This window comes from Diabrotica undecimpunctata, chromosome 9 (genome assembly GCF_040954645.1).
Source record: "Diabrotica undecimpunctata isolate CICGRU chromosome 9, icDiaUnde3, whole genome shotgun sequence".
In the NCBI taxonomy this organism is placed as follows: Eukaryota; Metazoa; Arthropoda; class Insecta; order Coleoptera; family Chrysomelidae; genus Diabrotica; species Diabrotica undecimpunctata.
The window spans coordinates 52,650,587-52,722,675 of record NC_092811.1 but is presented as its reverse complement, the minus strand read 5'-3'; the positions used below and the strand labels follow the sequence as shown (position 1 = coordinate 52,722,675).

Sequence of the window (72,089 nt, the reverse complement as noted above, 5' to 3'; positions counted from 1 at the left end):
AAATCAAGTAAATAGAGCACACAGAGCAGTAGGCTGCCTAAATGAAACAATATGGAAAACTAAAAATATCGGGAAAGAAACAAAAAGCAAAATTTGGGAAACAGTCATCAGACCAATAATGACCTACGCTGCAGAAACAAGACCTAACACAAAGAGGACAAAAAGGATATTATAAACAGCAGAAATGAAAACGCTTGGAAAAATTAATGGTCATACGCTACAGATACAGCCGAATGATAACAAATAGACCAGTTAAGACGGCAAGAGACGAGTCTCCTATAGAAAGACGATCAGTTGGAAGACCACAGTGGGATGTCAACTTACTGGAGGCACATTGAAAAACAGATAAAGTCTTGTCCATATAAAAAGAAGAAATGGAAGAGAAAAAGAAAAAAACACTAAACGTTTTAATTTCAATGTATTATTTTCAACTTTATCTTGAGATAAAAGATTATAGTTTTCTCGAAAATGACAAAATCAATACACGCGGAGCCGGGATAACTGATATTCCAAAAAAAAGATTCAGTGTTTACCAGTCTTAGGTTTCTACTGAAACATTTAGGCGTCGAAAATGTCGCTGTGGACCGAGCGCCGACGACTGGCTTACTACTGAAGGTTTTTTCTTCTTTTAGAGCGGGGTTCAAATAATAGAACAAGTAATGGAGTTTAAATATCCATGCATCATATTATCTAGATACGGAAAGCTCAAAACTGATGTAGAAAATCAAGTAAATGGAGCAAACAGAGCAGTAGGCTGCCTAAATGAAACAATATGGAAAACTAAAAATATCGGGAAAGAAACAAAAAGCAAAATTTGGGAAACAGTCATCAGACCAATAATGACCTACGCTGCAGAAACAAGACCTAACACAAAGAGGACAAAAAGGATATTATAAACAGCAAAAATGAAAACACTTGGAAAAATTAATGGTCATACACTACAGATACAGCCGAATGATAACAAATAGACCAGTTAAGACGGCAAGAAACGAGTCTCCTATAGAAAGACGATCAGTTGGAAGACCACGAAAACAATGGGATGTCAACTTACTGGAGGCACATTGAAAAACAGACAGAGTCTTGGCCATATAAAAAGAAGAAATGGAAGAGAAAAAGAACAAAACACTAAACGTTTTAATTTCCATGTATTATTTTTAACTTTATCTTGAGATAGAAGATTTTAGTTTTCTCAAAAATGAAAAAGACAATACACAGAGAGCCGAGATAACTGATATTCCAAAAAAAATATTCAGTGTTTACCAGTCTTAGGTTTCTACTGAAACATTTAGGCGTCGAATGTCGCTGTGGACCGAGCGCCGACGACTGGCTTACTACTGAAGGTTTTTTCTTCTTTTAGAGCGGGGGTCAAATAATAGAACAAGTAATGGAGTTTAAATATCTATGCATCACATTATCTAGATACGGAAAGCTCAAAACTGAAGTGGAAAATCAAGTAAATAGAGCAAACAGAGCAGTAGGCTGCCTAAATGAAACAATATGGAAAACTAAAAATATCGGGAAAGAAACAAAAAGCAAAATTTGGGAAACAGTCATCAGACCAATAATGACCTACGCTGCAGAAACAAGACCTAACACAAAGAGGACAAAAAGGATATTATAAACAGCAGAAATGGAAACACGTGGAAAAATTAATGGTCATACACTACAAATACAGCCGAATGATAACAAATAGACCAGATAAGACGGCAAGAGACGAGTTTTCTATAGAAAGACGATCAGTTGGAAGACCACGAAAACAATGGGATGTCAACTTACTGGAGGCACATTGAAAAACAGATAAAGTCTTGTCCATATAAAAAGAAGAAATGGAAGAGAAATAGAACAAAACACTAAACGTTTTAATTTCCATGTATTATTTTCAACTTTATCTTGAGATAGAAGATTTTAGTTTTCTCAGAAATGAAAAAGACAATACATACAGAGCCGGGATAACTAATATTCCAAAAAAAAAAGATTCAGTGTTTACCAGTCTTAGGTTTCTACTGAAACATTTAGGCGTTGAATGTCGCTGTGGACCGAGCGCCGACGACTGGCTTACTAATGAAGGTTTTTTCTTCTTTTAGAGCGGGGGTCAAATATTAGAACCAGTAATAGAGTTTAAATATCTATGCATCACATTATCTAGATACGGAAAGCTCAAAACTGAAGTGGAAAATCAAGTAAATAGAGCAAACAGAGCAGTAGTCTGCCCAAATGAAACAATATGGAAAACTAAAAATATCGGGAAAGAAACAAAAAGCAAAATTTGGGAAACAGTCATCAGACCAATAATGACCTACGCTGCAGAAACAAGACCTAACACAAAGAGGACAAAAAGGATATTATAAACAGCAAAAATGAAAACACTTGGAAAAATTAATGGTCATACACTACAGATACAGCCGAATGATAACAAATAGACCAGTTAAGACGGCAAGAAACGAGTCTCCTATAGAAAGACGATCAGTTGGAAGACCACGAAAACAATGGGATGTCAACTTACTGGAGGCACATTGAAAAACAGACAGAGTCTTGGCCATATAAAAAGAAGAAATGGAAGAGAAAAAGAACAAAACACTAAACGTTTTAATTTCCATGTATTATTTTTAACTTTATCTTGAGATAGAAGATTTTAGTTTTCTCAAAAATGAAAAAGACAATACACAGAGAGCCGAGATAACTGATATTCCAAAAAAAATATTCAGTGTTTACCAGTCTTAGGTTTCTACTGAAACATTTAGGCGTCGAATGTCGCTGTGGACCGAGCGCCGACGACTGGCTTACTACTGAAGGTTTTTTCTTCTTTTAGAGCGGGGGTCAAATAATAGAACAAGTAATGGAGTTTAAATATCTATGCATCACATTATCTAGATACGGAAAGCTCAAAACTGAAGTGGAAAATCAAGTAAATAGAGCAAACAGAGCAGTAGGCTGCCTAAATGAAACAATATGGAAAACTAAAAATATCGGGAAAGAAACAAAAAGCAAAATTTGGGAAACAGTCATCAGACCAATAATAACCTACGCTGCAGAAACAAGACCTAACACAAAGAGGACAAAAAGGATATTATAAACAGCAGAAATGGAAACACGTGGAAAAATTAATGGTCATACACTACAAATACAGCCGAATGATAACAAATAGACCAGATAAGACGGCAAGAGACGAGTCTCCTATAGAAAGACGATCCGTTGGAAGACCACGAAAACAATGGGATGTCAACTTACTGGAGGCACATTGAAAAACAGACAGAGTCTTGTCCATATAAAAAGAAGAAATGGAAGAGAAAAAGAACAAAACACTAAACGTTTTATTTTCCATGTATTATTTTCAACTTTATCTTGAGATAGAAGATTTTAGTTTTCTCGAAAATGACAAAAACAATACACACAGAGCCGGGATAACTGATACCAAAAAAAAAAGATTCAGTGTTTACCAGTCTTAGGTTTCTACTGAAACATTTAGGCGTCGAATGTCGCTGTGGACCGAGCGCCGACGACTGGCTTACTACTGAAGATTTTTTCTTCTTTTAGAGCGGGGGTCAAATAATAGAACAAGTAATGGAGTTTAAATATCTATGCATCACATTATCTAGATACGGAAAGCTCAAAACTGAAGTGGAAAATCAAGTAAATAGAGCAAACAGGGCAGTAGGCTGCCTAAATGAAACAATATGGAAAACTAAAAATATCGGGAAAGAAACAAAAAGCAAAATTTGGGAAACAGTCATCAGACCAATAATGACCTACGCTGCAGAAATAAGACCTAACACAAAGAGGACAAAAAGGATGTTATAAACAGCAGAAATGGAAACACTTGGAAAAATTAATGGTCATACACTACAGATACAGCCGAATGATAACAAATAGACCAGATAAGACGGCAAGAGACGAGTCTCCTATAGAAAGACGATCAGTTGGAAGACCACGAAAACAATGGGATGTCAACTTACTGGAGGCACATTGAAAAACAGACAGAGTCTTGTCCATATAAAAAGAAGAAATGGAAGAGAAAAAGAACAAAACACTAAACGTTTTAATTTCCATGTATTATTTTCAACTTTATCTTGAGATAGAAGATTTTAGTTTTCTCAAAAATAAAAAAGACAATACACAGAGAGCCGAGATAACTAATATTCCAAAAAAAAGATTCAGTGTTTACCAGTCTTAGGTTTCTACTGAAACATTTAGGCGTCGAATGTCGCTGTGGACCGAGCGCCGACGACTGGCTTACTACTGAAGGTTTTTTCTAGAATACCATTTACCAGCTGTCTGTGAGCATCTATAGGGTCAGATTTTTATTCTAGAAAGAAGGAAAAATTGAAACTTGTTTTGTTTAATATTTCTAATGACGAAATAATTAAAAAATGCTTAAAACAAGGTTATACAAAATCAAAGAAGTATGTTTTAGAATCAAGCAATAACATTGTTATGCAATAGTTCTAACACCCTTTCAATTAAACGACCAAATGCATAATCATAATAATTTCTAATATTCAAACATAACAAAACACACAAGTAGAAAATAACCAGGAGAGGCTAGAATACCGAACGAACTCCTAAAGTACGGAGAACCAGATCTAACCACACAACTATTAAAACTAATCCAAAAAAATAATAGAACAAAACAGAATTCCTCAAGAATGGAGATCAAGCATACTAATACCTTTCTTTAAAAAGGGAGATTGTACCCGGAAAATTACAGACCAATTATTAATTTATTGAACACAACACTAAAATTAACAACCAAAGTAATAACAAATAAATTGAGTAAAATTATAACACTAGCAGAAGAATAATAAGTTTTTAAGTCGGGAAGATCATGCAACGACGCTATATTTAGAATGGGGCAAGTGCAAGAGCAATCATTAGAATACAACAGACCGGCATATCTATGTTTCGTGGACTTTACAAAGGCATTTGACTTAGTCAAATTAAAAGACGTTATCCACTTACTGTATGCAAGAGATATACTTCTTTTTCTTCTTTGAGTGCCTCTTCTGTCGGAGATTGGATATCATTAGTGCGATTCTACTTATATTTTCTGCTATTTTGAATAATTCGTTAGTGGTGGTAGAGATATACCTCTAGGAATAATCAAAACTATCTAAAAAATCTACCAAAATAACACAATAAAACTAAAAGTAGAAGAAGAACTAACCGACCCAATTGAAGCTGTCAATGGAGCAAGATGGGGAGATTTCCTGAGTCATCTATTGATCAATCTGCTAACGGATGAAATAATAAAAAAAGAAAGAACTAAAAAAGGATTACAAATGAGAGAAAAACAACTTAAAATAATCTGCTATGCAGACGATGCAATACTACTCTCTCAAAGCGAAGTTAATTTACAACGTATGCTGAACTAATGTAATATAACCGCCAGAAAATTTAACCCTTTAATTTCCAAAAGAAAGGCAAAATGCATGATTACAACAGAAAATGTACTAAGTTGTAAATTGGAGCGGGGGTTCAAATAATAGAACAAGTAATGGAGTTTATATATCTAGGCATCACATTATCTCGATACGGAAAGCTCGAAACTCAAGTGGAAAATCAAGGAAATATAGCAAACAGAGCAGTAGGCTGCCTAAATGAAACAATATGGAAAACTAAAAATATCAGGAAAGAAACGAAAAGCAAAATTTAGACTACAGTTATATAGACAGTTATAGTTAGTAATAGACTATGAAACAGAGCTAAAAGTACAGATACAGTCGAATGATAACAAATAGACCAGTAAAGACGGTAAAAGAAGAGTCTTCAATAATAGAACGACGATCAGTTGGAAGACCACGAAAACAATGAGATGTCAACTAACTAAAATCACATTAAAAAACAGACAGAGTCTTGTCTATATAAAAAGAAGAAATGGAAGAGAAAAAGGACAAAACACTAAACGTTTTAATTTCCATGTATTATTTTCAACTTTACCTTGAGATAGAAGATTTTAGTTTTCTCGAAAATGAAAAAGACAATACACACAGAGCCGAGATAACTGATATTCCAAAAAAATGATTCAGTGTTTACCAGTCTTAGGTTTCTACTGAAACATTTAGGCATCGAATGTCGCTGTGGACCGAGCGCCGGCGACTGGCTTACCACTGAAGGTTTTTTCCAGAATACCATTTACCAGCTGTATGTGAGCATCTATAGGGTCACATTTTTATTCTAGGAAGAAGGAAAAATTGAAACTTGTTTTGTTTAATATTACCAATGACGAAATAATTAGAAAATGCCTAAAATACGGTTATACAAAATCAAAGAAGATTTGACGGCCCTGACAGTAGCATGATTATACCACGTTTTAAACCGCTCTGTTATTTTTCAATTTTTAAATGTAAAATACGGAACAAAAATTTGATATCCATAAATACTATCAACAAACAATAGTGCAGTGTTAATGCCAATCGGCTCAACCCGACGTGAGTAACAAAAACCTTTATATAAGATAATACAATAGTAAATATAACCTATACAATTCGAATCAAGTTCAACCTACGGGTTTTATCAACTGGTTTTTTGGAACCGTTCGGGGCTGATCCACGCCGGTTCTTTGGCCGGTGACAGGACCGGACCTGCGGCAACGCGGGAAACAAAATAAAAATGACTTCAATTAACAACATGACTACTTCTACTTCAAATACACCAAAAAATACTTATTCCAATGTAGTCAATACGTTCAAACACCCAACAGAGGACCAAGCAGTAGTACTCTCCAGTATCGAAGGCATCAAAATCCACAATGACATCGTAGCAATTGGAGCACTGGTTGGTCCACGTAACGTCTTGTTTGCATCTAGAATCCCAAATAACAGAATATGTGTCTACCTCTCTACCAAAAACATAGTCGATATGCTTCTTCATTCCTACAAATATATTAATATAAATGAGTCAGAAATAGAGATAAGAAGATTAATCACACCAGCACAACGACTTGTAATTTCTAACGCATGTCCTTCAATTCGAAACAATATCATTGAAGCAGAATTAGAAAAATTAGGCATCACTGCAGTTTTCAAGATGACTTTCCTAAGAGTGTGTATGGCAGAAACCGAATATAGTCACGTCCTAAGCTTCAGACGGCAAGTATTGATTTCGCCCTTGGATAATACCTCCATTCCTGACTCCTTCAATATATTCCACAATAAAACTTATCGTTTATTTCTCTCTATTGATGGACTAAACTGCTCTAAGTGCAAGACTATTGGAAATAACGATACTGAGTGTCCCATCATAACAACTGCCAACTCCTCAACCGTACCCTTAGAAACCTCTCCAAATACGACACCTGAAATAGATGAAAGAGATCCTGAAATACAACAAAACATGGAATCGAACGCCAGCATAACTGACACTATAGAAAACGCAAGTCAACCCTCCTTACCAAAAGAAACAATATCATCAAATCTAAATAATATTAATAATCCTGCTGAAACTGTAACTCTGCAACCTTCAGTTAATATTAATAAACAACTTACTCAAGTATCTACTCAAGTTAAAAGACAAATCTCATCCTCACCTGACATCGACCAAAATAACCCAGAAACGGACTCACAAATCTTTACTCCTTCTATCGCACATAAACTAAAAAAACCTAAAAAACAAACTAAAACCTCTAACGACAACATTATTTGTTCTCTAGAATTGATAAAAGACAAAATTGAAAACCGATCACCCCCATTCATATTAAATTTTAATGAAATATACGACTTTCTAGTTAATACTCTTCATGCTAAACATCCTGAAACTATCTCAAAGAACTACTCAAATGAACCTTCCGAATTAACCAATATCCTTAACTCTATTCATTGTTACTCTCACAACTCTAAATTAAAAAACAAGATTACCAGATTAAAGAAAAAACTTAACCCCACTCACACATCTTCAACGGAAGAGACCGAAAAATCCGATGGATAAATCACTAATCCTTCAATGGAACCCAAATAGGTATATCGCTCACCTCGAATCACTCAAACTATTAATTCAAAAATATTCTCCACTAATACTGTGTATACAAGAAACTCACTTCAAAGAGAATCCTATAATAAACCTAAAAAATTATACTCCTGAACCTGAACAAATTAAAAGATGTCATAGAAATTGTCGGCACCACCTTACCACTCCCACTCAAACGTTGTGAACAAGTGATAATAAAAAAATTTTTTTGAATAAAATCCTTTGTATAAAAAGGTATATAAAAAACCCAGTTGGGCTATGTTAAATTGGCAAAACGTTTTCGGAATGAGTATTCCATCATCAGTACCAAATTAATACATGGATGTAGCCACTAAATATGGGGTTACAAACCCTTTAAAAATTGCTAATTGAAATTTAGTTTACATAATGTCTGTTTTACAATTTAGATGGTAAAGTTACCGTTGGATTGGATTTATACAAAGGATTTTATTCAAAAAAATTTTTAATATATGGTATACAGCCAAACACAGGAACTTAGTTTCCTTGTGAAAGTGATAATAACTTGACTACGATTAGGACATACTATACCAACCCATATTCACTTAATAAATAAAGAAGCTATCCCTTTCTGCCACAACTGCAAGACACAAATCACTGTGAAACATATTCTGTTAGAATGCAAAACATACACCCAAGAAAGAAGAAAAAATAACCTCTCTACCAACATGAAGGATCTACTAAGCTGCCAGTTCAACGAAGTGCTGAAATATTTGAAAGACATTAAATTTTACAATATTTAATAGAATATATTTAAGTTATATATACATTGTAAGAAATTGAATACTTGTAATTTGTGTTTGTACCCCCTGCTAATAACTCTTAGCAGTTGATGCAGGGTCATTTTTGTTTAAATAAAAAAAAATCAAAGGAGCATGTTTAAAAACAAGCAACAATATTTTTCTGCAATAGTTCAAACACCACTTCAATTAAACGACCAAATACTTCATCATAATAATTTCTAATTTTCAAACATAACAAAACACAAAAGTAGAAAATACCCAGGAGAGGACAAAATACCGAACAAACTTCTAAAGTACGGAGGACCAGATCTGACCAAACAACTATTAAAACTAATCCAAAAAAATAATAGAACAAAACAGAATTCCTCAAGAATGGAGATCAAGCATCCTAATACCTCTCTTCAAAAAGGGAGATTGGACCCGGAAAATTACAGACCAATTAATTTATTGAACACAACACTAAAATTAACAACTAAAGTGATAACAAATAAATTGAATGAAAATATAACACTAGCAGAATAATAACAAGTTTTTAAGTCGGGAAGATCATGCAACGACGCTATATTTCTAATGGAGCAAGTGCAAGAGCAATCATTAGAATACAACAAACCGGCATATCTATGTTTCGTGGACCTTACAAAGGCATTTGTTTGGGTCAAATTAAAATTTCTTTGAGTGCCTCTTCTGTCGAAGATTGGATATCATGAGGGCGATTCTAATTTTATTTACTGCCATTTTGAATAATTTGTTAGTGGTGGTAGAGATATACCCCTAGGAATAATCAAAACGATCTAAAATATCTACCAAAACAACACAATAAAAGTAAAAGTAGAAGAAGAATTAACCCACCATATTGAAGCTGTCAATGGGGCAAGATGGGGAGACTTTCTGAGTCCTCTATTGATCAACCTGCTAATGGATGAAATAATAAGAAAAGGAAGAACTAAAAAAGGATAACAAATGTGAGAAAAACAACTTAAAATAATCTGCTATGCAGACGATGCAATACTATTCTTCCAAAGCGAAGTTAATTTACAAAGTATGCTGAACCAATGTAATATAACCACCAGAAAATTTAACACTTTAATTTCCAAAAAAAAGACAAAATGCATGGTTACAACAGCAAATGTACTAAGATGTAAATTGGAGCGGGGTGTCAAATAATAGAACAAATAATGGAGTTTATTTATCTAGGCATCACATTATCTCGATACGGAAAGCTCGAAACTCAAGTGGAAAATCAAGGAAATATAGCAAACAGAGCAGTAGGCTGCCTAAATGAAACAATATGGAAACTTAAAAATATCGGGAAAGAAACGAAAAGCAAAATTTAGACTACAGTTATCAGACCAATAATGACCTACGCGGAAGAAACAAGACCTGACATAAAGAGGAAAAACGGGATATTATAAACAGCAGATATAAAAACACTTAGAAAAATTGATGGTAATAGACTATGAAACAGAGCTAGAAGTACAGATACAGTCGAATGATAACAAATAGACCAGTAAAGACGGCAAAAAACGAGTCTCCAATAGAACGACGATCAGTTGAAAGACCACGAAAACAATCAGATGTCAACTAACTAAAATCACATTAAAAAACAGACAGAGTCTTGTCTATATAAAAAGAAGAAATGGAAGAGAAAAAGAACAAAACACTAAACGTTTTAATTTCCATGTATTATTTTCAACTTTATCTTGAGATAGAAGATTTTAGTTTTCTCGAAAATGAAAAAGACAATACACACAGAGCCGAGATAACTAATATTCCAAAAAAAAGATTCAGTGTTTACCAGTATTAGGTTTCTACTGAAACATTTAGGCATCGAATGTCGCTGTGGATCGAGCGCCGGCGACTGGCTTACCACTGAAGGTTTTTTCTAGAATACCATTTACCAGCTGTATGTGAGCATCTATAGGGTCAGATTTTTATTATAGGAAGAAGGGAAAATTGAAACTTGTTTTGTTTAATATTACTAATGACGAAATAATTAGAAAATGCCTAAAATAAGGTTATACAAAATCAAAGAAGTATGTTTTAGAAACAAGCAACAATATTGTTATGCAATAGTTCTAACACCCTTTCAATTAAACGACCAAATACTTAATCATAATAATTTCTAATATTCAACCATAACAAAACACAAAAGTAGAAAATAACCAGGAGAGGCCAGAATACCGAACGAACTCCTAAAGTACGAAGGACCAGATCTGACCAAACAACTATTAAAATTAATCCAAAAAAATAATAGAACAAAACAGAATTCCTCAAGAATAGAGATCAAGCATCCTAATACCTCTGTTTAAAAAGGGAGATCGGACCCAGAAAAGTACAGACCAATTAATTTATTAAACACAACACTAAAATTATCAACCAAAGTGATAACAAATAAATTGAATGAAATTATAACACTAGCAGAAGAATAATAAGTTTTTAAGTCGGGAAGATTATGCAACGACGCTATATTTCTAATGGAGCAAGTGCAAGAGCAATCATTAGAATACAACAAAACGGCATATCTATGTTTCGTGGACCTTACAAAGGCATTTGACTGGGTCAAATGAAAAGACGTTATCCACTTACTCTATGCAAGAGATATACCTCTTTTTCTTCTTTGAGTGCCTCATTTGTCGGAGATTGGATATCATGAGGGCGATTCTTATTTTATTTACTGCTATTTTAACTAATTTGTTAGTGGTGGTAGAGATATACCCCTAGGAATAATCAAAACGATCTAAAATATCTACCAAAACAACACAATAAAAGTAAAAGTAGAAGAAGAACTAACCGACCCTATTGAAGCTGTCAATGGGGCAAGATGGGGAGACTTCCTGAGTCCTCTATTAATCAACCAGCTAATGGTTGAAATAATAAGAAAAGGAAGAACTAAAAAAGGATAACAAATGTGAAAAAAACAACTTAAAATAATCTGATATACAGACGATGCAATACTATTCTTCCAAAGCCAAGTTAATTTACAACGTATGCTGAACCAATGTAATATAACCGCCAGAAAATTTAACACTTTAATTTCCAAAAAAAAAGACAAAATGCATGGTTACAACAGCAAATGTACTAAGATGTAAATTGGAGCGGGGTGTCAAATAATAGAACAAATAATGAAGTTTATATATCTAGACATCACATTATCTCGATACGGAAAGCTCGAAACTCAAGTGGAAAATCAAGGAAATATAGCAAACAGAGCAGTAGGCTGCCTAAATGAAACAACATGGAAAACTAAAAATATCGGGAAAGAAACAAAAAGCAAAATTTAGGAAACAGTCATCAGACCAATAATGACCTACGCTGCAGAAACAAGACCTGACACAAAGAGGACAAAAAGGATATTATAAACAGCAGAAATGAAAACACTTGGAATAATTAATGGTAATACACTATGAGACAGAGCTAAAAGTACAGATACAGCCGAATGATAACAAATAGACCAGTATGGACGGCAAGAGACGAGTCTCCAATAGAAAGACGATCAGTTGGAAGACCACGAAAACAATGGGATGTCAACTTACTGGAGGCACATTGAAAAACAGTCAGAGTCTTGTCTATATAAAAAGAAGAAATGGAAGAGAAAAAGAACAAAACACTAAACGTTTTAATTTCCATGTATTATTTTCAACTTTATCTTGAGATATAAAATTTTAGTTTTCTCGAAAATGAAAAAGACAATACACACAGAGCCGAGATAACTGATATTCGAAAAAAAAGATTCAGTGTTTACCAGTCTTAGGTTTCTACTGAAACATTTAGGCATCTAATGTCGCTGTGGACCGAGCGCCGGCGACTGGCTTACCACTGAAGGTTTTTTCTAGAATACCATTTACCAGCTATATTAATTTCTAATATTCAAACATAACAAAACACAAAAATAGAAAATAACCAGGAGAAGACAAAATACTGAACAAACTTCTAAAGTACGGAGGACCAGATCTGGCCAAGCAACTATTAAAACTAATCCAAATAAATAAAATAGAACAAAACAGAATTCCTCAAGAATGGAGATCAAGCATCCTAATACATCTCTTCAAAAAGGAAGATTGGACCTGGAAAATTACAGAGGAATTAATTTATTAAACACAACACTAAAATTAACAACCATAGTGATAACAAATAAATTGAATGAAATTATAATACTAGCAGAAGAATAACAAAGTTTTAAGTCGGGAATATCATGCAACGACGCTGTATTTATAATGAGGCAAGTGCAAGAGAAATCATTAGAATGAAACAAATTCGCATATCTATGTTTCGTGGACCTTACAAAGGCATTTGACCGGGTCAAATTAAAAGACGTTATCCACTTACTGTATGCAAGAGATATACCTTTAGGAATAATTAAAACGATCGAAAATATCTACCAAAACAACACAATAAAAGTAAAATTAGAAGAAGAACTAACAGACCCTATTGAAGCTGGGAATAGGTTAAGACAGGGAGATTCCCTGGGTCCTCTGTTGTTTAACCTGATTATGGATGAAATGATAAAAAAAGTAAGAACTAAAAAAGGATAACAAATGTGAGAAAAACAACATTCTTAAAATACAAACATTTCTCAAAACTAATATTTGTATTTTGAGAACGATTTCCGAAGTAGAAATGGAAACGTCAATAAATTTACTTTAACCAAAATATCAAAAGAAAATAGATTCAGAACAATATCTAAAGTTTTATTGTAATGTATAACAATTCATAATCTATCTGTTCGAATGCCCTCTTTTATTCGTTCAGTTTCCAATGCGCTTTACAATTTTTTGTACCGTCGTCTTATGGATAGAAAAATGGTTTGGGAGAATATTATGAACAAGTTAGGTACTTTATAATTCGCTCTTTTTTATTAAAAACTTTTTTTATTGTAACACATAAAATAACTATCAGCTTTAGTTATAAATACAATTTATTTTACAAAGCTTTTTAAAAAAAAATCAAGATATTGTTAGTTTTAAAAATTATTGTCAAAATCACAGAACCCTAAATTTACTGAATTACTTTAAAACTCTTTGGTACTAAAAAGTTTCATTTATTTAAGACCTTCACGACCAGACAAAATACCAAGTATTAGATATTGTTGAACTCGTATTTAATTGAAGTAGGGATTCCAATAATAATACAATCTACAGAGTATTTTATGTAGAAAACCAAAGTGACTAGTGATATTAGAAAAACCTTAAACGTGGCAACATTGCAAGCATCACATTTAAAATCTCTATATTACAGAATAGGCGTATCTTAGTTCTTGTACAATTTGGACCATCCATTTAAGAGATAATTAGGCGTTTTCAGACTTTTAATCCACTCTGTATATACAGGGTGGTAAATCGTCAAATGGGCCATACGAAAACCCAGTGGAAAATTCTAAATTGTTGAATTCCTGCTTCCCTAATTATTTTACACCAAAAGTCAAGAAAAACTAACTAAAAAAGTCAGGCCACACGCTGTGCAAAATATGTATGACATGTTGCGTTTGGTCATATTGATGTATCTGATATTTGACAATATTTGAATTGCCAAAATTTTTATTTTGTGATGTATTGTTTAAAAAACAATAAAGTTGATTAAAAATGGATTCAGTTGAGAAGAAAGTAGCAATAATAAAAATGTTTTATTTAGGCAATAGTGCGCGAATTGTCAGTTCTTTATTTAGCGTAAGATATTGCAATTAACCAATTCCAAGTCATTCAACAATTCAAAGGATTTTACAAAATTTTGAAAATACTGGGATCGTGCTTTCTAAAATTGTACCTTTACAAACAATATTGCTGAGGTACCAAGAAATTTAGAAAATCAAAATTAAATAAATGTATTACGAGGAGTTGTAGAAAATCCTAAAATAAGTTCTCGGACCATTGCAGACCAGTTTAATATTCATAATTCCACGGTTTTAAAAATTTTGAAAAGGAATAAATTCCGTTCATATAAATTTCAAAGTCTTCAAGAACTAAGAGAAGGAGTTGTTAAGAGACGAGCGGAATTTTGTTATAAAATTTTAGAGAGGGGTAATGGAGACAGAAAATAAAAAAAAACATTTTGTTTAGTGATGAATGTACATTTATAATAATGAATCAAATGTTCAAAATTATAAGATTTGGTCGACAGAAAAGATTGAGGATATTATTGAAAGCCATACCCAATATCGTCGAAAATGTCTGGTTAGGAATATTGAAACACAATATTATTGAACCATTTTTCTATGACGAAAATTTAAATTCAAAAAAGTTTTTAGACTCGCTACAAGAAAAGATTTTACCCATACTTGCAGAAATAGCTCCAAATGAAATAAAAATTTGGTTTCAAATGGATGGATATCCAAATGGATTACGCACAATAACTGGGTTGTTAAGGAATTCCTTAAAATCAGCATTACTAATTGTTTGATTGGAACTGACTGTAACATAAAGTGGCACCCGAGATTGGGAGATCTAGCACAAAACGATTATTTAATCTGGGGCCATCTAAAATCAAAAATTTATTCTGATAAAAAATTTACAGATATAGAAGCATTAAAATTAAAAATGCGAATTATTGAAGAGTGTTCTAGAATTAAACGGATATTTGTTCAACAAATTAGGATAGCGATCTTGCTACCATTTAGAGAGTACTAAGTCTTGTAATTACTTTCAACTTGAAGGACCACCCACTGACGTGGAAAATAAGAACACAATCAGTTTAAGCAATACGTAGTTTAGTAATTAAATGTTACTACGACTCAATTAATATCTAGCCAAATTTTTAGCGCAAATCTTTTATTGAAAACAGCCGATCACTGTCCACACTAGTCCACGACACACTACACTAGCACTGATACAGACTAAAATGTTACTTATAATTATCACTTCAACTAAGGACGTTTTCTTCTCTATGAATATACTTGATCGTTCGGTGAAAGAGCGTTCAGCTTTTAACAATTAGCTATGTAACGATAATTTAAATGCGAGAGATAAAAGCCTAAAACAAGAAGCGATCAGCTCAGCTGGGATATAATTTGATACTGACTACGTGAGAGTCTAACCTCTTAACCAGAAATGCATCGAATTTGATCGAGTACGAAACTAAACACTAACTAATATGCGAGAGCGACCAGCTAAGCTGGGATACAATGCTATACTGACAATACTTCAAATTCTGATTGCAATGCCTGACTGCAAAGGATTCGCGGGGGACGTGGGACAACTTCGAAATTTCTATACAGGGGTAGGTAAAGCCAACCTTTTGAATTCTTATCTAACAGAGAAATTTTTGGAATTGTTCGGAGAAATATAATAATATAATAATAGTTTTAATAGTCATAGCCCCTACTGGGGATCCAAATTTCGATCATTAAAAGGAAAAGTACTAGAACAATTACTTAACAGTAACAATATAAACATCTTGAATACAGGGGAACCCACAAGATTTAATAAACAAACAGGAGAATCCTCAGTTATCGACCTGAGCATGTGCGATTTGATCCTACAAACATCCTTAAATTGGGAAGTCCATCCCTACTTATAAGGGAGTAATCACTTTCCTATTCTTATAACCCGTCCTTTCAAAACCACCTTAACCACTCCTCTCTCAAAATGGAAATTAGACCAGGCAAATTGGACACTCTTCTCAGTACCTCAAATATATCTTCAACTAATCTAAAATTCTCTGAGGTACTATTAGAAGCAGACCACAAAAGCAGTTGGAAAAACCAAAACTTTAAAACTCACACGCCAGTACCGTGGTGGAATACCAAATGTGACGAAGCCATCAAAATATACAAGCAAGCTTTTAACAAATTCAGACGATGTCCTACTACACAAAATCAAATAGAATATAAAAAACTAAGAGCTGAATCTCGATATCAGATTAAGCAAACCAAAAAACAAAACTGGAAATCTTTCGTGGCATCCATCAACAACTCTACTCCTCTGTCTGCATTATGGAGAAAAATTCGTCAACTATATGGAAAACAGCAAAACACCCAAATTAGTTTCTTAAAACATAATGATCAATTCATTACCTCAACAGAAGAAATTACAGAAATTTTTGCAGACCTTTACGAACAAAATTCCAGCACTAATAACTACTCTCCAAATTTTCTTCAATTTAAATTTAGAAATGAAAAGAAGGAGATAATGATTACAGAGAACACGGAAGACTACATGAACTCTCTAATTTTACTGGAAGAAATGGACGATGCATTGTTTGGCATAAAAAACTCTTTTCCGGATCGAGATGATATACCAATAATTTTTCTTCAAAAGCTAAGCACAAACACTAGAATATACCTCCTTAATGTTTTGAACCAAATGTGGATTCAGTACTACTTTCCAAACTCTTGGTCAGAATCATATAGTATCCCAATCCCTAAACCTCAAAAACCGAAAACAGATCCCCAGTCCTATAGACCAATATCCCTAACCTCGTCAACCTGTAAGCTATTTGAAAAGATTATAAACCGTCATATTACATGGTTTCTGGAAGATAAAAAATTATTTATCCCGGAGCAAAATGGCTTTCGTCAAAATATGAATGAATCCGAAGTTCACGAAGCACTCATTAACAATCAACACTGTCTAGCTATTTTCTGCGATATAACAAAAGCCAAAGATTGCACATGGAGATATGGTATAGTAGAAAAGCTTCACTCCTGTTGTATTAATGGAAAATTCCTAAAATTTATTTAAAATTTTCTTCAACTTAGAACATTTAAGGTACGAGCAAATGGAACACTATCATCAACTCGAATCTAGGAAAATTGAGTCCCCCAAGGATCGGTGTTAAGTGTAACTTTATTTCTTGTTGCAATTAACGACATCTTGGAACAATGTCAATATCCAGTAAAAGCAAGACTATACGCAGACGATCTGGTTATCCTACTAAGAGGAACAAATCTAGAATCCACCCAAAGAATCCTACAAAGCGCATTAAATAATCTCCAGAAATGGTCGGACAAAACAGGACTCAGTTTCTCTAACGAAAAAACAAAAACAAGCATTTGTGTTACCTAGAAAAAAAAAGTCATCTTTTCTCGACTTCGACTTGGTCACACCCGCCATACACATCTTTACCGAATTACAAGAGACAATCCTCCATACTGCAACCAGTCAAACCAACAGTACAGTAAAACATATTTTAACTGAATGTTAAATTTTCCAGGAAACGAGAAGTAAACTCAACCTTCCCAGCGACATAGGCGAGCTTCTTAGAGACAATAATCATTTAAACAACATTATAAAGTTTTTAACGGCCATAGGCATTAAAGATATTTAAATTAAAATCTAGTCTGTATCACAAATTACATATATCAATCTTTTTCCAAGTTAGTATGTAATTAATATTTACCTTTCTTTGTTCTAATATGTATTTTTCATTGTTGTCGTCTATAACCTCAGTGATTCGGACGACATTAAATAAATCTAAAAAAAAAATAATAGAGTAACATGCATTATACTTTTATCAGAATTGTTCTCATTCATGCACATTGATTTATTATTATTGGAATGCATGCTAATTTTAGTTACTGGTAAATATGGTTTTTACTCACTTTAAGTCGTCTTGGGATTACCTGACTTCAATTTAAAACAATTTGAGATGTCATGTCCTAGAAGATGGCAGTGCTTGCATTCCAGTTTTTCTCGAAAACATTTCGCTGCAACATGTCCTTTGGTACCGCGATTGAAACACCTGGTATTTGACGTTTGACAAATAAGATTTTTTAGACCTATTTCTGGATCTACTCATGACTTATTTAAACCGTATATTTAAACCGTATAATGTCTAAAGTTAGAACTTAAACCTTATATTTAAACTATAACTTAGTTAATTCAAAACTTATTTTTAAATTAACAAATAAATAAATATCTATTTAAACTGTATATTAATGTTTAAAGTTATTGCTTAAACCTTATATTTAAACTAAGCAAAAAAACACTTATAGTCTCCAAATTTACAGGTCGAACCTTGTATTTAAACGAGAAACTGATTAATTTAAACCGTATATTTAAATTAGAAAAAACTTACTGCGTCGTGATTGTCCAAAATAAGCACCAGCTGAAGAAGTCCAGACCGTGTATCCAAACAGCACAATGTGTATAATGTATAACTCTCTAGTGTTATAGCCTTAAACCTTTTATTTAAACTATAATTTAGTTAATTTAAAACTTATTAAATTAACAAATAAATAAATAACTTATATATCTTTTATAGTTTAAACCTTATATATAAACGAAACAAAGAATACTTTCTTATAACTTAAATCATTCTACACTCTCCGGTATTTTTTTAAAACGGAAAACTTATTAATTACTCACCCAGACAAAAAATTATCTGCATAGATTATACGTTCAAACTGCACCGCAAGAAATAACAATAACATAAACGGCCAAAGCACATGCATTTTATTACCCCACACCTGAACTATAAACTAGATTAAAAGCGAGAACTCTTTCCAACAAAGATTTATTTTAGACTAACTAATTATTCATTCTCTATCGGAAACGATAAATTCGTCACCAACAAAGAATGATTTCACATTTTTTACTTAAATAGGCAAAACTGATAAATAGTCTTTTTACGTTGTATATACAGGTCCGTCGTGAGTATTTCTTGGTTACATTTTGGAACCGGGAATGGTTCCAACGGACGAAATAAGTAAAGGTAGCACAGGATAATATATATTCGAAAAGATATAGAAATAAACAAAAAGATAGACGTGTAAAATTACCAAAAATAAGATAATATAGAAAAAGGGCGCCACTTAACTGTTCAGTTCATCACACTGGTCTTATTCACAACCATATAAGTAATAACTTTCCTGCGAGGTGAATAATAGTACTAGTCAGGTCTAAGTGTGCGGTTCTGCCTTGGCAACATGGCGGAATACAGCATACACGTTGAAAATGCTGCATTAAATAAAATATGTCTAGAGTGTTCAAAAAAAGTTGTAAGTGCTTTAACTTGTATAAAATGCAATAGTTTTTATCATCCTGGTTGTGCAAAATCTTTAAATCATGTGAAATTCATAAATAAAAGTGACATTGTTTGCTGTGAACTAGAGGATAGGTCTAACCTTAAATTGGACGATGATTTCCTAAATGCTATTCAGTAGGTTTCGATTGACAATAAGGTAAATATAAAAATATTTAATTATATTATTAAACAAAAAGACCTTATTATTAATGGTCTGTATCAACAAATAAAGGTATTAACAAACCAAATCAACTTTTTATATTCCAATAATAAAGGAAATCCCATGTTTATCAACGAATATAAAAAACCTGAGGATAAACAAGTATTTGCCCAAAGCAACAAATTACTAAATATTCATACAGAAAACCATAACAGCGTTGCCAAAAGTTCTCAAAAATCTCAAATTACTATAAAACAAACTTCCAGTGCTATTTTAGAAGCTGAAACTGCTGCAAAATGTAACAAGTATATTAGTTTAAACCAAGATATAATACCCGAGTCGGAAGAAAGTCATTGGCAAACTGTTTCTCGGAAAAAGTCCAGAAGAAAAGTCACGATTGGAAATAACGAAGATATAAAAATAAATGGTGTACAATTTAAAGGTGTTCCTGAATATATGGACTTGCATGTTTTTAGGCTAGACCCATTAATGTCCAATGAAAATTTATTGAAATTAATACAGAACCATTTTCCCGAGGCTATGAGTAACCCTCTGAAGTCAAAGTTTCCAGACCAGTATTCATCCTTTAAAGTGAGTATTTATAATGAGAACAACATTTCAGAAAGCTATGGACCCTAGCATATGGCCCCAAGGTGCATATGTACGGCGTTTTTTAGTGAAGAAGATGCCTTTACTTCAAATAGTATAAATCAATCTCAAAAGTTGACGGTTTGTCACTTAAATTTTAGAAGTTTGAGGTACAAACTTCAATATTTGGAGGAATTGACGGTGTCTCTAAATTACCCAGAAGTATTTTGTGTTAGTGAAGTGTGGTGTGATAAACATGAAATTTTAAATTTGTTCTTGGACTCTTATGTATTAAGCGATTTCTTCCATCGTTCAGACTCAGGTGGAGGAGGGGTTTCAATATTTGTAAATGTAAGTTGTGCTTTTACTATTAAAAATTGTTCGCTTGCTAAGATTGATAAAATATTTGAGTATGCCTTAATTGATTTGGAATATCAAAATAACATTATAACTGTTGGCTTTTTTACAGATCATCAAAGATAGACAAACTTTCATAAATAGAATGGACGAAATGTTATCAGAAATATTAAACAAAAATAATATTATTTTCATCTGTGGTGACTTCAATATAAATTTTGATCCAAAGGTGATAAATATAGATGCATTAAGATTAAAAAATGTATTTATCTCTTATGGTTTAAATCAATGTGTTTTTGAATATTGTTACGATAATAAATATCATGGCCTATAAAACTGTAAATATATTATGACTAATATCTTTTCTGTTCTAGTCATTTCGGCGAGACTTGTTTACCTGCCGACAGAAACCTCTAATCCCTTCGCCGAAAAACCAGTCTGAGTTCCCGTTATTCGAGGCAATTCTTGTCAACACCGCCAACAACCGGTCTTCCCCAATGTTCGAGTCAATTCATGTCTGCTTCTAGGGGATTTCGAAACTAACGGAGTTTTATATTTAAAGAAGGAGTTCTGTTGTAAGGGGTCAATTCATTTTGAAGATCGACCCGCGTTAATTAAAATGTAACGCCCGTATTACAATAAATTGTATAATTGTTCGTGTAAATAAATTAGTAATAAAGACTTTAATAAATGTATAAGTGTTATAAATAGAACCTTTAATTAATAAATGAAAACAATAAATTAGAAGACTTATAAAACATAACAATATACTAGAATACATAAGGACTCTAAAACTGTGATTGATATTTTCTGCAATGTAAATATTAAGTTCTTATCTTGTTCTGTTGTATATACCGATGTGAGTGATAATTTTTTACAGAAAGTTGAATACAACTTCAATGCTACTTTTTCGGAGGTTAATATTGTCTATAAACGTGATTTTAATAGCACTCTTAATATTAATTATTTTAATCAATTGCTCTCTAGGAAATCTTGGTGCTTTCTAGACTCACATCTATCTTCGGATAACAAGTTTTGCATATTTTATGAAAAAATTATGAAACTATTCGATAAAGCATTTCCTTTGCAAACGGTAGATACTAGACGATTTTCTAAACAGTCTAAAAATAAGGGCTGGTTGACTTCTAATTTAATAAATGAGGGAGATTTTATGAGATACATTTTCTAAACAGTCTAAAAATAAGGGCTGGTTGACTTCTAATTTAATAAATGAGGGAGATTTTATGAGATACATTTTCAGATCTATAAAATATTCAGAAAGTCATGAGCTCAGAATACGGCATAACATCCTAAAAAAATCATGAATACAAAGTTAAGTTAGCCAAGCAAACTTATTTTAATAATAAAATAATAAATGTGCAAAATAGTACGTCTGAGGCATCATAAATCGAAACACTTTCGGAGGTAAAAATCGAAACTCTTCTAAATACCCAAGTAAATTTAAAAATAATTTGGGAATTTCTGTGGATGACCCTCATGAGATAGCAGAATCGTTCAGTCAACATTTTTCGAATTCATTAAAAAAAAATTTAATTGGTCAAACTTCACCTGACTATAATCCTAAGAATCTTTCTTCGCCTATACACTCCCTTTTCCTTTATCCTTTTAGTGAAGAAATAAAATGTACAATTAAAGATATCTCAAAAAAATCCTCGGCTGGACTGGATGAGATCCCATATTCTATGTTAACACATGTATCTCATAACATATATAAACAATTAACATTTCTAGTAAACCTTTCATTTCAGGAAGGGATTTTTCCTCAAATTCTAAATACTGCTTTAGTTGTGCCTATACAAAAAGGTGACAAATCAAAATTTGATAACTATCGAGGCCTATCACTTTTATCTGTGTTTTCAAAAATATATGAGAAGGCATTTCATGCACGTCTCCTCTCCTATATTAACAAGGACAACATTATAGAAAAGTCTCAATTTGGTTTCCGTGAAGGTATAAGTGTACAAGATGCACTACTAGCGCTAAAATATGCAATCATATTTTATCGAATTTTGATAAAGGTAATAAAGTTATTTGTATGTTTTTTGAGTTAGCACGAGCTTTTGAAACTGTAAATCATCCAATACTGGGAATATATTATATTCCCTAATGGGAATATAATATTTTCTTTAGAAGAAAGTGTCCTCTCAGGCGTTCCACAGGGAAGTATATAAACGATAGCTCAACACGTTTGGTTCGGAATCCATTAGATCATTTTTCTGATGCAATAAGTTTTCGGAGTAGAAAACGTTGAACAGCAATCAGGCTGTTATGTCACTCAATTTTCTGATGATACCACAGTTGCACTAAATTCCAATAATTTTTTTCATGTAGTACAAAAAGCAAACTGTCTTATAAAAAGTATGACTCATTACTGTTTAAATAATGCCCTAATCTTAAATGGATCAAAGACCAATATGGTAACCTTTTCACCTTCTACTATGCAGATAAGTGCATTAGCAAAACTTGACAACGGGTCAGTGGTAAATAGCCACTCCACTAAGTTGTTAGGTGTTTACCTGGATTCTAATTTGTCTTGGAGCTCTCACGTTGATTATGTAGTGGGAAGATTGTCTGTGCAATGTTATGTTCTATGGCAACTTAGGAATTTTGTCTCCCTAGATATCTTAAAACTTTACTATTTTGCTCATGTTCAGTCAATTTTGCAATATTGCTTGGTTTGTTGGGGAAATTGTTCGCGAATTATTAAGGTGCTTATTCTTAAAAAAAAAAAAGAATTATTCGTACCATGACGTTTAGAAGGCGCTTGGATTCCTGTAGACCAGTTTTTAAACAATTAAATATTTTAACTGTAATTTCGCTGTATATTTTCAGTTGTGTTGTTTATGTAAAGTCACATAGATGCAATTTTATTTGCGAAAATGATGTTTCCTTAATGAGTGGCTACAATTTTCGTTACAGAAATAATTTGGTGACCCCTTTTCATCACTTGACCGTTGTGGGCAAAGGTCCTTATCCAACATGCGTTCGTTTGTATAATAAATTACCTAATGATGTCAAAGAGTCAAACATTTATGTATTTAAGAGAACAGTTAAGGACTTACTTCTGGTAAACACTTTCTATTCGTTAGAGGAATACTTGCAGGCATCTTTTTAACAATTTGTATGTTTTTGTGTATATTTTATATGTTTTTATGCACTTATAGTTTTTACTGATCATAGATTGTATTTGACGCATTTCAATACTTGTTAAAGTCAGATGAAATAAAGAATATTGATTGATTGGTTAATTAATTTTTGGGTTCAAGGAGGAAATTAATGAACCTTAGAAGAGAAAAGAGGTAAGGAAAGATATTTAGGAAGAGGTAAGGAAAGATATCGACAGTTAATTATTAAATAAATTCGGTCAACATACTATATAAACAAATAATAAATATATTACGGTAAGTAGGTAGACGGAGTCCACCTACTTTCCTACAAAACTTAATCAGCCTGATCTTTCTTCTGGTCAAAGGTATAATAATTATTTAATATAATAAACAAACATTCAGAGGTATTGTTATATCAGGAAACTTATTAGGAGTCGAGAAATAAAATTCATTGATAAAACAAAACAATATATTCAACACCACTATGATATAGGCAGCTGAATGTACACACATGTAAAAAAAAATGCACCATCAATTATTAAATGGTGGTATAGATATAACAATAAATAGTATTATAATTAGGAAATACCTTTACAAATGCAGTATAATAAAATTGGGCAAAAACTAAATTAGCAGCGAAGACAGCCTGATAATATTTAAGAAAATTCAACTAAGGCTGATAGAAATCTTTCTTTGCTGTTTATGGGCTTATCTCGAGATAATGGGTTAAAAATGTATAACAATTATAGCAAATAACAAAATGATTAAATTTAAATTCTAAAGAATACAAAAAGGTTTCAAGAATTCTGTATTATGAAAATAAACCACCCGCACTTGGTTTGAAGACAATTATCTATATCGCACTGTTGTTCAATGATTAACTTGTCTTGATGACTGCTGCACTCTTGACTGAAGCTAAATACTTTACTTGTATTAAACACTGAAGTTAATTAAATTATAGATAGTTTATACCAATCTTTAATCTAATGTGGTATTAGATTAACAAACTAGAACATTTAAGTGTATACACACTTAAAGAAAAAATTCACAGAGATGGTAAGATAACACAGAGACAGTAATATCAGCAAGCGTCTTTACGCAAAGTTCGCCCTGCCAGAAGTGCCGTTCTTCCTCTCAAAATTTCACAAGCTTCTCCAAAAATAGGTGGCATATCCCCCACTTAAAAATGAGAGGTCAGCCGGTAAGTATTTCTAAGAATGTAAAAAGTTCTAACGATATCGAAAATAACGGTACTCTTCTAGCCAGAAACGTGATGAAAGGTAAATACTTTTGGATAAAGTTCTCTCAGAAAATTACTATAACGTGCTTTCGACGATGTTTATCAAATTTATCACAAAAAAGAACCCGCTTGGCACCGGAAGGGATTAGCTAAGCCCTACAATAAAGTATACTACTTCGCGTCTTTAATAAGTCGGACCTTCCGTCTTTTGAGATAATTGGTAAATTCCAATAAAATTTCCTAATGGTATAATGGTAAACACGACCAACCGCGTATATATTTGCAATTACGGCCATCGGCGTCTCAGCAACAGCGATAAAAGAATTAAAAATTATTTAATATTCTAATTATAAAAAAAATGTTACAGTTTGACCACCATGTTGTTTAATGCATGGCCCATGTATTCTGTTCATTAACGTACCCTTTGAAATTTTGTATTTTTAGATGCTGCATTAGTACTTATTTTTCCACTTTTCTAGCGGTTCCGCACTTTTTTGTTAAGAATTTTTGCACCATCCTTCCACTTATACACCCTCGGTATTTTACAAATTTATTGTCGATAAGTTCGTAATTACCTTCAAGAATATTTTACGCGTCACCTAGACTAGCTATCTAGGTACAATGCAAGATCCTGCAAGTTTGGACCTGATGGACACCTTCACCCCGGCGGTCAATTTTGCCCCAAATTCAAACGAAAAGTGCATAAGTTGCCACCTTTAAGGTTATAATAAAACTTAGAAACTCATTTAAAAATCTATCTATATATCTAACTAGCCTTCTTCGGTGCATCTTTGGACATAGGCCTTCCGAATCCTTTTACATTCTTCCCTGTCTGTCGCTGCAGTCATCCATCTAGAGCCCATGTGCTTCTTGATATCATCTGCCCATCTCATTTGGGGCCTTTCTCTGCTTCGCTTTTATTGTATCCTGCAAATCTCCATTTCAATTTTGAAACTTTTTATCTAACATCCCTCACTTTTGTTTTCTCTCTTATCCACTCGTTTCTCTTTTTATCCATTAGTCTTATGTGCAACATATGTCTTTCCATTGCTCTTTGGGTTTTTATGATTTTGTCCATGTTTGCTTTTGTAAATGTCCACGTTTGGGAACCATAAGTGAGAACAGGGAGTACGCATTGATTGTATACTTTGGTAAGAGGCTGTGGATATCTTTTGTTTTTAAGAATGTAGCTTAGTTTGCCAAATGCCGCCCATGCCAGTCTAACTCGTCTTTTTATCTCTGCTGTTTGGTTTTCTTTGTTAAGTTTTATAGTTTGGGCCAGATATATATAATCCTGAACTTGTTCTATTTCATCTTGTCCGATCCTCATTGTGATGTCTTCATCTCTATCCCAGTTTGGCATTGAAATCTCCAATTACTAGTGTAAGACGATTTTTATGTTCTTCCATAGCCTTTGATATATCTTCATAAAATAGTTTGACATCTTCTTCATCATAAGCTGTCGTGAGGGCCTATACCTGGATAATTTTAATTGATGTTCTTCTTATTTTAAATATGACATGGGCGACACGATATATCTTTGATAATTTGGACATATTTACTTATAGATTTATTTATTATAAATCCTACTCAAAATTTACTATTCTTTTCATTTCCTTTATAATATAGCAGATTACCGGATTTTAGCTGTATAGGGTTTTCTTCTTTTCGTCGAGTTTCTGATAGGCCTATGATATCCCATTTTATGTTTGTTAATTCTTCTTCCAGTTCATGTACTTTTTCATCCGTGGACATTGATCTAATATTGTATGTCCCTATTGACAGGTGGACGGATTTTTTTGATTTATGTTGTGCTCGTCTTAGTGGGTTTTTGTTTTTATCTATCAAAAGCGAATTATTGCCTCCCCCACATACCGTAAGGTAGACCTTTGAGGTATGGAATTCAGAGATTTTTCTTACCCACCTGGGGACCATTTCCTTTTGTTTTATTATTCGCCATAATAAAAGTGGCGGGGGGGGGGGGGGGGGTAATGGCAGTTAAAACACCACGCTTGCACGTTATCAGCCGCCCATTTTGGGTCAGACGCTGTTTGTAGCCGTCCACTCTGGATCAGACGCTACATCCGAAGATGTTCTCCTCCGCCGTGGATACCGTTGTGGTCTTCATCCGTGACCCTGGACAAGGCACCTAAGCAAGTACTAGTTTCCCTGGTCAGGAAACTCCTGGAATCTGTGGAGGGCAGGGTTTAATTCACTTTCCCTGGTAGGATTGTCCAAGGGATTTCCTACACGCTACCCGGAGTTTCTACCTGCTACCCGCGTAGTGTTCAAAATTAGTAATTAGTATTTTTATCTACATTTAATTATTCGTTTAAATATTACCAACAGTTGCCAATAATATTTTTTGTATGATTTTTATATCAAAGTTTAAGAATATTTATTTTCTTATAAATTAAGTTATTAATTTCTAGGCCGCGTTTTTAGTATATACAAGAAAAAACTCTTAATTTTTACATAAAATATGTTCAACATACATTTACAATAAGTATAATTAGCATAAACTTTACTAATATTAATAACAAAAAAATACAACATTTTCGAACTTTTCAGTCAAATTCACCCCAGCGCTCAACTACACCCCATTTTACGGTAATACTAACAATATAACTGTTTGTAATGACTAAAGAATAACTATTTAAAATGCATAAACTTATACTGTAAACGTGTTTAATATTTACTAAAATTAGGAATATTCTTATTATTTTGCTAGGAAACATTATTTACTTTATACAGGGTGATCCTTAAGTAATTGTACAAACAAAAACCGTAAATTCTACACGTTAAAATATTACGATTTCACCTAACTTGCTTTAATAAAATGTTGATATTAAGAAAGATACAGGGTGTTAAAGTGGAAATTTAAAATTCTATTTTTCGCTATAACTTTTACGTTTGTAAATATTTTTGGACAAAAATTTATAATTGAATGCTTTAGAGCAGGATAAACTATAATTTTATACAAACTTTATTGTATATATATACTGATAGAGGGCGCCCCATATGCCACATGAGTGGCATAGATTTGCTCTTAACTTTTTTGTTCTTTAAGTTAGCTCTATTTGTGTTAAAAAATATTAAAGATACATTATTTTTACAAGGAAAAGGTATACTTGTTAGTAACCTCAAAATTTAACCGTTTTCGAGATATTCGCATTTTATAAGTCAGCTGCATAATAATTCTTAGTTGTAATATTTGTGCGGTAAAGCACTGAATACCTGTAGATAAGCATAATTCATAGTTTATTCTTATTACAACAACTCAAAGATGATAATGTAACATTACAAAATTTTTGTTATGGCTGCTAAATTTCTTATTGAAGAAAATATTCTTCATCTTCTTCTTTAGGTGCCGTGTCCGTATTCAGACGTTGGCCGTCATCATGTTTACAATTTCCCTTTTTTATCGCTTCTTAAGTTTCTATACCTACTGGCATTGTACTACTTTTTCCCTATTGTAAAATGCTGAAAACCCAAAATATGTGGTTTATGTAAGATGGTACACCACCACATTCTAGAGAGAAGGCAGTGAGAACATACTTAAATACAACTGTTCTGAACGTTGGATTGATCGTGGCAGTCATATTCCTTGGCAATGTGGTGAGATATTAATATAATTATTTAATTTATAAAAAATCCCAAAAGAATACTTATTATTCATTACGTAAATTGTTTACCCATTTTTATTAGGACAATTAGAAACTAAAGCCCAGGTATTGAATAACACATATGTGTCTTGTTTTATAATACTTTTGCTACCCTTAAAGACTCAGCATTTTTACAAAAACATCATCGTTGGCCTAATAACCGATATTGTTATAAATAACACACAGGTAATTTAGTTCAGCATAATATTAGTTCGTTAGTTAATCATAATAGACCATTTGTTCGAGATGTAATTATAGTTACTTGTAAGCTGTAACGTAATCATATAAATAAGTAATGTCATCGATAGGTTATTCCGTGTTTATATAAGTAACCAATGAATTAGATACATCACAGTTTAATACATTATTTAACCTCTGCGACAAATAAGATGTAGTTCCATAATATACCAAAGGTTTGGATTTGTATCCAAAAGAATATATTCATCCATTATAACATTATAGCCACCACGTAGCCCAGAATTTAATCCGCTTGATTTTGGTGTATGGGGCGTATTAAAAAAACGTGTCTATAAGAATCCCATAAACATTCGCAACCAACTATGGGAAGAAATAAATACTGCAGCAGTTTCTTTAGAACCAATGATGCTATTTAATATGAGACGATCTTTTATGTAATATATTGACAAATGAATTAAATAAAATGGTGGACATATCGAACAATTATTTTGACAAAAAGTTATGTTATTTAGTTTAACTATTTCTTAATTTGTTTTGTAAACAAAATGTTTTGATTATGATTTTAATTTAACACAAAACGTAAAATGTTTGATGTAAAATCCTATTATTCTGTTTTTGTCAAATCCTATTATTAATTATCCTGCTGATATATTTATTTTATTTAATATTTCGTTAACTATTAACTTTAGTTCAAGGTATTTTATACCAAAATTTAGATTTATTAATGTTTTTGTCTATTTTTCCTTCGTTGCCTGGAGTAATTGCCTTAAATCAGAATTATGCAGCTGATTTGTAAAATGCGATTATCACGAAAACTGTTAAGTTTTGAAGATATTAAGAAGTATACCTTTTTTTGTTAAAATAATGTATCTATAATATTTTTTGTCACAAATACAGATAACTCAAAGAGCAAAAAAGTTAAGTGTAAATTTATGCCACATATGTGGCATATGTGGCGCCCTCTATCAGTTACATCAAAGTGTGCATCAAATTATAATTTCCCATATTTAAAAGTACCCAGTTGTAAATTTTTATGCATAAATCTTTACAAACATGAACGTTTGTAAAGATTTATGCAATATGCTTAATATCAATATTTTATTAAAGCAATTTGGCTTAAATCGTAATATTTTAAAGTGTAGAATTTACGGTTTTCGTTTGTACAATTACTTAAGGACCACCCTGTATAAAGGATATTTTATCTATACGCTATAGAAATATTTCCTACCCTTACAATTCACCAAGCACACAATATACACAGCATTATCTTTCAAGGTGCAATGCAGTTCATTGAAGATGTATATACCGCATTAGGTATACCTACTTCTATTCTATTCATAGTTCAGGAACGTAATCTTTGACAAATCTCCGCACTGCTTCACTTCAAATTTAATTCAATTATCTCAAACAATTTCAGGAACTACCCAACCTTCACTAATCCCTTTTCTTCGTAGAAACCTCGTCATATTTTCTTTACAGTAGCCGCATCAGTTTCTATGAAAGGAATTAATTTAAATTTGGACTCACAGAGACGTAGTTTGTTTCTGTATTATAAGTAAACTTATCAGTCAAATATATTTTAGGATTAGAATAAATAGCTTCCATTGGATAGCAACGAAACGTTTCAAAAAATTAGGTAATATGCGTTAGTTACTACTAACCGGATATTATTATTTTACTGATTTTTTTTTATTTGTATTTAGTTATTTGCTGCTAAATACTGCTTCGTTTTTATTATTTTTTTAGTTACCAAAAAGCCGCCACTCCGAAGGATATTGTCGACGGGTATTCGCAATTTTAAATATAAGTACTGTAAATGTTAATATATTATACAGGTGTTATAAGAACTCCAGTGATATAACCAGACTAAATTTCATGAAAATGTTGGCAAAATCTTTGACTGAACCGTTTATGCGAACCAGAATTGCAAACGTTTATTTACAAGATGATATTCGAGGGATTATAACAAGATTGTTAGGCCTAATTTCTACACCAATGCGCAATATGAGAAACGACGTATTTAATAAACGAGCAACCGGTAAATTTTGTAGTTGGCAACTGAAAAGAAAAACAAAATTTTGATGTTGCAAATGTGGCCAACCTATTTGTTTACAATGCTCTAAAAAAATTTGCAATAAATATATTCAAGAATAAACAATCGTACAAGAAGAATAAAAAGCAAACAAAATTTTCATGTATGCTTTAAAATAATATCCTTTATTTATATTTTTTATCTTTTGTTTCAAATTTAATATTCGACTGTTAATAGAAATTACATGTATTAAATAAAAAAAAGTATTTATTTATATGAATACATCCATAAAAAAAGTTAATCCTCCCGTCTACCAGATGGAGTAAACCACTTACGTAGTTATTTATATGTATACCACTTAAGGGTTAAAGTTGATTTCATCTAATTGAATAAACCATCTTACAAGTAAAGTCGTCCCAGGAACGCAACTCAACAATATTGGCAATATCATTTTAAACTCGTCTACTTTAAAATGTATATTATGTCCGAATCGTGAATATGCATGAGTCATATAAAATTAAATTATTAGAAGCACTATTTACATTTACCAAGTAACAAAAAACAAAACTTGTTTAAGTTATTAATGTTTTGTATTTTATGAACGATTTTCAAAGTGGAAATCGAAACGTCAAAAATAAAGTTATATGAAACTTTTTCTATATTCCCAAATATTCAACCTATATATGATTATCCTCAGACCCTTCTTTTATGTGCGTCATTAATTATTATTATGAAAATAGCTACGCCTAATAAATCTGTTAACAAATCTGAAATTAAAGAAGTATTGGATAATCTGGAAACTAAAAAGTCACCTGGATATGATATAATATTTAGTTTAGTATTACAAAATCTACCCAACTAAGGCTTAAGTTACTTACGCCTTATACCTATTACTTATATATTTAATTAAATATTAAAAACATGTTATTTTCCACTTCAATGTAAAGTTGCTCAAATTGTTCTTATTCCAAAACCTAATAAGGGTCACATAAGTATGTTCATATCGCCCAATTAGCTTGGTGCCTATTACATTTATAGTATTTGAACGGCTTTTTCTGACAAGACTGAAACTTATTTTATATGACAGTACTATTTTACCAAATTATCAGTTTGGGTTAAGGAAATAGCATGGTACCATCGAGCAAAATTAGTATACTGCTACCTTTCTGGATGTCTCTCAAGCATTTGACAAAGTTTGGCATGTAAATCTTATCTTCAAAATTAAATCCATGTTTTCTCATCCTATAAGTTCACGTTTAAGATCCTACCTAACTGATCGATTTTTTCAAGTCAAAATAGGTGGGGAACTCACTAACCTGTTTCCAATATGTTTTTCGGAGTTCCACAAGGAAGCATACTAGAACCTATCCTCTACTTAATATACACATCAGATCTCCCAATGTCGACCAAAACAACAATCGCCACATATGTCGATGACACAGTTATTATAGCTTCAAATTATACAGCAGCTGAAGTATTCCAGGTATTGCAAAATCACCTGCTTAAAAAAACTTGCAAAACTTAAACTTAAGTAGTACTATTCTGATTTTTATGGGTACTGATAAATAATGGCATTTGAATAGCTTAACCATATTTTGAAATGCAGATCTTACTTTCTCTATCCTACATTTGATTCCTAGAGAATCTTCCCAATTTTCATTGACGTTCGTACCAAGGTAGGTTTATATTCGTGTATGTATGTATGTACAGCGTTAACAGACCTTCTAGGCCTATTGCTGGATGGATAATTTCCATCGTGTTCTGTTCTTAGTTATCAGCTTCCAATCTCTGATTCCCATCTCTCTGACATCTTCCATCACCACATCACTTCATTTATTTCTTGGCCTTCCTCTCTTTTTTTTTGCCCTCAGGTACTCTCCAAGCAATATTCTTGACTAGTCTGTTACCTTGCATTCTTTCTAGATAACCAAGTCATTCTAGTCTACGCTTTTTAACCACTTTTGTTATTGTAGGGTGAGCATACAAATGGTACACTTCTGCATTAATTCGTTTTCTCCGTTCTCACTCTACTACTTTTCCACCAAACATTCTGCGAAGTATCTTTCTTTCCCATGCTTGTTGCAATAATGACAATGAAGATAAAATTTTTTCCTAAAGATAGTGTGGCCAGAAAACTGTGGATTATATCTTGTTGTAGATAGGATAATTTTAATTGTAATACTGCAAGAATTTGTTCTAAACATTTTAAAACTGAAGATTACCAAAGAAATCTACAACAGGAACTTTTAAATTACGTTTCTAAAAAGGGTCTAAAACTCAAACCTGAGGCAGTATCTACTCTTTATTTGCCTAAATCAAAATCGGCTACCCTTTTAACCAACCAAAAGAAACTCGTACAAGGAGCCGAACACAGAGAGTCCAAAAAGTATGTTGAGCAGCTTCTTACTACTTCTAGGTCAACGACGTGAAATTAGGTCAAAATGAGATAATCATCTTGGGCTATAAAATAACCTCGCCGTGGTAGAAAAGGCTAGTCATCAGTCTTGGTCCCTCTATTGTGGGATATATCCCGGGGAGCACGACCGATAAAGCTAAGTACAATCCAACTAACGTCCAGCGTCTGTGTACCGGGTGCACAAGACACTACATTTTTTTCCAAATTATCCAAACACATTTCTTTAATAAAAATCTTCATTTCTTCCTATATAATAAAACCCATCCTACAGTAGGATGAGCGCAGATGAGCCTGGATTGGTCACCGTGGCTCATCTCCGGCCATCCACCAAATTTCAAGTCAATTTTATTAATTAACACTTTTATTAATTTAGATTCTTAACATCCATACAAACGGATATGCATAGGGCAGGCGGCTATGCATAATCCTAATATACCGCCTCCCTAACCTCAAGGTGTAACACCATCGTGCCAAAGAGGTGCATGGCCCAGGGGTAATAAAGTGGGCTACAAGCGATGCCCAAGGGAGGTGGCGAACCTGAGGGGAAAACAGCCTTGGTGGGGTAAGGGCGCACTGCCCTACTGGACCGATCAGCACGACCCAACTCGTGGGAAGAAAGATGAGAAAGAAAAAGAAAAATAAAAGAGACGGAAAAGGGAACAGTGGAGATGAAGAAAAAAGTAGAAGAGGAGGAGTGAAAGAAAGGGATGAAACTCAAGGGAAGAAAAACTGGAGAAGAGAAGTGGAAGAAATTGTAGATAGAAATAAAACAAACAGAAATAGCGGGAAGGATAGGGAAGAAAGGGAAAATCAGCAAACCAAGAGAGAGGAAGAAATAAAGGGAGGAGAAAAAGAGAAAGGGGAAAACAGGCAGAAGGAAGAAAAAAATAAAATGAGGGAGGAGATTTTAAGGAAAGAAAACGAAAGAAAGGAAGACGAAGCAGCAAGCAGCTCAGACAGCAGATGCAGCTTTGACGATGAATGGAAAAAAAGGAGGTCAAGAAAAAGAAAACCAAGCAACAGGACAGAAACGTCCAGTTTAGAGGAAGAGGGGAAGCCACTGAACTACAAAACTAGATCAAAGTTGGAGCGTCTCCAGGACAGCGTAGCGGAACTCGGGAAACTTATGAGAAAGGTGCCAAATACAAGGCTATCCATAAAGAGGGAGGTCGACATCTTGAGAAATCGGATGCTCGATTATATCGAGGAAGTGGAGGAAAATAATGAAGAAGAGGCTCCAAGAAAGTCTGTATGCATGACATCCAGAGGTGTGCAGATCAACATGGAACCCTTGAAAGTTAAGAAGTTGGCGACAATGGGGGTTCAAGTGGATCTAGAGAATCCAGAAGCCATTAAACGAAGGGTAGACGCTATCACAAATAAGATGACAACATGTAAGGAAGAGAAGGAAACAATAGAATTTCTAAATGAAGACTGGCCAGAGGAGGTCTTCACTAGGACTATAGTGAAAGAAGGTAACATCTCAGAATTAACAGGAGACGTGGCAGTCTTTGTCACCAACAATGACGAGGACAACAAAGCCATGGAAAAGGCCAAAGCTATGTTTCCGCAGCTACCAGGTGCTCCAGCGGAGGTGGACGAGGAGGGCGGCCTGGGAACTACGAAAGTCACGATGTCGGTTCATAAAGATGGAACGTGGATCCACAAGGAGAAGTATGGATTTAAACTTCTCCCAAACAAAAAGGAAGAACCTGTGCCGGTGAAGTTCCTGAAAACATGCAGGAAACTGGTACAGAAAATGGAGGAGCTGGGAAGAGAAAACCTGGGAATCCACACACCGGCAGCACTGGGAGTTGAGACATCGAGAAAAATTATGGAATGGGCTGTAAGAGGAAGAGATGTAACGATCACGCTCCTAGGTAAAAAAACAACAAGAAGGTGGACCAATATCAACACCAAGTCCAAAGAACAAAATGGAGTCGTAATCATCAATAAAACCAAAGAAAAATCCTTTGTGGATTTAATGACAGAGGTAAAAAACAAGCTGACAGGAAGAAAGGACATTGACATTAAAAGGATCAGACAGACTTGAGACCAAGGAATATCACTGGAGTTGGTCGGAGGACGGGAAAAGGCAGAGGAAGTGAAGAAACTTCTCTCTGATAATACATGCGTGTCGAGAGCAGTGGCAAAAGGAGGCATCGTGAAGAAAAGACTCTTAATACAGGAAATCCCACCCAATACAACAAAGGAAGAGATCCAAAAGGCCACAGAGGAAGCAGCTGGAAAAGAGCGGGTCTGTGACATTATAAAAATTTGGACCGAAACACGAGGCGCAGTAAGAGGGATGATGAGTGCCGTGATCGATGTGGATGAAGATGTTGCCGAAAAGATCTTGCAAATGAAAAGAATAAAAGTAGACTACACATCCTACCGAGTGATAAAATCAAGGTTAGAAATACCGAGATGCTTGAGATGTCTTGCCTTTGGACACAAACAATGGCACTGCAAGGGGCAGAACAGAAGAGGATGTTGCTTCCGATGTGGCAAAGAGGGTCACATAGCGCTGGAATGCAAGGAAGAAACAACCAGATGCCTCAACTGCGACGTTAATGGGCATGTGGCAAATTCAAGAATATGCCCAAAGTTCAACCGACTGGTTGAAAATAGAAATAACTGAGGACTAGTCCCAAGAGTATGAGAGTGTAAAAGAGAGCGCGAAAGAAATCCAAGGTTTAGAAATGGCAAACAAAGAAAACATGACTCGAGAGCTGAGAGTGCTCCAAACTAATGTGGGAACGGCAAGACTAGCACATGATCTTGCTGAGACTGCCGCAGTAGAAAAGAACATCGATGTGCTGGTGACGGCGGAACCAAATCCAACAGCGGTGAAAAGAAGAGGATGGTTTGTAGATACGACCGGGAGAGCTGCTGTACGAATCTACAATAGGAAACTGCGAGTGTATGAAATTAAGCCGAAAGAAGGATATGTGATTGTTCGGATGGAGGGGGTGCGACTGGTCTGCTGTTATATTTCTCCAAACGTGACGGTGGGCGAGTACGAGATGAAGATAGACGAGATCGTGCAGGAAGTGGGAAACACAGGAGGAGAATACGTAGTGCTGGGAGATTTTAACGCAAAAGCAGCGGACTGGGGATCTCCCATCACCGATGCTCGCGGCAGGATACTAACTGACTGGGTGGGTGCTCTAGACCTAGTGGTTCTGAACACAGGTCTGGAACCTACGTTTGTTAGGAGAGGTACAGGTACGTACATCGACGTGACCATGGCGACACAAGAAATAGCGGCGAAAGCAGTAGGTTGGAAGGTTTTGCCAGACTACACTGGAACTGAACATCAATACATTGAGTTCTCGATAACTGGAAAGGGGACCACTAACACGGTCCGTGCATCCGGGACGTCGATGGGCAGATGCGGCGATGGGAATGACTGGAAAGTATACGAGGAACTAATTAAATGGATAGTGAGCATAATGCAGGGTCAATCACCGACAGTGGAAAGCCTGGAGAGAGTCATTAAAGAAGCGATGGAGGGAAGCAAGATTGGTCGCCAAGATGTCAACAGGATGCCATATTGGTGGAATGCGGACATCGAGGCACTAAGAAATGTGTGTATAGCGATGAGAAGAAGGTTAACAAGAGCAAGAGGTAGAGCAGGAATCAACCCTGAGATCATCGAGGAGATCGAGGAAGAGTACCGCGCAAGGAAGAGGGAACTGTACAGGAAAATCCGTACAGAAAAAAGAAGGCACTGGAAAGAGTTGTGTGAACAGCTGGATGAGGACATCTGGGGTCAGGGGTACAAGATCGTCATGAAGAAGTTCCATGCGTATTCTCCTTACGAAATGCCTATGGATAAGAAGCTTGAGGTAACAAGAGAGCTCTTTCCGGACGGCAGATGTCATGGTGTATGGAGGGATGAAGGAGCTGAGCGAGCTGTACCCTTTACCATGGATGAACTTATCGAGGCATTAGGTTCACTGAAGACTCGTAGGTCCCCAGGACTAGATCAGATACCACCTGAGGCGGTGAAGGGTCTAGGACGGGTGGAACCTGCGTGGCTTCTGGAACATATGAATGCACTGCTGGAAGCACAAACTTTTCCTGAGCCTTGGAGGACATCGAGGTTAATACTGCTTCCCAAAGCTAGGGAAAAATATCGCCCCATCTGTCTGCTTCCATGCATCAGTAAGCTGTATGAAAGGATGCTGCGAGTACGCATAGACGACATGATTGAGAGGTCAGGTGGTTTATCAAGGAGGCAATTTGGTTTTTGTAAAGGGAAAAGCACGATTGATGCAATCATGAGTGTACTCGAAGCATTGCGCAACAGAGGGGATGAACATCGCTGGGTGGCTCTGCTGTTGTTTGATGTTAAGAATGCATTCAATACGTTGCAGTGGAACGAGGTAATGAAGGCAATGGAGGAGAGAGAATGTCCTGGTTACCTGATGAATGTGGTGGCGGAGTATCTGTCCGAAAGAAGGATTATGGTGGAAAAGGGCACGATCGTGGATGTGACGGCCGGGGTACCCCAGGGATCTGTCTTGGGCCCGACGCTATGGAATCTGGCATATGACGGGGTTATGCACTGTGAATACGGAGAGGGTACAACCCCCTTCGCATTCGCGGATGACCTCGCTGTACTGGTAGTGGCTCGGGATGAGCCAGATCTCAAATACCGGGTTAGAAACGCAGGCGGCGTCGTAAAGAAATGGATGACGCAGCACGGACTGAAACTTGCGACAGAGAAAACCGAAGCCATCATTCTGAAGGGGACAAGGAATAGGCAAAATATTGAATTAAAATGTGCGGGAGCATGTCTAACACCTAAGAAACATGTAAAGTATCTAGGAGTGACATTGCACCAGAATGGAAAATGGGGAGAGCACGTGCGGGAGGTGGTCCGGAAGGCTGCGAATAGTACGGCTGCGTTGGGGAGGGTGATGCCGAACATTGGAGGACCCAAATCCGAAAGGAGGAGGGTCTTACACGGTGTTGTACAATCGATCGTCCTCTACGCGGCACCAGTCTGGAGCGAGGCCGTAGAGATAACTGCCTGTAGGAGTCTCATGACACGAGTAGACAGAACAAGTCTGTTGCGAGTGGCATGCGCCTACAGGACTGTGTCTGCGGCAGCCTTATGGACCATCACTGGATGTGTTCCGTTGCATGTTTTGGCGGTGGAAAGAAAAGAGCTGTATGAGAGAAGAGGTCCAAACCTTACTGTGGCCGAGAAAAGACAGGAAAGGGAAAGGTCAGTTGAAAGATGGCAAGAAGAATGGAACAACACGGAAGATGTGGCACAGTGGACGAAAATGCTGATCCCAAACATAAGAGATTGGGTGGACTGTGGCCACAGGCGACTGGATTATTTCCTGACGCAGGTGCTCACAGGACACGGGTGTTTTAGGGCCTACCTCTATAGGATCGGAAAGGCTGATACAGATGAATGCCTATACTGTGGATACTCGGACACTGTGACACATACGATGTTAGATTGCAGCAGATGGATAGTGGAAAGGAACAGAATGGAGAGAGAGACAGGTGTGAATTTTGTTACAGTGAGAGAAATGATTGAGAGAATGATTGAAAATAAATTAGTTTGGACTAATATACACAACTATATCCGTGCAGTAATCAAGAAAAAGGAAGAGGAAGAAAGACTGCTAAGCCAACGCTAAAGGTAAGAGTGAATGATGCTGAAAGGTGAAGCTAGAAAAGTGAGTCACACTGTGTGAGTTGGAATGCGTGAGTCAGACTGTGGGGAAGGAGGAAATGCCCATCTGGAAATAATGCCGAACTAGGAGCGATGAGTGTCTTCTACGCGCTACCTGGAACGAGACAGGGAACCTCCTTGCTGATGAATAGAGTGTGGATGTGTATGAATGGAGAATGAATGAATAAAGGTAGTGATTAGGAAGTGATGCCGGCCTTACAGCGGCCATTCCGCTTCCGGATTGCTGGATGACAGAGGAGGGTCTGGTTTAGCAGGTAGGCGTTCGGCGTAGACTCAGCGACGAGAGGGCATTTTAAAGTACCTCGGGAACTATCGCCGGGAGTACGAAGAACGAATCCTGCACTAAAGTTAGTCAGGCGGCGCCCTGGACTAAGATGTCTTTTGAAGATTCCAGACCCCCCCTCTATAAAGACGAAAAAAAAAAAAAAAAATTAGTCATGAAACTTTAAATGGTTCTTTCATATCGATTTGTTAAGTAAGAAACTAGCCTCAGCCTGCTATGCAATTTGCAATAAGAATTGTTTCGGAGGAAATCAATTTAGCATCTTCCAAAATAACATATTTTTCTTTGTTTAATCATGTTATCATTATTAAAATATATAATGTTATCATTATTATAAACAATACCAAGATAATTTTATGTATGAAAATTACAAAAGATGTCATTTAAAATGTTGTGCAATATTGTGTAACCTCACTACACTCATATTCGATGACCAGCTAGCTCATTCGATGTAAATAAAGTTGACTTTATCATTATTTATTTTGATTTTGTGTTTAGTTCAGTGGGTATATACGCAAAAATTTTGTGTTCATTACCACTTTTTTGTACTTATCTTTTTAAATATCTGAAATATCGTTCCTGGAGTATAAGTTAATTAACCTGTACCTACGTGTTATAAAAGATAATTAAAACTTGTTTTATAAAGGATATCTATGTTAACAAAATAACTGTACCAAAAATCAATAAACTTAAATTAACTTCAACATTTTATTTATGATTAAATATTATAATAACATAATTATATCATCTCTTTACAATTACTATAATTAAATTAGCCAAATTATATAAAAAAAACTTAAAATTAAAAGTCTTTCCTATACAACTACATTCAAATGTTGCGGGAATAAGCGTTCTTGACTACGTCATGCGCGAAAGCAAACCGATTTCGGTATCATACCTTGTGTATTCATTGTACCATGATACTACACTTGGCTTGTATTATTAATATTTCTTGTAACATTTTAAATAAAGAATAAAGATTTTATTCTATATTTTATTCTTTAATTTTTTTAACCACTTTGGCATTTTAATATAATGGAAAATAAATATAGTCTCAACATAACAAGAAAACCCAAAAAGTATACGAAAAATATTAGGATAACAAGGGTTTTTCTTGTTACTTTAGGATTATATCAATTTTCCTTTATTTTAAAATGAGTTCACAATCCTAGGTAATATTGTTAAACTTTTGAATTTAGCGCCATGTATATATATAGTTACGAGCCCGGTCACTAAGTGATGCGCCAATCATTGTCTTACTCGTTAACACGGAAGTTTCAATGCTATGCTATTGGTAGCGTGCTATGGGTGAAGGGTGAAGCCACGCCATTTTTATTTTATACGACCGGCAAATTCTTGTGCTGACGTTGCAATAATTAAAAAAAAATCATTTCCTTACAATTATATTACTTACTTACAAGTTCCTTACATTTGCGAAGTTATTTTAAAATTCAGTGTGGAATCTATACAATGGAAGTAAGTATTCAATTTTACAATTTAATAATATTAACATTCATGGTTCCCACAGTCCTACCAAAGAATATAGAAGCGTCTATATTCTTTGGTCATACATTAGTTTTTGGAAGCATGGTATGAGTTTATATAAGTAATTACTTTATTGCTTTAATTAGTAATTATGGGAACTAATAGTCTCAGATGCACCTTAAAGATCAATAAATACAGCTGCTGTCTATTTTGTATGGGTCCATCTTCAATGGGACCAAATGTGAAAATCGTCCGGGTCCTTTGATAAAACTATAGTTTTCAGTTGAAAAATATGCAGTGTAAATTAAATACCTAGTAAGTAAAACGCAGTTCATTGTTTAAATTTCGGGTTAATATATTTGATTTTTCCGTAAATTATAAATTAAATTGTATACTTTTGGCCATCTACCCATAGATAATACTTTTTAAAGTTTAGCCTTGAACTTTAATTAGACGTCTTTTTGTATGTCTTAAGCTAATAGTTACTACTTTTTACTATATACTTCATTGTTGTATTTATGTACTTCTGTAGTAGATTTTAGGGATTTACAATTTTAATCAGATTCATCCTGTTCTTATCCAATATCCTACTTCAACATCTTCACCTAAGAAATTTAGTTAGATACTTTATGAATAGGTTTTGTTTTTCTATTGTTAGTCATCAAACATCTTTTCTTTCATTCAAAGATATTGTGAAAATAGTTCAATCTAATTCATTGACTGTTTAAATTTGTTATTTCCTAATTCTGAAATTATATTAGACAAATTTTGATATTCTGTAGAAGTTTTGCCATTTTTCCTTATAGAAGGAAACTGATTTACATTGTATTATGGATAAATTTGATAGTTTTATCAAAATGTAAATAAGTATGTACTTATTTAGAAAATATTGCCTATGGTATAGATGGAAGAATTATTTTCTTTAAAGAAATTCATTCACATTCATTTTCTGAAACTAACTGATTGTTTTTTTTTTAACATTCTATATTCGTCAAGATAGCTTGGTTTTTACTGATTCTCCCATATTTTTTATAACATAACTGAAAGCCTATGGTGTTAATAATTTGTAATACTTGTCTTGATCTGTCTTTGTTTGAAGCTGTTATTTCTGTTTTAGAAATAATGCTTTATCTTCTTTGGTATATGCTTTTCACATAACTTTAATAAAAGTGCAAAGATTTTACTAGAAGAGTGCACTATAAAAAGTGTGAATATCTCTATTAAAAGTTGTTTGTCTTTTTAAATTCTAATCTAAATTTTGTTACCTTTGGCACATCTAGTGTGAAGACTTTTACAATTAGATGTATATTCATTGTCATCCGTTGAATATGCTATTTTTTTTGTAAAATGGCAATGCATACTTGCAAAGCAAGGAATATTATGTACCAACATTTTTATCATAGAAATGTGAAAGTTTATTAAAGACCACTTTGTGTTTGAGTTTATCATATTATAAATGATCCAAGAGTGTACTAAAGCTGCCCCAAAAATGATCTCATAAGCAACTGTTTTATACCACATTAATGTCTTCATAAGAGCAGAGTAAGCTGACATTTGATCGCTATAATCAACCCCTTTTTTGGCCTTATTGTAATCAATAAGGGTAATTGTCAATAACACAAAATGGTTTTAACATGTCGACTTGTTTTTTTTCAGCCAGTATTATAAAGAGCAGTGTTATGGTTCCCCTTGCTGGTTATCATTAAAACAGACTGCTTATCTTGCCACTTAATAATTTTTATTCCTTGTTTGTTGCACATACCTATCACTTTATTAGATTTCATTTTGCTTGTAACAATTGTCTTAGAGAAATCTTTTTGGTTTGTTCTTAAAGTTCCACAATACAAAGTTCGACTCACTAACAGATCTTGAACTAATGGTACACTTTGGTAAAAGTTATCAGCATACAGTGTTCATCCTGTGTCTAGTAAGCTATCCATGATTGCCATAATAACATTATGTGAATGTCCCTTACTTGAAATAGGATCTTCTTTGCCACAATATACTTTAATTCTATAAGTGTAACCATCTGTTACACTTATAGAATAGTTTATATATTTAGAACACTTTATATAGTTTCACACCATACTTATGACACTTATTTTTAATATATTAACACATCCCTAAGCGTCCTCTCCAAGGAACCATACTTTCATCAATAACCACCTTTCTACCAGGTGTCAATATATCTTGAAATCTATTGTTTAAAATGTCTAAGAAAGGTCTAATTCGGTATAGTTTATCTGTGGTATTTTGCAAACCATCATTATTGTTGAAATGTAGATATTTTAAGATCAATAAAAATCTGTCCCTTGTCATGATGCTACTTATAAAACTGTTATGGTAAAGAGGATTTTTAGACCAGTATTGTAAAGTAGGGACATTTGTTAAACCTGTACAAATGATAATGGCTAAAAGCTTTTCATTTCCTGTTGATTTACAGGTATCCAAGATCTTTGTCTAAATTTAGGTTTGATTGGGTTGTTTAATGGTTGTGATGCATATCAATTGGTTTATGTAACCAGGAGATCAATAACCATGTCATTTATAAATAGTGAATAGCTTTCAAGAGGACTAATGGATTCATTCTGAACGTTAATTACTGGTTTCACTAAATGTTCATTTATACCTATATTTATATGATCATTTTTAGTTATTGGTATCCATTCATCAAGCTACGTTTTTGAAAATTTCGCTTGAAGTACCTTGGTCTCCTACAAATTTCACATGAAGTAATAAATAAGAAGAGAAAAAAATTGTTTACTTTCTTGTATTTTTAATATCTTCACTCTCGGAACTGATTTTATATTCGTCATTATCTGAATTAGTTCAAAACATTCAGAAGGGCCTAATTAGGATCACAGTCCGAATTATCGCTAAATGGTTCTTCCTCTAATTCGCTCAAAGTATTTATAATTGTTTCTTGGTGACGATCCAAATCCTGATTGGAGTCTATACAACTACCGCTTGTAGTTGCATTTTGCAACGCCAAATTTACTAATTTAACAGTTACTCATTTTACTCAATCTTTATAAAAATATTTTAAACACTATTAGGGCTCGACCAAGGTAACTAAACTAGACTGGGAATTACAAATGAAATTACTCACCAGATGAATTCATCTGGGAATCCCACAATGAAAAAAAAAACTTGTATGCTTTACCACTTGAATACAACTGGTAATAAATTATCCCTCTATTAGATAGATCTCTTTCAGACAATAATATAGGTATCTATAATGTTAGTTTTTACCAACATGTTTATTTTTAGCCATAATTTCTGCAAAATAGTTACCAGTATTTTTCAACTGGTGGCATAGCGAAGGTGTTAAGGTAAATGTGGGAGTAATTGACATTTTAATAAATTACACAACTTGAAATACATATAATTTAAAGAAAATTCCATTCCGTTATTGAGTGATAAATCCTCAGAGTTTAACTCTATCTCCATCCATCCATCCAATGGCGCTACAGCCCAAATCGGGCCTTGGCCTCCTTCAACAGGCTTCTCCAACCATCTCTATTTACCGCTGTTCTTTTCCATGAACGCGTTCCCAGGCAGTTCCTGGCATCCTCATCGACTTCATCTTCCCATCTCTTTTTAGGTCTTCCAACAGGTCTTTTTCCCTGCATTCTTGCATTTAATAATTTTCTGGGGATTCTATTCTCATGCATGCGGACCACGTGCCCTGCCCATCGTAATCTCTGCAGTTTAGTATGTTGTGCTAGAGGTGGTTCGCTATATTGCTCGTATATTTCTCTATTGTACCTAATTCGCCAGTTGTTGTTTTCACTTATTGGGCCCAGGATCCTACGTAATATTTTTCTTTCAAACACATCTATCTCACTTGTTATTAACTCAAACCTAACATCATTTGTGGAGGAACCAGATTCCACCCATTCTTCATCTGAATCACTGCTAGAACTTTCAACCTTCTTCTTTTTTCTTTGTTCTTTTTGTTTAACTTAATGCCCCTGTCTCCTCTTTTTTAGTTTTCTGTTTTATGCAGCATTTATTTTCTGCCTTTCCTTTTCTTCTTTTTGTTTTTCTTTGTTTCTGAAATACCATTGATATGAATCGGAGCTTATTATGGAAGGGAGTTTTTCCTTGGACTGTCTTTTCAAAATACAAAACAGGACAATTTTAAATGGAGATGGGATTATTTTGCCCCCTGTACACTGGAGCTTTTATTTTGGTGTGGAACAAGCCATTACTGCTCTTCAGTTGTTGATACTGTAGAATTTTCGAGTATATATTTTTCATCTATATTTTGAATACAATAGAATAGAATAGAAAAAAGCTTTATTCTCAGGATTCACAAGTTACACACAAAATTTAAATTGTCAGTAGAGAGAATGATGTCAATTACAATTTATAATGGTTGTTACAACCTACACATAAGTAATATTAAAAAATAATGATAATAACAGTGACATTTAGATTCAGATAAGAGTTCTCAGTCTCCCTGTGGGTCAGCTTGAAGGTATTCTTCCACTTTGTATGGTTCAATGTGTATGAGGAACTGTTGAACAGACTTTCTATATTTATTTATGTCAGTTTCTATTTTGATGCTGTAAGGCAGTTTATTAACAAATTTAATACAGGCATATTCTGTGGTTTTCTCAGGTGCTGTTAATCTATGTATTGGTATATTATAGTTTATGAGATTGTTTCGTGTATTAGTATTATGGTTTGTTATGTGTTTCAAGAATTTGTCTATTTTAAAAAAATGAAAAATAAGCATTCATATATGTATGTTCCAGCCATTGTTAGTATGTTAGCTTTTTGAAATTACCTCTACATGAATCCCTGTATTTCAAGTTAAGTAGAGTTCTGATTGCTCTTTTTTGTAATATAAAAACCTGTTCAGCGTTACCACTTCCCTCTCAGAAAACTATTCCAAATCGTGTTACAGACTGAAAATTTGAAAAATATACAATTCATTTACATTTTTTATATATTATATATATAAAAATATTATATATTATATATATAAAAATATTATATATTATATATTATATATATATATATATATATATATATATATATATATATATATATATATATATATATTTATATGCACTCCAAAATCTAAATTTTGGTCAAATATGTACCCCCAGAAACTTTTGTGCTTTGGTTTAGAGTAACCATTTGCGATTGAATTGACACAGTTTCTGGTAAGGTACTTATTATTTGTTTTAGAGACGAAACAGATATAATTTGTTTTGTCTCTGTTCAGTATGAGTTTATTCATATTGAGCCATCTCTGTGCTTTATCTAATCTATTAGTAGCGATATTCAATAAATTATTCAAGGATGCCCCTATAGTTAAAATGTTCTGCAAATTTCACAATAAGAGTATTCTGATTGTTATCTGTAATGTCCAAAGCTAAATCATTTACATAAAAAACAAAGAGAAGAGGACCCATAATACTTCCCTGAGGAATTCCCACCAAAATGAGTCCTTCATCAGAGAAGCAATTTCTTCCCTCGTACTCAAATTTTACTTTCTGGTTTCTGTTTGATAGGTATGATTTTATCCAGTTATAACCTGGCCCTCTAATGCCATATCTGTAAAGCTTTTCCATTAGTATTTTGTGATTTAAAGTATCAAATGCCTTTGATAAATCTAAAAATATGCCCATGGATATATCTTTATTTTCATGATAACAACATAAACCTTTGTTTTTATGATAATAACATAACCCTCATTTATCTTTGTTATAAAATCATAACTGGCAGTCTCTATAGATTTTCCCTTGTTGTGCATGGCATAACAGTCCCTCACTATAGAAAAAACCAAGCCTGACACATATGACTGTTTCAAAAACCTTAGAGAATGATGGTAAGAGGCTTATCAGACGATAATTTTCTAGTAAAGTGGCATCACCTTTTTTATACACTGGTTTTACTACACCTATTTTTAAGTTGTCTGGAAATATCCCACTTATGAAGGTATTGTTTATTATATGACAATGGTATAGCTAGCTCATATGCACACAGTTTTATTATATTTGTAGGTATCCCATCATAACCTGAAGTGAATTTATTTTTCAATTTTCTAATTAATTCAATTACAATTAGTTACTGGCGTTAGAAAAAATGAGTTTTTGCTAAACTGTATTTTGGTGCCGAATTCTATTTTTGGTATATTTTCTAAAAGATGTGTAGCAGCATTTAAAAAATATTCATTAAAATTATTACTTACCATGACTGGATCTCCTAGTATAGCTACATTATTATCGATAGAATTTACCTGTGTGATTTCTTTAACGATTTTCCATATACTTTTTGACTTATTTTGACTATTATATATTATTTCTTGCCCATACTGCATGTTTCGTGAATCCACAAGCATTTTATTATACTGACGTTTTGTTTGTTTGTACTCATCTTTGTAATGGTCATCTACTCTACTTAACATTAGCAAAAGGTCTAAGCGACTTTTATATTGATTTATTTCATTTGTATTATAAGTATTTGATAAGTTTTCTATGTTTATTTATATTTTTTTCTGGGAAGCATTGGTCAAATAACAAAGAAATGATTTTCATAAATACAACCCATTGCTTTTCTATATCCCAATTTGGTACTGAAAAAAGCTCCTCCCAGTCTTCATATTGCAGCATTTGCCTAAAATTTTCTTTACTGTGGGAATCAAAAATTCTTTTCCTAATTTTTATATTTTCTTTTTTGTTTACATTAATACTGAAAGTTATTTTTTGACCAAGATGATCAGAAATATGAGTATCTAATACTTCTGCTACATAAAGTTCACAGTTTGTAAAAATGTTATCAATGCACATCTATGTAGCTCTACATATGCGAGTATATTCAGAAACTGATGGCAATATATTAAATGTTTGTAATAAATAGAGAAAGTCTGTTCTATCTTTAGTTTGACTCCTCAAATCAATATTAAAATCACCTGCAATAAAAACTAGAGAGCTCTCACCTGAAATATACGTTAAAAATTTTCTAGAATATCTAAAAATTCCTGCACACAAGACTTTGGAGTACGATATACAAAGAATTAAGATTTTTCAATTTATAAAACACACTTCTGCACATGAACATTCAAAAACATATGTTTTTGCCTTAGCACTTACATCTTTTCTTATCCTCTATGATAAGCTTTCGTTTATATAGATTGCTGTGCCCCCATGTTCACCTTCATCTCTACAGAAGACAGAAACTAATGTGAAACCCATAAAATTGATTTTGTAATTGGGTATTTGATTTCCAATGTTCACTTAAACAAACTGCAATGCACTCTTCATGTTGTAAGATTTCTTCTTGGATTGTATCCATACAATTTCCCACTGATTGAGCATTTTGATGGATGATACTGCTCCTTATAACTGAGGATCCTTCTATATTGGTGGCATCCTCTTTTTCATGAAAAACCTAGAGACTACTGCTCCATTTGGCCAAGCCTCTCGTCTTGTCTGATGGTAACTTTCATTGAGGCATAATATTCTGGGTGGTATGATGAATGCTCTTCACACTTTACGCCTCGGAAATTTGGCTCCAAAAAGGCCTTTAGTTGCTCAGGTTTAGTTCCTGGAGTAAGCCTAGTGACATGAAATGATATAAATTTTGGAACTACTTGAACTGCTGGGAAATATTTTCATTTCGGCCCACCACAAAATGATGGGTTGTATGTTTGGCTACTTGCCACTTATTATTTTTATTAGGTGTGCATACCTGATTCCCTAATTGTTGGATATCTTGCATGTTATTTGTAATCTGTGCCTGTAAAACTGCACTGTTTACTTCTTGCTGAGTGAAAACTTTATTTTGAGGGTTATGTTTATGTACTTTATGAGAAGAGGAAGACAAGGATGGTAAGGTTTTAGGTTGTTGTACTAACTTAGCTTTGTAACTATCATTTGCATCTATATTATCTGTAGCATTTACAACAGTTAAAGACTCTTTTGAGTTTGCACTTACGATTCTGGCCATCGTGACAGTATTCACTCATTTGTTTACAGTTTCATTTTTTTCCATAGTTTTAATCTTGTCTAGCAATAGATTATTTATGTGTAACACATTATTTTTTTCTCTTAATTCACCTAACAATTCCTTTAAATACTTGTTTTCCAATTCTAGTGATTCAATTTTTTTGATCGGCATTTCGTGGTAAACTAACCTCATTTTTACAGCAAATGATTTTATTTCCATTTTCTACGATAATTTTGCCTTTATCCCGTTCAGCTCAACTTTTATGATAAATAGAAAAACATATTTGTACTGCACACGATTTGTTACAGCATTTCATTACTACATTTTCTTCATTTTCTTTCGGTAAAGATGACGAACCGTCATGATCGGCCGCCATTTTTCCATAAACTTTGTGCTGTTGGAATCACATGAAGTCTACTGCCATTAATGGAACTGGAACAAACCATTACTACATCTTCAGTTGTTGGTACTGTAGAAGTTTCAAATATGTGATTTTCATATATATTTTGTACTGTTGGAATCAGACAAAGTCTACTGGTTACAATTTTCCACATAAGGAATAGAGATTTGTCTTATTCTTGACCATTCCAATCTTCATGACAATTTTTAAATACCAACAATTTTTCCTCACCTGTTTCCTTTTTCAGGAAACCAAGACCATCTTCATCATTTATTGTTTTAGTTATTGACTTTATTGAAGAATCTTCCAAGTCATTTTGATTTTCGTGACAATTGTCTTTCACTTTTGAGTAGTGTATAGCATTCTTATCCCAAGGCATTAAACCACTTTTTCTGAAAACATTTTTCATAATTTCTTTCTCAAAATTTTCAAAAGTTTTATATACGAGAGGTGCAAAATCAGCTTTTCTTAAATTAGGTGATTGAATATTATCTACACATCACTGGTGAACTTTCCACCTTGTTTTCATAGGTTTAGAAAATCCTATGTCAAGTGTCTGGAGAATATGAGTTGAATTGGGGTGTCATGCTATGAGTATTATTCCATTTTTGCTGCAAAATTCACTGGTATGCAGTATTAAATGACAAGTATGACCGCCAATAAATAATACAGCAGGTGTCTGTATGTTTTGTGATTGTAGCCAAGGATGATCTCAGCTCTCCATTTATCCAGCCACTATTTGATTTGCCCATCGACCAACCTTTTGGCACTTCATAGTCAACCTCTGTGGGGATTTTTTTATATTCATATACAATCATATTGTATATTTTTGTGTTATGAGTGTATATGAGCAAAATTGTACCTTTTCGCCTTTTGGGTTCAGAAATACATAATGCAGTCTCATCTGCATTGAAAACGTGTGAAGGATTTTGTAGTATCTGAAGCTGATCTTTGTTTGACAGATAATTTTTTATTTCATCAAACCAATTTATTAGGCCATGCTTAGCTACTAAGGCCCTGGAAGCTGTTAAATTTGGTGCTACTCGTTATTTTAAACAAAGATGTCTTCTCAAAAACTTTCTTAGCATGCATGGCCAGGGCGGACAGCAACAAATGGAGTCTCTTTTCATTCGTTTTATTATAATTTGTACACTATCCAGCAGCTGTCTTTTTGTTACTGGAAATTTTGCTTCCGCTGAGTCTAATATCCATTGTACAAGCAAGTTTTCTTGGAAAGAAAATAGGAGTATTTCCTTTCATCTTATACAAAAGAATCACTCTGGGAACCTGATGTTTTTTTGCTGCAGAGGCTATTGGCATTCCAATAGGAGGCATTTTTACCTACAAAAAAACTGTGATGTTATAGTTGACATATTGTGTTGCAATAGCTGGTTCAGACAATGGCAGAATAATAATAAAAATACACAAATGCTAATTAATAACTAAAAAGAACAAATATCTACTTTGCCTAGATCTGTCTCTTCTCCAGTAGTTGACACTAGTGTCAAGTATTGGTGTAATGACCAAAATTTGCTTCAGTAGGTGACACACCACAAATAATTTTAAGGTTAACCCCTAGAAGAGTTTCAAAAGGCCGAACACGTTAAATAACAACCTCCCGCACTATTACAATTATTAAAATTTAATACCACTAAAATAATTTTATTCATATAAAAAAGTTTACTGACCTATTTATTTTCTACTTGAATTCTTCAAAAAAATGTAGTCTGTGCAACATGCTTTACCATAAGTGACACAATTTCAAAATAGCTGACACTAATGTTGCCAACTTCACATATAAGTAGACTGAAACCACAGACTACAACCATCTAGTGACTGGAGCTTTGTAACTTACATCAATTTGTTTTAAAATGAAAACAAAACCAATTTATTTATTTACACACAACCAAACTTATATGGAATCACCCAGTATTTCCGATTTTGTAAAGTATTACTAAATTTTTTTTAATGGAAAATGAACAACATTTTATACTAAACCGGTTTACCAAGGAAGATACAGTCTTGTTGTTTATTTTAATAGTCAGTGTTGCCACCTCTAGCTCTAATACAAGCTTCAATCCGATGGGGAATGCTTCTAATCGAATTGTCAACTTGCTCTTAAGGTAAGTTTGCCCATTCTTCTAGAGCGGTTTGAATGAGCTAATCCGCATTACCTGGATTATCACTTCGAGCTCTAATCCTTCTTTTAATGAGGTTCCACACGTGCTCAATGGGATTAATATCAGGTGAGCTGGCAGGCCAGCTCAGAACAGTGACATCTTCAGTTTCCAGAAAGTCTGTGGCAACTCTGCTGGTATGTGGAGGGGCATTATCGTGCATGAAAATTAAAATATTTTCTACTGAACCTCGCCACAGCCTAACTATGTGTTCTAGTACACTTTTTTTCCCAATGTAAACCTGTGTTCAGTCTGAACACAATGGTTCGTGAATCAATTCGTTGTTGCCATCACAGATAACGGAATTGCACTAAATCTAAATAAAAATGTATTATTGTAATTGTATTGTAATGTAGATAGGTATTATTTTTATCATTAACAACAAAAAACCGTATCTAATTAATTTAATAACCAGAGAAAGGGTTGAGTTAATATTCAAAATGTTTGAAGGATCTGTATTGGCACAGGGAACATTGGAATGCATCTACTGTAATTTTATACTTCAATTGCCTACCGAACACGAACTGTATTTTGTGTTAATAAGTCTAGTAACAGGCAAACTACCAAAATTAATCGATTATTTAGTATAAGAACGATAAATGTGAAAAAAGATATTATACTTTATCCTACGTATTATAAACTATAAAATATCCGGGGCGAAAAAACGCTTTTCAAAACGTGACAGTTACAATCTAATATCCGACTGTAATGTTTTATTATAATAATTTAAAGTTATTTCTAGATTGATTATCTATCATTATTTTTGAATCGAAATATTTTCATAAATTATAATAAGACACAAATCAATGTATGGGTACTTAATTGAGATGATGGAAAATTACAAAATTAATATGGGAATTTTTTAGGATGCATGTTTAAAACAAATTTATTGTGATTGACTGATCGAGAATGCTCGATGTTTTAGTTTTTAGTACACTCAAAACTGGCGGTCTGTCGCACAGCTCTACTTTTAGCTGGTCTCATATAATATTTTCGTTGAACTGGCAACGGTGCCCTAGAAATTAGAATGACAGATGTGACAAGATCAACTTACACAACTTAAAAAACACGATTTTTGGTTATAAGAGTTGTACCAGTTTTTTATGACGCGAACGGTACCAAATCGACATACCGGCGACCCGTTAAACTTTGCGGTAAGGGACGCAAAGGTGTTTTTTCTCCCATCATAATACCTCCCCAAAATATTACAGTTTCTTCTTTATATTTTGGAACGGATCTGGCAGTTTGCAGTCTAGCTTGTCTGCCTCGACCTCTTAAAACCCGAGTTCGACGGTCATCTAATCTCAGGCCAATTCTGGTGTCATCTGAAAAAAGGACATTTTGCCAATCTTCATTTGTCCAGTTCTGGTGTTCCAGACACCAATTCAGTCAATCAATTTTGTTCTGTCTGGATAACTGGGGAACCCTCAACTGCCTCCTGCTAAATAAATTATGGGAACGAAGTCTCTTTCGTACTGTTTCAACTGAAATGTCAATACCTGTAGTCTGCAAAAGTTGCCTTTGGAGCTCCGAATGAGAAGAGGTTGGATTTCTTCTAGCTATTTGACCTAAAAACCGGTCTTTTCGATCACTAGTTACTCTACAACGACTTTCTCTAGGCCTGTTCTTGAGTGTACCTAATTCTAAAAATCTTGCATATGTTTTTGAAACAACGCTCTGCGTGACGTGTAGCGTATCTGAAATTTGCTTTTGTGACATTCCCTGCTCAACAAGAACAACAATTCTTCCCCTCTGAACATCTGACAAACCTACATATGTAGGGCATATTACTTTTTTTAAACACAAACTTAATTTTACTCTGACGTCTCGGTTTTACAACTTGACACAAATAATAAAATTTTTCAATGTGTACTTGATCAAATTTTATCAATTATGAATCGTATTTTCAACAAAAACCTTTATCTCTTATCTGCAAAAAAAGTTGTCATACATTTCTTATTATTAGTAAGAAATACTGGGTGATTCCATATAAGTCTGGTTGTATGTATTTATTTAGACAACTTACAAACACTATAGACTAATAGTAATTACATGTAAAGTGTTTAAGACAAAAAAAATACAATAAATGAATGAAAGAAACAAACATTAGTAATACAATAAGAAAAAATACAATAAACCCCCTAAACCTAGTGCTGATGAGCAAGCAATGTCTTAAGTTCACAGCTTTTTACATTAAATATATCCACATGAGTCAGCCTATTAAATACTTTATTACAAATTTTTAACATATTGTTTATTGGTGATAGGTTTCTATAGTAATTTGTAAAGAATAGATCTAGGTTAGTTATCCTTAACTTACTCTTGAGTACTCTAAAGTAAATAAACTCAATTAAACCACAGTTTGTGTACTTAATACTGTTAATAATCAAGTATATGAACATAATGGCCTGACTGTTTCTTCTAGTGGCAAGTGAATGCAACTGAATTGAGTCTAACATTACTCTTCCTTACGTATAGAAATCTTAAAAATCGTTTTTGCACTTTTTCAATCATTCCTGAGTTTGAAAATGCAGTAGGAGACGAGATGATTGAAGCATATTCCATATGTGGTCTCAACAGGGCATTATAGAGTTTTATAATTGTGCTTATTCTGAAATTTTTGCTATTTCTAATGACAAAACCCAAAGCACAATAAGCTCTGTTAGTTATTTCATAAAAGTGAATATTGAACTTCATGTTGATTTGGAATTTAACTCCAAGATCCTTCATAACACTCTCTCAACTCGATCATCATTAATATAATAATCTTCAATAACACTATTGAGTTTTCGCGTATATGAAACTACTGCACACTTTTTAACATTAAGAGTAATTTTTGAATCATTAAACCATTGAATAACTGATCTTAGATAATCTTGCAATTTGACTGCATCTTTTTTATTAGAGATTGTTTTAAAAAGTTTAAAATCATCTGCATACATTAAGCTGTTACAAGATTTAATACATTATGGCAAGTCGTTAATAAATAAAATAAAGAGCAATGGTCCTAGTTTGCTCCCCTGTGGGACTCCTGAGGATGACACATATTGGTGAAAAAAGCAATTACCTACTTTTACTGTATTCTTTCTATCTGACAAATAAGATTTTAATAAATTAAAAGCTTATCTTGAGAAACCAAACTGTACCAGTTTATTTAAAAGAATACAGTGATTTACCTTATCAAATGCTTTTTCGCAATCAGTATAAAGAACATCCAACTGTTCCCCTGCCTCAATAGCCTTAGCAATATGTTCAGAGAGAACACAGAGATTAGTTACTGTTGATTTGTCTCTTACAAAACCATGCTGAAATTTGCTGATTTTACTCTTCAACATGCTCATATATATCATCATAAAAAATATTTTCAAAAACCTTAGCAATACTATTTACCAGGCTAATAGGCCTGTAGTTTTGAATGTCATTTTTTTTATCTTTTTTATGTATTGGAGAAATTGTTGCCACTTTTAAAATATCTGAAAAATATTCCTGTTCAATCGACATATTAAACAAAAACACCAGAGGTTTAGCCAAGGGTTCGGGCAATCTCTTATAGATATAGGGTGGTATTTCATCAGGGCCTGTAGATTTTTTGGGTTTATGTTAAGTTTTTTAATACTATTTACAACATCTAATTCTATGATATATTTAAAGGTAAAAGAACCCCATTCAGTACTTTGAGAATGACAATGTGTGCAGTCAGATGTATCATACACTGATGCAAAATATTTATCAAAGGCACTCGCAATATCAAAAGGTGTATTAAACTTGGAGTTGTTTAATGTCATTTCTATGGGAATTCCACTATTCTTATATTTTGACTTAAATGAATGACCAGAATAATGATGTCAACTACTGGTACTGGTACGCTGGCACTGGTCAACTATACCCACATTTACCTGAAATATATCTAGATGAGTCAGTATAGTAAATACTTCATTACAAATTTTTAAATATTATTTACTGGTGACATGTTTCTGTAGGAATTTGTAAAAAATAGATCTAGGTTGGTCATCCTTAACCTACTCTTAGGTACTCAAAAGCAAATAAACGCAATTTCATCACAGTATGTGCATTTAATACTGTTAACAATTAAGTATATAAACATAATGGCCTGACTGTTTCTTCTAGTGGCAAGTGACTGCAACTGAAATGAATCTAACATTAGCCTGTATGAAACCATAATATATGAATATTCCTTATTTTTCCTTACATATAGAAATCTTAAAAATTGTTTTTGAACTTTTTCAATAATTTCTGAGTTTTAAAATGCAGTAGGAGACCAGATGTTTGAAGCATATTCCATATGTGGTCACACAAGAGCAATACAGAGTTTTATAATTGTGCTTATTCTGAAGTTATTGCTATTTCTAAAAAACAAAACCCAAAGCACAATTAGCCGTTTTAGTTATTTCATAAAAGTGTATATTGAACTCATTGATTGTTTGAAATGTAACTCTCAAGATCCTTCATAACACTCAATCTTTCCACTCGATCACCATGAATATAATAATCCTCAATAAGGGGCAATTACCAATTTTTGTTTTATTGTTTAGGATTAAAAAGATATAGGTAGATACTTACTCTCGGTCCACATGATAACTTCAATGCCTTGATGGTTCAATGAAATGCTGTGAGATGGCTGCATGATGATTGTAAGGAATTCTCATCATCATCACCCAGCCCTTTGCGTCCCCTGCTGGACATATGCCTCCCTCATTTTTGTCCATTCTGCTCTATCTTGAGCACTTTTCATCCAATTTCTTGACATTTTCTTGAGATCGTCAGTCCAACGAGAGGGGATCTTCCTCTACTTCTTTTGTCTAATCTCGGCCTTCACTCAAGCAATCTCTTCGTCCACCTTTTATCACTGGTTCGGGCGACATGTCCGGCCCAGTTCCATTTCAGTGTGGCAATTCGGGAAATTACTTCGGTAACACCTGTTCTTCGTCTTAAGTCTTCATTTCTAACTCAGTCACGAAGCGATATACATACTCAGCATTGACCTTTCTATTTCCCTCTGAGCTATTTGCAGCGTTTGAGAAGTTGTACCTGCCAGTGTCAAAGTTTCAGCACCATAGGTCATCACAGGCAACATATATTAGTCAAATGTTTTATGTCTTAAAGAAATTGGTATATCGCTTTTAAAGATGTCTTTGAGTTTTCCATAGGCTGCTCATGCTTGGTTTATTTTTCTTCGTAGTTCTCATTTTTGGTTGTCTCTTGTGATCTTTATTTCGTGTCCAAGGTATACACACTGGCACACACTAACTGAAGTTCATGTAGCATTGTACATATATCTCCTTGAGGTTGTTCGAGAACAAAACTATGTCGTCTGCGAATTTCAAATTTGTTAATCTTCTACCGTTAATGTTCATGCCTTTCTCTTCCCAGTTAAGTTTTTTACAAGCATATTCTAGTACTACGATAAACAGTTTAGGCGATAAGGTATCACCATGTCGGACTCCTCTGCCGATTGGGATATGACCCATGTTTTTATCTAGCTTCATCGAAATAGTTACGTTCTTGTATGTATTGTAAATTAACCTTGTATATCGGTAGTCAATGCGGCATGCTTTTCTACCGTGTCAAGTGCTTTATGGAAATCACAAAAGCCAGAATGAGTGGTCGAGTGGTCTTTTCTATTACCGTTTTAATGGTCTGTAGGTGATCATTTGTTCCAAATCCGGTACGAAATTCTGCTTGCTCTATTGGCTGGTAGAAATCAACGTTTTTTCTCAAGACGATTCTATTCTTGTAAGGAGTTTGTGTAGGTGACTAAGAAGACTTATAGGTCTGTAGTTTTCTAATTCATGGGGATCTCCTTTTTTGTACAATAGAATTACCTTAGCATTGTGCCATTTTTCGGATATATTACTGTCCAAAAGACACATGTCAAAAAGGTTTTTTATTTTCTTAAGTAGACAAGTACCTCCGATTTTGATTGCATCAGTAAGTACACAATCTTCGCCTGGAGATTTGTTATTCTTAGCTTTTCTTAGGGCTAATTTTATTTCGTATATTGTGATTTTCGGTAGTAGTTCTGATTCTTGTTTGACAATACCCTTTTCCTTGTTAATATTTCTGGTACTTGATCTCTGCTATTTGCTTTGTGTTGGCTTGTTTACAGCAATTTGTATAAGTCTTCAACCAATTTACGTGTTTCCTCTCTGTTGTTTGTAAGTTGACCATTTCTATCTTTAATCAATAAACCTATAACTTTTCTATTTTTAAGGTATTCACCATACCATAAACCAATTTTCCGTTGCTAGTTACTCTGTGTTTTTAAATAAGTATAGCACAAAATATAGGTATCCAAATGGATACTTTACCAAATAAAGTGTCAACGGTATCATTTTAATCCAACCTTGCGTACCTAAATTTTTTATACCACGCTTTAAATCTGCTTAATTTACAAGATCTGAACGACGCCGCTCGCAAAATCACCTTCTGCACAACACACATACAAATGTTTGTTTTTGCATCTGAGACTAGATTTTAACCACGATTAAAGGCATTAAAATGCCCCTTTGTGCACTGAGGCTTGAATCGTCATACAATCGAACATTGCATATTTATGGAAACCACCTCTCCCATTTATTTTTGTAGAATAAAAAAGTATTGTTTTTTTGTTTATGTATAACATGTCAAAATTTCTAATTATCGTAATCTTTGTTTCAGAATACCAATGGAAGCCTTTTGTCTGGATGTTTATAAACAGTTTTGTTTCTGTTCAATGTTTAAATTTTGTGCTGAAAACAAGTTAAGAAGAAATAAAGAACTGCTGTTTTAATCAACGCTGAATTGATGAGAAACAATTTATGGCAATGTAGTTATAATTGAATCAATGAGAAAGTACCAACAAAAATACAAACATTTATCAGAAGATTCTTATCTATTGGAACTAGATGAAACTTATTTATAAACAAATGTTATATGGATTAAATAATATTTTTCTCGTTTAATATGTTGTTTTATTTTATATAGTATATGGCAAAATATGCTTTAGGACTAAAACACAACATTCCATATATATGAAGTAAAATATGGTATTCCCAAGCTTTAGAATTATTTTTAATAATCATTGTATTAGCATTGGCTTTAATTTTGAAAAGCCAATTTATGATTATTAAAAGTTGCTTTCATGGTTGTTTTGCAGAGTCTTGTAGACGATAAATTTTTGAAATTCCTATATTAATTTGGTTGACTAGGTTTTGCCTAACTGCAGAAGGTTTTAGAAGATATAGTTGAAAAGTTCCCAATTTTCGTTTCGATAATACCCTCTGCCTGTGACAAGTAGTTTTTTCAAAGAATCTTCAAATTATTTTTAATAATCATTGCGTTAGCAGTGGCTTTAATTTTGAAAAGCCAATTTATGATTTATTGTTAATCTCGTTTTGCATAATTGCTGGTTGAGTTACGTTGCTTAACAGCAGAAGGTTTTAGAAGATATAGTTGAAAAGTTCCCAATTTTCTTTTCAATAATACCCTCTGCCTGTGACAAGTAGTTTTTTCGAAGAATCTTCAAATTATTTTTAATAATCATTGCGTTAGCAGTGGCTTTAATTTTGAAAAGCCAATTTATGATTTATTGTTAATCTCGTTTTGCATAATTGCTGGTTGAGTTACGTTGCTTAACAGCAGAAGGTTTTAGAAGATATAGTTGAAAAGTTCCCAATTTTCGTTTCGATAATACCCTCTGCCTGTGACAAGTAGTTTTTTCGAAGAATCTTCAAATTATTTTTAATAATCATTGCGTTAGCAGTGGCTTTAATTTTGAAAAGCCAATTTATGATTTATTGTTAATCTCGTTTTGCATAATTGCTGGTTGAGTTACGTTGCTTAACAGCAGAAGGTTTTAGAAGATATAGTTGAAAAGTTCCCAATTTTCTTTTCAATAATACCCTCTGCCTGTGACAAGTAGTTTTTTCGAAGAATCTTCAAATTATTTTTAATAATCATTGCGTTAGCAGTGGCTTTAATTTTGAAAAGCCAATTTATGATTTATTGTTAATCTCGTTTTGCATAATTGCTGGTTGAGTTACGTTGCTTAACAGCAGAAGGTTTTAGAAGATATAGTTGAAAAGTTCCCAATTTTCTTTTCAATAATACCCTCTGCCTGTGACAAGTAGTTTTTTCGAAGAATCTTCAAATTATTTTTAATAATCATTGCGTTAGCATTGGCTTTAATTTTGAAAAGCCAATTTATGATTTATTGTTAATCTCGTTTTGCATAATTGCTGTTTGACGTAGGTTGCTTAACTGCTGAAGGTTTTGGAAGATATATTTGAAGGTCCCCAATTTACCTTTCAATGTCTTACGTATATGTCAAGTAGTTTTAGAATTATTTTTAATAATCATTGCGTTAGCATTGGTTTTAATTTTTAAAAGCCAATTTATGATTAATACGTTGACTGCCATTTGCCATTATGTATTTGTGAACCATACTGGTGCACAGCACTGTTTGCCAACGGCAAAGTATGTACCTATATGGTGCACAGCATGCTGATGTAGTCAATCGTTGTATGTACCTGTACAGATCCACAAGCTTAATATTTTATATGAAAATTTTAATCAGTGGCCTCTCTAGACCAATTTTGGAAATATGAATGGAATATTTTGGCAATGATGTTTCAAAATAATACACTATTTTAAGTGAAAAAAAAAAATAGTTTATTCATCAAATAAAACATCAAAAATACGGATTAACCCTGGAATATCACACCTATTTTTTTTGACATACACCTCACATATGGGTATCAGATACCCATTGATTTTTTGTGAAGAAATAAATAAAAAAGTAAATATTTTATGATTTCCAGGGACTATCTAGTCACTATTGAATACACATGAATCATTAAATCAATCATTTTATTTTCTCTCTCTTAATTGTAGTAATACAAAAGAAAAAAATATTAAAAATGTTTAAAAATATTTAACAAACATTTTCTAAAAAACCAGAAACCTAATTCAAAATATTTTACCTTAATATAACAACAAAATGGTCTTTCTAACTAAAATCTAACACCTTTTGATTAAAGAAATCATAGTCATTCTTAGCCAGGTATTTCAATTTCACTCATTTTGGTGACTGCATTCACAACAAAGTTTCGCTCTATGCTCCATGCAGTATGCTTTATGGCAAGCCGAGCATGCATGCTTCGTTTTTCTATCTTTTCCTTTGCAGAGATAACACCTAATTTGCTTCACTAAACTTGTGGGATGTTTGTTGGAAGGTCTTCAACTTGGAGAATGCCACAAATTGATTGCCTGAGAGCCAAAGACTTCAGAAAAGATTTTCTATTATTAGATGCAGTTTCTTTCCAATGGGTATTTGCGAGAGAAAATAGCACCATTGCATTTATGCCACTTGCATCAAGCATGTTAAAAAAAATTCTTAGTGGCCATCGTCTGCATTTTCGTGATGTAGTATAAGAATGGCATAATTGGTCGAACGTATCTGTACCTCCTTTTGATTAATTATAGGTGTGTATAAGGTTTGGTTTTCCTGTATCAGCATTTAATGAATTATCAGGATGTAATGTTGACAGCAAAAGAACAACTTTTTTGGGCTTTGGAGTGTATGAGATGATAGTTTTATTTTCGTCGAATGCAAATAATGATGTACCTACTTCTTTTTTACTGAGAAAAGACGGTGGAATTTCTCGTTTATTTTTTCTTAGTGTACCCAGGATAGTTAGTTTGAATTGTCTCATCATTTGATCAGCAAGAGGTATTGAAGTAAACCAATTATCTACTGTTACATTTCTGTTGGTTCCATGTATTGGTTCCGACAATTTCCGAACGTAAAAAGCTGGTACTGACTCCTTATCCTGTGTTTGGACTTTTCCAATATATGGAATAGCGTTAACCATATAAAATGTTTTAGGGTCATTCATCATCATTATCTTTATTCCATATTTGTCGGGCTTACTACTCATATAGATTTTAAATGGGCATTTCCCCCTGAATCCTACGAGCTGTTCATCGATAGTACAATGCTGAAAAGGGGTATGGGGGGTATGATGTACAGTTGCTTATAAAGATTTCCCATAATTCGCGTATGGGTGCAAATTTATCCGCTGCTTTTCTTGTTGCTCTTGTATTGTTATCATCAAACCTTAGGCATACAGCTAGAAATGCAAACCTCTGCTGCGACATCGTAGCACGAAATATTCCATTTCCAAATTGTAGGGACCAAAGTTCATCAACACTAGAGTTAGAAATACGTAATGCACCAGATATGAACAATAACCCAATGAAGGCTTTAACTTCTATTTTATTTGTCAATTTGGTGTAACTTTGCGCTGTGATACTTTCACATTTGCGAATGATTTCTTCATTTGTAAAAAGAACGATAATATCTAACATTTCTTCATTAAATAGTAAGTTCCAGGCTTCTTCAGGAGACTGAAGTATCCTGGCATTTCCTTTGCCGCCCGGTAAACGTATAACAAGATTTGCGGCTGTTGTACGACCACGCCTTGAGGGCTGTTCTGTAGACCAACGATGCCCGTTTTTTCCAAGTAAACTTGCAACATTTCTCACTGGTTCATGATCTGTTTCACTATCACTTTGTACACTTTCATCAGTGTCGGTATTGGAGTTTTGTTCTTCGACATAATCCTCAGATTCAGAATCGGTACCAAAGATATTTTCACCATCATCCTCGTTGTTTTCATTAGCAAATAAATGTTCAGCTTCCCTTTCCAGTTCAGCTTGGGTCAACGGACGACGTTTTTCCCAGTTTTCTTTCCAGCCACATGAAGCCATTTCACTAAAAAATAATTATAAGAAAAATTAATAAATTATCGGAAACCTCACACATGGGTGTTACATACCCTAGCGCTTATTCAATAAATTCTCGTGATCGGAAATGTCGCTCAAATGAGACAGCAACTACAAACTTGTCCTTGGCAGACTACAGACTGAATTTACATGAAGCGGTATTAACTCTTCGACTGCTCAACGCATTTTCATGAAATGCGGCCCTATGCTAATCAAGATTATTTGAAAATATTGATTCGGAAATGAAATATTAAATAAAGGGTTATATTAACCATAATTTATATAATTTAATTTAATTTAATTCATTTTAAAAAATGACTCGGATCCGAGTCGTGAGCACATTAGTTATATTTTTACTATGTGTGCTAAGCGGCTCGGATATGAGTCGCTACTGTATTATTCAAAAGAAATGAATTAATATAAAGTTGAAGTTTGAAAGTATCAAAACAGCATTTTTGTAAAGTTTTGCTGATTCATAACCATGATAGAAAGGTTATTTTCAATTATTGTTATTACCTGTGCAGTTCACTGGAATTTAGAAAGTAAAGACAGGTAAACAGCTTAGGTAGATTGTATGTCTGATAACGAATTGAGTGATTTAAATTGACGACCCTTGGCAATTATGAAGATATTAAAAAATAATAATTTGAATATTAGTAATTCTTGAGAAGGATTAGAGGTAGGTAAAATTAAAGGCACTTATAATATTAAAATGTATATTTGAACAGATATTCTAATTATTCTACATAATCTAACGAACCAAATCATTTCATTCATACCTTGTAGATAACAATAACATTTTAATTTATTCAGAAAATTTTTGTAATATTCTTAACCATAAAACTACCACAATGAATAAATTAAAACTTTCGCAAGATGCACATTTTAAAACAGAAAATTCACCAAAATAATATGTATGGATGCTCAGGATGAAACTGTATAAAACATAGCCAAATACTTAAAGAAAATACATAAGCAAATATTGAATAACACCTGTATAAGTTAGATTGAAATATATGTTACTGTAGGCACTCATCTATCAGTTAGAATACAATATATTTAAAAAATATATGAAAAATTTATTTTAATAAAATGTAATTTTCTTATATTCTTTGTATTTAAAAAAATACAAGAAACGGGAGAAACATTGTTAAAAATTAAAAAAACAAAACACAGAAATAATGCATACATAATAAAAATCACAAAAAAATACATTCCAAATTAGATTAAGATAACTGGAGAAACAACTATTTATTAGATTGATGATATTCTCTAAAACAGTCACCTAGGCAGAGACCGGGTTTCCCTTCACAATCAGCACACTCGTATATTGTGTTTTTCCGAATTTTGGACAAAGGACATACTCTGCATCTTTTTCTCTTTGTTTCACCTTTTTCAGATTTCACAATAATGATGGTAGGTATATGTTCAGTAGTGGGATTGAGTCGTACGTCTTTATTTGTTTTAGGTAGTAATTCACGAATTACTTCCAGTCTGAAATCTGAAAGACGGAGTTTTTTTTCGGAGTATTTATTGTTCAACAAAAAGGCATTCGATAGCATTATCTGGAAAAAATGGAGCCCTAGTTTCTTATACCAGCGTAGTGTTTTTCGGGAGCATGGATAATACGACAACATCTGATCCTGCCTATCTATACCAGCCATATATTTGTTATATTTTAATATTGGTAATGGCTTGACAACTTCCCATCCTCTGTTTGTAGTATGTTCCGTAAGAGTATTTGGAAACTCACTAGATATATACAAGACATCTCTTTTGTCATGCCATTTACCAATCATTATCCCATCGCAGTACTGTGCTTTAGTTTCCCCTTTTCTCAATTTAGCATTGATAACCTCTACGGGATTTCCCGATCTACCTGCGCGTAATATACCTGTGCAAAAAGTATGCCTTCTTAAAAGATGTTTAGCCAACAAATAACTGGTGTAAAAGTTGTCCATATAGAGGGCATGCCCGGAATGCAAGAATCTATTGGCAATCTCGAGAACTACCTTGGTAGCATGGCCCTTCCCTCCTATGATGTTATCTGAAGCCCCTGCATATACCAATACACTTTGAACAATACCCGTAGGTTCAGTTACCATATACGTGGTAACATAATACGTTTCTGCTTAATGTACTGCTTGAAATTAAGTCGACCTTTCCATGGAACCATAGATTCATCTAACGATAAATCTTTCCCTGGATAATATAGACTAGCCATTTTATTGTTGAAAAAATCTATGACTGGCCTTATTTTATATTACCGATCTGCAGGAACTCTGTTAGGTCTCACGGGATTAGGGGCGAAGTGTAAACACCTCAAAATCAGAAGAAATCGATCTCTGCCCATGTGCTGTGAGAAACATTTTATATTAAACAATGGATCTTTTTTCCAATAATCCTCAAATTTTGAAATACGGACAGTGCCTGTATGAAAAACTAAGCCTAAAAACACCAAAAATTCTTGTAAAGAAAGCGGTTTCCACCTAGAAATTCTAGAATTTTCCTTACCACCAACTTCAGATAAAAAAGTTTGTTCAGCATACAAATTTGTTTCGTTTACCACCATGTTTAAAAAATGATCATCAGCTACTAGTCTGAAATAATTTATTGGCTTCGCATTCAGTGGAGGATCAATTAATAAGCCAGCACGTTTTGTAAATGGCAAACTTCGCATTTCAGGAAAATCATCGTTCCAAGTTGCAGCTCGGTTTCTGACATCCTCTTCCTCAGGTGCGTCATTGTCTTGGTCTCGGTCCATAATGCCAGCCATTTCATCAAATATGTCATCGTCTATACAACAATAAATGATCCCTTATTATCTAAGATTAATGAAAAGAAATATAATTTACTTACCGGAATAATTATTATCAGAAGGAGATTCGGAGTCATCGTCACTCACATCAAACTCATCGTCGCTAAATGAGTTGTTTAATATACTATATAACTCATCCTGTGTTAGTTTTTCCCGTTCATTTCTCTGCAATTTCACTTTTTTAATGCCTGAAGGTCCAGGTTCATCATGCCCCATATCTGTTACAAATATCCTTAATACACTAATGTCAAATGAAAACGAACAGCACTTTTCGAATATACACTATTTCACCCACACGCTCACAAAAAATCGACAACTTTACTCAAATGCTAACAGAGCAATAATGATTTCAATTTCGCTATGCTTTCGACTCGGATCTGAGTCATGAGCATCAAGCGCACAGCGCTGCCGACTCGGATCCGAGTCATGCGCAGTCAACGAGTTAACATTGAAATGCGATTCGCGCATGCTACATTCAGTTAAGTGTCTCGATGGGTATCTCACACCCAAGTATGAGGTTCCAGGGTTAATGCAATTTACTTGTTTACACTCTTTTTTAGAAGTTTGTTGTGCTTCTTTTCGTCCCTCTTCGCGACATAGCAATTTTGCCATCTTCTTTTTTTATTTGTCTTCTGTAAAATGTGACTATTTATATTTTCCGAACTTTCTGGTTTCTTTTTTGTAAAAGACTTCACCAACTCTTTTTTAACACTAACTCCTGGGCCTATTTATCCGCATAAGTTGTCACAGCCTGACCACTTTTTTTTCATATTTTTTAATAAAATGCTCTATATGTATGAGTTAATTCATATAATGACTTTTTTTTTTAATTTGAAAAGGGCTTTGTAGGGTGTATTTATTTTTGATACACTCAGTTCACCTAGACGACTTTGCATAATGTCATTACCCATAGCCTATATGTATTGAAATTGATACACATTATTTATGAAACTTTATTACGAAAAAACATAAGCACACATATAAACAAATTATTTTAAATATACATTATGTGTTTAAAAAAAAAAAAACAAATGTTACAAATAAAGTTTTTTTCTCTACATTCAGTGCCAGTACACCTAGTGTTGCACTGTTTGGAATTCTTAGATGCTTGTGCGCGACCAAAGGATTTTGTCAGTGTGGTGTAACATATAACACATCGTCCTCTTTTGTCATATTCTTCCAGTCTATCGTGTGTTTGTTGAGGGTTTGTAACATTATTGTCTTTGCAAATGGCAGTCACTAATTCTTCGCGAAATTGTGTTACATCCATTTTTTTGTTCAAAGCTTTGTTGTACAGAATTAAAGCATTCACTACGGCTGTATTTGTCAATAACTCTACTCCCACTTTCCGGTACCTTTTTATAGAACGTCTGATGGGATTACTGTAGGAAGCTTTTTGATCAGAGACGTCAATGTAAGATTTAAGAGAATTATATTCTACTATTGTAGACGGTTTTCTTTTTATTCCTGATTTTGTACGAACGTCGACCATTTCTGGACAAGATTTTGTAGTCAAAAATGTTACCTCTCTTTTGTCGATCCATTTTCCTACAATAACTTTTGTGTTGCTCTGTAGCGCCATCATATCTCCTTTATTTAGCTTTGCTTCAAACACTGACTTAGGATTGTATTTCCTATTTTTACGAAGTGTTCCAATTAGATGAATATTGTTATCATTTAGTTCATGTGCCAAATTGACACTAGTGTAAAAATTGTCTTTAACCAAAGTTCTTCCTGAGTGTAGAAAAGGTTGTATTAATTCCATGACCACTAGGGATGCTAGTGATTGTTCCTTTGGTCTTTTTTGCTTTCCGCCATAAATTTTTGCGTGATATGTGTAGCCGCCTTTTCCGCAGAGTTTGAAAACTTTTACTCCATATTTATTACGTTTGCCAGGTATGTACTGTAAAAATGACAAACGTCCTCTAAAGGGAATCATCGATTCATCAATGCAAACGTATTTGCCTGGTACCAAAGCAGATTGACAACTTCTATTGAACGCCTGCAACAATGGTTCAACTTTGAACAATCTGCTTCCTTCAGGACAAGCTTCATTATCTGAAAAATGGAAGCAAGCAAGAAGAGCCTCAAATCTACACCTCGACATGTTTGTCGTCTTGTATATTGAGCAATGATGGATACAAGGTGTATCACTTTCCCTACTTTCTACAACTGTACCAAAAGAAGTATTTTTATGTATAACGTCGAATGTATTCAAATTTCCATCAACATTGTTCCATATAACATTTGCTTGTAAATTCCCTATATGAGGATTTACCATATCTATATTATTTAGATCTTCAATTTCAGATTAATTTTCGCTTATGTACAAATTTAACTGTTCATCTTGAATTCTAGGTTGACTTGTAACATTATCATCCTAAAATATTTCAAAATTAGATATAACATTTGAAATTTATAGGTTTTTTTTTTTTTTTTTTTTTTTTTTTTTTTTTTTTTTTTTTTTTTTCTTGGTGGTAAATCTTCTAAAGACCGTACCAGGCCGTGTCCCCGTTAAGGATGACCTGGCGTGAGTTGGATTCAGGGTGGAAGGATCCATCCGCACGCAGTCCCCCCAGAGGAGTCGTGCTCACAGATACACCCATAGCTCCCTGCCTGCTTTATACAGGCTACTCATGCGGTAGGTCCTCTTCAGACCGGTGCATCGCATGAATAGCCCATCCCCTCTCTCTCTCTCTCTCTTTCGCCCTCTCTCTCACTCTCTTACCTACCTTTGCTGTAGATTCCTCTCCAATATCTCCTTCTTTCTGACAATTTGAGTTACTGCCTCCAATATTGCCTTGTACTCAGTCTCCTCTCATTGCTACCTGCATTATGGTATTTGTACTTACCCTACCTAGCTTTCTGTACAATTCGTTTCTGTCCTCATCAAATCTTCTGCACTCGAATACACAGTGCTCGGCCGTGTCAGCCACTCCACAGTCTGTGCAATTTCCATCCGCAACCTTCCCTATCCTTTCTAGATAGGCCCTGAAGGAGCCGTGCCCTGTTAGGAACTGGGTGAAAAAGTAATTGGTGTCTCTGTCCCCGCACTTCATCCAGTCTGCGATATTTGGAATTAATACCCTCGTCCAGGCCGCTCTATGCTCATTTGTCCATTCTTCCTGCCATTCCGTTATGCTCCTATTCCTGGCTATTATTTTCTCCTGCTCATCCTTCCCGTAGGTTTCTGCCCTTTCTTTCACCATCAAGTGGATGGGTAACACACCCGCGATCACTTGTATGGCCACCGTTGATGTTGTTCTGTATGCACGTGCTACCCTTAGTAGTGCTTTCCTTTGGGCGTTCTCTAGCATTCGTCTATATTTCTTGATGTTAAGCACTTGTTGCCATACCGGTGCCGCGTAAAGTATAGTAGAGTGGACCACTTCCATTAGAATTCTCCTTTTGGCGGTCCCCGGACCCCCCACATTGGGCATAATCCTTGTCAGCGCCGCAGTCCTCACCTCTGCCTTGCTAACGACATATTTCACGTGCTCGCCAAAAGTTCGCCTCGTATCTAGGACTACTTCCAAGTACTTCACTTTTTTGGCAGGTACGATCCTTTCTCCCTCCAGGACAAAAACTATATGGTCTCTGGCCCTCGGACCCTTGAGAATCATAGCTTCAGTTTTCTCGGCCGCTAACATGAGATCTCTGCTTCCCATCCACGTCTTCACTTTGTTGAGGGCTCGATTCCCTCTCTGCATGATTGACCAGTTTTCATCGTGTTCCACCAGCACCACCAGATCATCCGCATATGCTATTGCCTGTACGCCGGTGCCCAGGTCGGTCTCCAAAATCTCGTTGTAAAGAACATTCCAAAGCAATGGCCCCAGTACGGAGCCTTGCGGCACTCCTGTCGTGGTTCTCATAGAGTTACCTCTCGCAATGTTGATGCATCTATCTGTGAAGTAGTTCCTAACCAAATTCTGCAAATAGGAAGATATCCCCAAGTCGCCCAGTAGTCTGACGATAATTTCCCAGCTAGCGCTATTAAAAGCATTTCTTATATCAAGGAAGAAAGCCACCATCCATCTGCTCCTACATATGGATATCTCCCTCTTGATCCTGCTTATAGCCTCTACCGCAGATTTCCCTTTCCTGAACCCATACTGCCGGTCGGATATGCCACCCCTCTCCATTATTTCCCTCTCTAGCCTTGTCTTCACAAGAATCTCAAAGACTTTGCCTAAGGTATTTAACAGGCATATAGGTCTGTACGCCCCGGGCTCCTCTAATTCCTTTCCTGGTTTAGGGATAAGTATGAGATTTGCCGTTTTCAGGTCTCCTGGGAACTCTTGTCTTCTTAGCAGGTTGTTCGTAATATCCTGTACCCATTGCACTTTATCCTCAATGATGGTTTTTATTATCTCGGGTACCACTCTATCCGGTCCAGGCGCTTTTCCTGCTTTGAGCGTTTTGCCAGCTTCCGTCACCTCTTCCCTTGTGAATTCAGTCACCGGTGTCTCTAATTGGAGTGGTATAAATCTTACTTCCCTCTGTGGGAAAAGAGCCTCAGCCAGTTCTTTCCTTCGACTTTCCTCGATCTTAAAGAAGCCTCCTGTCCCTTTAAAACTCTTGACAACTATTCGGTAGGCATCTCCCCAGATATCATTTTCAAGATTTTCGCAAAGTTCTTTCCAACATCTCCTTTTTTCGCCATTTATTTCTCGCACCAGCTCTTTCTTCATGGCTTTTAATCTTTCTACCTCCTCTTCCATCACTCGATGCCTCCCTCTGTCCCTCGTGACTTTTCTTCTTAGCTCGATGTAGCCTCTTCTTATTTCTTCAATCCTCTCCGTCCACCAATAGGGACGACTGTTTGCTCTCCTTCCCCGCGGACTGCACCTTTCTGCTATATCTTTTATTTTCTCGTATCCCTCTTCGAAGTTTCGGGCCTCACCTTCCATTCCTTGGATTTCCTCTTTAACTCTTCTTTTGTCAAGATATTTCGACCTGCCTCCCTCCCTTGGTTTTGTTACGTTTCCTCTAATTTTAAGCAAAATGTATTTGTGATGAGTGAATATTTCTCCATCCAGAACGTCCCACTCTGCCACCTTTCTACTTATCGGCGTCGTTGCCATTGTGACGTCAATATGTGTCTGACTTTCTCCTCTCACGAAGGTCGCCTTACCGTTGTTGAGTACCACCAAATTTAGAGTCTGGATAATCTCATTCCACATTTCTCCCCTCTCGTCATTCCTTGGCGCCCCCCATGAAATAGACTTTGCATTCAGATCCCCAGCAACGATTAGTCTTTTTTTTCCTACTATGGTTTCTGCTATTTCCTCTACCAGATTCTTATAATCTCCTAGTGGGATATTAGGGGAGATATATGTCGCCACTATTGTGACGTTCCCAAGATCCAGGATCAGAAATCCGGCTTTCCTCTGGCAGGTTTTCACCCCCAGCTCTCTATTTCTAATGTAGACTGCTACATCTTGCCTTTTGTCCGTGATCCAGCCTCCTTGGGCTGTAATCTTTTTATTTGGCTCGGACACTATCAGCAGGTCCGCTTTTAATTCCTGTCCCCTGATCCTGAGCAAATCATGTGCCGCCCTACATCTCCCCAAATTCACCTGCACTATTATCAACCCTTTAAATTCATCCCCCGTAGAGTCGAATTTAAAGGCCTAATCTTCCTCCTACCGGCGCACTTGCGCCTCTTCCCCTAGAGTCTCTTTCGGCTACGAGCTTCCTGAACTCAGGACAGTATTCCGAGTCTGTCCTGTGGTCCTCGCTGCAGATTCCACAATGTGGCGCATTGTTGCATTCCCTGGCGCTGTGCCCTTCCTCCCAACAGTTCAGACATTTGTCCCTTGCAGCCCTTTCTTTACATTTGTCTCTGGTATGCCCTAAGTGCAGACACGAGTAGCAGCGTATTGGTCGGTATCTGGGTGCCATGACCTTACAATTCACCAGTCCTATCAGGACCTTTCTCTGCCGTATCAGTGCATCAGCTGCTGTTCTACTAGCTTTGACTACTACCGTATCTCCCCCAAACCGTCCCTCTTTCCTATTGCAGATTTCAATTGATGCTCCTCCCTCTCTTGGTCCCACAGTGTTTCCCAATGCCCTTATGACTTCCCCATCTTCCAGTGTTTGGTCAACGTCGTGTATTAGCACCAGCTTTTCCTGAACTTTCGAGTTAACATCCAGGCCTGTTTTTGACGCGATCTGAGTCGACAGCTCCGTGATTTTTTCCCTGGGTCCTATCAGCTCCGTGATTTTTTCCCTGGGTCCTATCAGCTCCAGACGTAGGTCTCCTTGTGCTGTCTTTCTCATCTTTTTGATGTCTACCCCGCTGTGTTTTACATCCACTTTCTGTCTGACCTCTTTTACCATATCCGCGTACAACTTCTCGCCCCCTTTGATGGTGATGTTTCCTCTTTCTGTCCTTCTTCTGCAATTTGGAACCACCAGTGTAATCTCCGCTTCAATATTCTGCAGGCTATATTCCAGCGCCTTTCTTAGTTCTACCCAGGGCATGTTCTCTCCTACTACGCAATAGAGATGTTGCTCGCTCTTTCCCTTGTTCCCTACCTCCTTTATGGCCTCTACTAAATCCATGGCGCTTGTCAAGCTGTTTATCGGGATCGTGTAAGCGGCATTTATGGTTTTTCTGCTCCTTCCTCCCCTCATTTCAGAGGTAAACCAATTTAGGACATAGTTTGTATGATCCTTACCTTGTTCTTTTACTAGTTGATCCAATCCCGTGTGGCTTTGTGTCCACTCCGCGATGTAGTTGTCTACTAATTCGTTTTTCTCTCTTTTATCCAACGCAATTATCACATCTTTGTTTCCTGTTGGGACAATTTCCCTTCTCTCTGCTGTTTTTGTCCTTTTAAAGCCATCCTCCGGCCATTCTTCATTTACATATTTCTCGTATTCTTCCTCGCTCATACCTCTCTCTAAACAAGCGGCAATCTCCCCCTCCATTCTTTTTTTCCTCCTTTCCATGTCCTTTTCTATGTCCTCTATTTCCACTTGG

The 72,089-nt window shown here is 34.5% G+C and overlaps 2 protein-coding genes and 1 long non-coding RNA gene across 3 annotated transcripts; 2 read left to right on the top strand and 1 right to left on the bottom strand.

Annotated features, from left to right (window-relative positions):
* Window positions 1-36,162: 36,162 nt before the first annotated feature.
* Window positions 36,163-40,682, top strand: LOC140450739 (uncharacterized). The gene is made up of 2 exons (XM_072544410.1): window positions 36,163-36,906; window positions 40,665-40,682. Exons 1-2 carry the CDS (start codon window positions 36,163-36,165, stop codon window positions 40,680-40,682), a joined length of 762 nt encoding a protein of 253 aa, XP_072400511.1.
* Window positions 40,683-40,772: 90 nt separating this feature from the next.
* On the top strand, window positions 40,773-58,454 carry LOC140449549 (uncharacterized). Its single transcript, XR_011951825.1, has 2 exons — window positions 40,773-40,941; window positions 58,171-58,454. It is a non-coding gene; the product is annotated as an uncharacterized lncRNA (long non-coding RNA).
* Window positions 58,455-60,965: 2,511 nt separating this feature from the next.
* LOC140450738 (uncharacterized) lies at window positions 60,966-61,430 on the bottom strand. Its single transcript, XM_072544409.1, has one exon. It carries the CDS (start codon window positions 61,428-61,430, stop codon window positions 60,966-60,968), a length of 465 nt encoding a protein of 154 aa, XP_072400510.1.
* Window positions 61,431-72,089: the final 10,659 nt, after the last annotated feature.

Excerpts from the sequence above, each read along its gene's own strand:
- LOC140450739 (XM_072544410.1), top strand. The coding sequence starts at position 36,163 with ATGGCAAACAAAGAAAACATGACTCGAGAGCTGAGAGTGCTCCAAACT.
- LOC140450738 (XM_072544409.1), bottom strand. The coding sequence starts at position 61,430 with ATGAGTAGTAAGCCCGACAAATATGGAATAAAGATAATGATGATGAAT.